The sequence below is a fragment of the Bubalus bubalis genome, chromosome 9 (genome assembly GCF_019923935.1).
Source record: "Bubalus bubalis isolate 160015118507 breed Murrah chromosome 9, NDDB_SH_1, whole genome shotgun sequence".
Lineage (NCBI taxonomy): Eukaryota > Metazoa > Chordata > Mammalia > Artiodactyla > Bovidae > Bubalus > Bubalus bubalis.
Genome location: NC_059165.1, coordinates 54,837,302 through 54,909,390, shown reverse-complemented (window position 1 = coordinate 54,909,390; position 72,089 = coordinate 54,837,302). Strand labels below are relative to the sequence as shown.

At 38.6% G+C, this 72,089-nt stretch overlaps 1 long non-coding RNA gene across 1 annotated transcript; it reads right to left on the bottom strand.

Annotated features, from left to right (window-relative positions):
- Positions 1–42,905: 42,905 nt before the first annotated feature.
- On the bottom strand, positions 42,906–70,508 carry LOC123335054. Its single transcript, XR_006553330.2, has 3 exons — positions 65,489–70,508; positions 65,317–65,407; positions 42,906–47,413 (listed from the first exon to the last, which is right to left on the bottom strand). It is a non-coding gene; the product is annotated as an uncharacterized LOC123335054 (long non-coding RNA).
- Positions 70,509–72,089: the final 1,581 nt, after the last annotated feature.

The window sequence follows — 72,089 nt, the reverse complement described above, 5'->3', positions numbered from 1 at the left end:
GTCCAAGGGACTCTCAAGAGTCTTCTCCAACACCACAGTTCAAAAGCATCAATTCTTCGGCACTCAGCTTTCTTCACAGTCCAACTCTCACATCCATGCATGACCACAGGAAAAACCATAGCTTTGACTAGACAGACCTTTGTTGGCAAAGTAATGTCTCTGCTTTTGAATATGCTATCTGGGTTGGTCATAACTTTCCTTCCAAGGAGTAAGCGTCTTTTAATTTCATGGCTGCAATCACCATCTGCAGTGATTTTGGAGCCTAAAAAAATAAAGTCTGAAGTCTGACACTGTTTCCACTGTTTCCCCATCTTTTTGCCATGAAATGATGGGACCAGATGCCATGATCTTTGTTTTCTGAATGTTGGGCTTTAAGCCAACTTTTTCACTCTCCTCTTTTACTTTCATCAAGAGGCTTTTTAGTTCCTCTTCACTTTCTGCCATAAGGGTAGTATCATCTGCATATCTGAGGTTATTGATATTTCTCCCAGCAATCTTGATTCCCTCTTGTGCTTCTTCCAGCCCAGCGTTTCTTATGATGTACCCTGGTGCCAAAAAGAGGGAGAGGAATAAGGCACAATGAATCAGTCAAAGCTTGCTTGTGGAAACCTGTTACGCACCGGTCACTGTGATATGTCCTAAGCACACATCTGTGGAATGCTGTGTAGTATAGCTTCCTAGAAGCCAAGCAAACAGGAAATTTAAACATAATGAAAGAGAAAAAAATATAGCATCCTAGGGATCCTATATTTTTTCAAAATATCAAAGGGATATTTGATTCAGATTAGTGGTATAAGGAAAGGCTTTGCAAAGGAGGTACCATGTAGAGTGATATCCAAAGAAAGGTATGTTCATTTTCTAGGGTGGTTATAACAGTCCCACAAACTAGTTAACTTAAAACAACAGACATGTAATCTCACAGGTCAGGAGGCTGGAAATCCAAAATAAAAGTGTCCATGTAGGTTCCTTCTGGAGCTTCTGAGACAGAATCTGTTCTGTGCCTCTCTTCTAGCTTCAGGCGGTTACAGGAAATCCTTGGTGTTCCTTGGCTTATAAATGCATCACTCCAACCTCCGATTCAACCTTCATCTTGCCTTTTTCTCTACGTGTCCTTTTATTTTTCTTACAGGAACATCCTTGTTGGACTTAGTACCCATCTTGATCTAATATAATCTCATCTCAATAATTACATTAATTGCTTCTGCAAATACCCTATTTACAAATAAGGTTTTATTCTGCGACTCCAGATAGACATGAATGGCTGGCGGGCATTATTCGATGCAAAGGAATAGGAACTATTTCAGAACACAACTGGTGAAAGGGCATGCTAGGCAAAAAGCATGTAATACAGAAGGCCTAGAATGAAGAAAGAGCATGGCACCCTCAGGAAATGATTTTAAAATATCAAATTTGCTGGAAAAATGTCAGGCTAGGGAGAGTTGAAAGAGATAAGAGATGACTAGAAAGTAAAGTTTGTAAATTAAGCCAAAAGATTTGGACATTTTTTCCTGAGAGTAATGAAGGACAATGATGTTTGAGATAAAAAATTAATATGATACATACTGTGCTTCAGAGAGACCATCCTGGCCTTGGGTAGAGAATTAATCATGAAGACAGTTGAGGACAAGGCTCTAGTTGGGAGGCTGCCACTGGAGTGGAGATGAGAGAGGATGCAGATGTGAGTCATAGGAATGGCCTTGGAGAAGGAAGCAAGTTAGGTATTTGGGAAAAGAAACAAGATATTCAGTTTAAAAGGACTTAACTTCCTGATGTTCAAGCTGGTTTTAGAAAAGGCAGAGGAACCAGAGATCAAATTGCCAACATCTGCTGGATCATGGAAAAAGCAAGAGAGTTCCAGAAAAGCATCTATTTCTGCTTTATTGACTATGCCAAAGCCTTTGACTGTGTGGATCACAATAAACGGTGGAAAATTCTTCAAGAGATGGGAATACCAGACCACCTAATCTGCCTCTTGAGAAATTTGTATGCAGGTCAGGAAGCAACAGTTAGAACTGGACATGGAACAACAGACTGGTTCCAAATAGGAAAAGGAGTTCATCAAGGCTGTATATTGTTACCCTGTTTATTTAACTTATATGCAGAGTACATCATGAGAAACGCTGGACTGGAAGAAACACAAGCTGGAATCAAGATTGCCGGGAGAAATATCAATAACCTCAGATATGCAGATGACACCACCCTTATGGCAGAAAGTGAAGAGGAACTCAAAAGCCTGTTGATGAAAGTGAAAGTGGAGAGTGAAAAAGTTGGCTTAAAGCTCAACATTCAGAAAACGAAGATCATGGTGGCATCCGGTCCCACCACTTCATGGGAAATAGATGGGGAAACAGTGGAAACAGTGTCAGACTCTATTTTTCTGGGCTCCAAAATCACTACAGATGGTGACTGCAGCCATGAAATTAAAAGATGCATACTCCTTGGAAGGAAAGTTATGACCAACCTAGATAGCATATTCAAAAGCAGAGACATTACTTTGCCAACAAAGGTCCGTCTAGTCAAGGCTATGGTTTTTCCTGTGGTCATGTATGGATGTGAGAGTTGGACTGTGAAGAAGGCTGAGTGCCGAAGAATTGATGCTTTTGAACTGTGGTGTTGGAGAAGACTCTTGAGAGTCCCTTGGACTGCAAGGAGATCCAACCAGTCCATTCTGAAGGAGATCAGCCCTGGGATTTCTTTGGAAGGAATGATGCTAAAGCTGAAACTCCAGTACTTTGGCCACCTCATGTGAAGATTTGACTCATTGGAAAAGACTCTGATGCTGGGAGGGATTGGGGGCAAGAGGAGAAGGGGACGACAGAGGATGAGATGGCTGGATGGCATCACTGACTCGATGGACGTGAGTCTGAGTGAACTCCAGGAGTTGGTGATGGACAGGGAGGCCTGGCATGCTGCGATTTATGGGGTCGCAAAGAGTCGGACACGACTGAGTGACTGATCTGATTTGATCTGATCTGATGGGACTTTGCACTTAAAAAAAATGCAACTATGTGAGATGGTAGATGTTAAAACTTCCTTTGGTAGTCATTTATCAATACGTGCTGCAGCTGCTGCTTAGTTGCTTCAGGTAAGTCCCACTCTGTGTGATCCTATGGACTGCAGCCTGCCAGACTTCTCTGTCCATGGGATTCTCCAAGTAAGAATACTGGAATGGATTGCGGTGCCCTCCTCCAGGGGATCTTCCTGACCCAGGGATTGAACCCCGGTCTCCTGAATTATAGGCAGATTCTTTACCGCTGAGCCACCAGGGAAGCCCTGTGTAATACATACATCTATCAAATTGTTGCAGTGCACACCTTAAACTAATACAAATTTGTGTGCCAAGTACATCTCAATAAAACTGGTGGGGAAAGCAAGAAAAAAGGGAATGAAGGACTTGCATGGGTTAAGTTTCAAGGGAAGGCAAAGATGTACAGATTTCTATATGCCTTAATTTCTGAGGGATTTTTGTCTCCTAGTACCTGACTTAATTTCCAACTGATTATAGTGATTTTCCTTGGAGATAAAAGTGTTTAATATAAAGAGTGACTATACTGGGACAATTTCTTTAGATCCCCCATCATAATTCTTTTGTTTTACAATAACAGTAATTGAATATTAACTAATATAAAAAATAAGAGGATTTATTTACTCACATCCTGAAAAGTAGGCTACAGGCTTGACTATATCTCATGATTCAAATATAATAGTCACTTTTTTTTTTTTTTTTCCTGTCCCTCAGTCCCATTTTTTTCCCAGGATGGCTTTATCGTTAAATAAACTCTTTCTCTGATGGTGGAAACAAAGTCTTCTGTAGCTCCAGCTCATATCAACTTTCTACTCACTGTCCTTTGGGACAAAAAGAGAGTCTCCCCTACTAACTGTCAATTTCTTGGGAAGAGACTAATTGGCCCAGATTAACTTTTATTTCCATTCCTGATCAATCTTTTCCCCCGAGTAAACAGAATACTCTATTAGGCCTGGGTTGTATGACAGAATTTGGGAATTAGTGAACTCATCTGAGCCTCATGGACCAAACAGATTACTTGGAATGAGTAAGACATGGTTCCCCAAATGAAGGGCAATGAAATACACAAAAAGAGTAACCCAAAGTAATAGATATTCAACAAACACACTGCAGGGGTTCAAAGCAAAAGCGACTGTCTTAAGGCACGGTGAGGATAATGCTCTTAATTCATAATTTATTCCATCAGTTTTTGCTATTTGCCTATTTCATTCATCTAACCATTCATCTGTCCATCCACCCATCCATCCGTCTGTCCATTCTCTACATGTTTGTGAAGCACCCACCACTTAAAAGTAGCTAAGGAATTCAGAGCTTAATAACATGTGATTTTTTTTTTTTTTTTTTTTGTCCTCTAGTTTCCTGTGATCAAAAGGGAAAGACAGATATTGCAAATACATATTTGGAAAAGAATGAGGCAAGATACAGAGATACTGGTTTATTAATATGGATGAATTCATTTTTGTTGAATGGATGAATGAGTGAATGAATGAGCCCAACTTGCTTGATTAAAATATTTACTTTCAGAGAAAGGGAGCAAGACAGATGATTCATAGCTTCTAAACAGGTCACAATGAAATATTTAGTAGCACTATAAATAATGAACTACTAAATATTAAATATGGGATGAATATTCCATTTGGGAATTCAAGAGCAATGTTGTGAGGAAAGTGGCATTTCAGTGGGGACTTAAAGAATGAAAAAAGATTTCCATACCTGGAAGAGTTTTCCAAGCTGGAGAAACACTAGGTATAAAAGGCAAGGAAGTGTGAGATGCTTTGAATAGTTGAAAAAAAAAAAAATTGGTGACTTGTACACCCAAAATGCAGGATACCTGGAAGGTTAAAGAAAGATATGACCAGAAGGATGATATAGAGATAAATGACAGAGGATTTTGGACTTCAGACAAAGACATGTCAAATGTTTTCCATAGTTATTTTGAAGGCACTGCCGTTGGGGTCAAGAAATTGAATTGTTTGTGAAATCATCTCTGTTTCAAAGATAACCTGGAGAATAACTGGTATTCATAAGGGCTGTCATCCCTAAAGTCAGTCCAGCTCTTTCAACCTCTCCATTTAGCTTCTCCATTTCTGGGAATTTGTGGAGAAATTAGACATTTAAAATATTTAAGAACCATTTTCTCTGAAGAAAATAGACTTTCACTAGCAGAACACTTGAGTAGTGAAAATTATTTATTTTAGAACTGTCATCATTCCTAGAGAAGAAACCAAAGTCTGTGATTACATGGCCTATTTTGCTTCAATTTATTCAAGACTAAGTTGCAGCAAGGTCAAGGAACACAAAGTTCTAACTACCTTCATGTTCATACCTAATGCCATGGGGGAGAGCTCCAGAACCTTTTAGCACTCTCAGAGCTGCTGTTAAATGTTAAGTAAACCTGAATTTTAGCAGGCAGACCGTGAATAGGTTTGTTCCATTTCCACCTCTGTTAACACGCCCTCGTTCTCACTTTCTTGTCAAGAGAAGAATCCAATACCAAGGAATTTGTATTTGGGGGTACAGGGAAGGTATTTTGGAAAATAACTCCCTTCTGAAAGAAAGGAAAGTGAGAAAATATTCATCTTCAGGTTTTATTTTTTCATCCTTGGGACCAGGGTTGGAAGGCATCACATGCAGTTGCGGATTGACGTACGCAGTGCGGGAAAGAGTCTTTAGGGCCATAAACTCAAGGAGAGTGGCATTTCTCCATCTGTACTGGCGACAACACGATTCATATAACCACACCACCTCTTCCTTGAAGACAGACAGCCCCCATGTGAGATATGATCCTGTTGCTGGCAAGTGGGATGTGAGTGATAAGCCCTTTGAATGCAAAGCATCAGTTCTCACTTTGGAAGGTCTGGCCCACACAGCCACCCTGGCCCATCCCACGCACCCTCACCCTCCCCAGAAGGAGGAATTCAGAAGTGTTAAAACAAGAAGAAAGTTTGTAGACCACCACATTCTTTTTTTCATGGAGAAAGTAAGACTGAGAGATGCTGTTCATTGTTGCTCAATATTGATAGTATAGCTACTAATGCTGAAAAAGTATCTCTTGTGTGTGAATAGTGCTTTCCAGTTTATGAAGCATCTTCAGACCTAGTCCCACATCCAGTTCTCACAGTACATCATTGAGGGGGTATTTATTACCTCTATTTTATAGATGAGGAAACTAAACTCAGAGAAGTTAGAGTAGCTCATCTAGATCCAAAGAGCTAGCATGAATTAAAAGTTGATTCTGAAACTGTGATACTCTGAGTAGTAGGCCACCACCATTGCTCCTTCAACACTGTGGCTGTCGTTTAGTCACTAAGTCATGTCCAACTGTTTTGCGACCCTGTGGACTGTAGCCCACAGGGACTGTCTGTGGGCTGTCTGTGTGATTTCCCAGGCACAAATACTGGAGTGGATTGCCATGCTCTCCTCCAGGGTATCTTCCCACCAAGGGATCAAACCCAGGTCTCCTGCATTGGTAAGTGGGTGCTTTACCACTGAGCCACCAGAGAAGCTCTCAAATAATGTCCTTCAAATTATCCTTTGTTTGCTGTCATTATGAGAGATTCCAGAGGAAAATTAAAAAAGATATCCCTGAGCTCCTAGGGAGTCACAAGCATGGAGGTTCCACTGAACCAAAGACTAGGGAGTGAACACGTGTGCGTGCTGTGCTTAGTTGCTTCAGTTGGATCTGTCTCTTTGTCTTCTCATGGACTGTAGTCCACCAGGCTCCTCAGTCCATGAGATTCTCCAGGCAAGAATACTGGAGTGGCTTGCCATGCCCTCCAGGGATCTTCCTGACCCAGGGATCAAACCCACATCTCCTGCGTCTCCTGCACTGCAGGCAGATTCTTTACTGCCAAGCCAAGCCCTGAATGTGGTACAGTAAGTACTATTCCCATCACAGAAAAGTTACAATGTCACTGGGACCACTAAAGCAGCACATATTAAGTATAAAATTCAAAGTGAGCCACAACACAGAGGTGGAAGGAAAAGGTGAGATAAATTGAGAAAGTACCATAGACAGACTACTACCTGTAAAACAGATAGCTAGTGAGGAGCTGCTGTATAGCACAGGGATCTTAACCTGTTGATTTGTGATGACCTACAAGGGTGGTATGTGGTGGGAAGGGGGGTGGGAGGGAGGCTGAAGATTGAGGGAATATATGTATACATATAGCTGATTCACATTGTTGTACAGCAGCAATCAACACAACATGCAAAACAACTGTACTCCAGTAAAAAACAAAAAACCAGGTGAGCCACAATAAGTGGCCAGTGGCTCTAGCAACATTTGATGCAGGAGTTGAGAGAAGTGAGGGATGAGTGAAGGCTGAAGAAATACAGAAAGTCTGACAATTAAGCCTCACAGAGAGATAACAGCTAGAACTTTCATGGCACATTAACCTGAATCCGTGAACCTAGCATCACCTTATATTGCTGCAATTTTGGCTAAGTCACGGAAGTCCTCCATACCTCCATTTCCTCATCTATAAAGTGGGGTAACTCATATATCTTGGGGTTCTGATTAAGACCAAGTGGGATAAAATATCTCAAGTATTTTGGATAGACTTGGCCCAGAAATATTTTTTTAAGTTTTTTTTTTTAATTTAAATTTATTTTAATTGGAGGCTAATTACTTTACAATATTTGATAAATACGTGGAATTTAGACTGGCCCAGCTGAGTGGGTAAGATGTTAGGGGCTGACCCACTTGCTGCAAGTTATGGTTAAGCAAAGAATGCAGCCACACCTCTGTGTATCTGGTTTGGCTACAGGTTTGCTTGGGCTGACTTTGGTGGATACTGGCAGAGAGGTGTGAAATGCCCTGGGTTGATTGTTACACCAAGAACATCAATATTTGTAAATGGGTGCTTTTAGAGCTCAATAAGAGCCTTAACTCAAGCTTGGGTTTGTAAAGGAAACCAGTGGAGCACTGTAAAGTCACCCAGCAATACCTCTGAGGCACTGATGGCTAGAAACAGGAGATGATCTGACTGCCCTAAAAATGCCCAAAATGTCTCACAGAGGTGAACATGTCTCTAGGGTAGATCCTTCCTTTTCTTAAAAGGGATCACTTACAGAGTTCTCTTGATCATTCTATTGACATTCAAATATGTATTTGATATTAGTTAACATGGCCATGCCAAAGGTCCGTCTAGTCAAGGCTGTGGTTTTTCCAGTGGTCATGTGTGGATGTGAGATTGGACTATAAAGAAAACTGAGTGCCGAAGAATTGATGCTTTTAAACTGCGGTGTTGGAGAAGACTCCAGTTGAAGTTGAAACTCCAGTACTTTGATCACCTGATGCGAAGAGCTGACTCATTTGAAAAGACCCTTATGCTGGGAAAGATCGAGGGCAGGAGGAAAAGGAGATGACAGAAGATGAGATGGTTGGATGGCATCACCTACTCAATGGACATGGGTTTGGATGAACTCCAGGAGTTGGTGATGGACAAGGAGGCCTGGCGTGCTGCAATTCACGGGGTCGCGAAGAGTCGGACACGACTGAGTGACTGAACTGAACTGAACTGAACTGAATACTAACACAGCAAGCTTGGGTTATAAGTGTTTGGTTTAATGACCTGAGTGGAGAAGGTGATGGCACCCCACTCCAGAACTCTTGCCTGGAAAATCCCATGGGTGGAGGAGCCTGGTAGGCTGCAGTCCATGGGGTTGCCAAGAGTCAGACAGGACTGAGCGACCTCACTTTTACTTTTCACTTTCATGCATTGGAGAAGGAAATGGCAGCCCACTCCAGTGTTCTTGCCTGGAGAATTCCAGGGACGGGGGAGCCCGGTGGGCTGCTGTCAATGGGTTCGCACAGAGTCTGACACGACTGAAGTGACTTAGCAGCAGCAGCAGCAGAGGACCTTGATGAGAAACAGTGCATCTCTGAAAAAAACTGGCAGAGGAGGAGGCTGGAAGGCTGCATTAGTTTCCTAGGGCTGTTATAACAAAGTGCCACAGGTTGGGTGGCTTAAAACCAGGAATTTATTTTCACACAGTTCTGGAGGCTAGAAGTCCAAGATCTAAGTGATATCTTTCTCCATGGCTTGTCGATGGCTGTCTTTTTGTTCAAGTGGCATTCTACTTCTGTGTGAGTCTCTGTCCAAATTTTATCTTCTTATAAGGACACCTCTCACACTGGACTAGAGTCCACCCTAATGGACTCATTTGAACTGCCTCTTGCTGTATATTTAAATATAGTCATGTTCTGAGGTCCTGGGGGTTAGGAATTTAACACAGGAATTTGGGAAGAACATAATACAGCCTGTAACAAAAATGCCAGAAAACATTGCAGATTCCCTTGACAGGCCATGAAACAAAAATTTGGTGGAAGATATAAAATGAGAGAAATAGAGGCAACATCAATGTGGCAAAAGTCTGGGCCACAGTGAGCAACAGTCCAGCAATGGTCACAGCCTACCAGGAAAGAGGAGAGATGATCAACTTGCAGGGAGCAGGCAGTGATAACTAGTTTTTAAGTCAAATTCTGCACATCTCAGTTGACATGACTGTATATTATCTTTAAGTTTTAAGGAAAGAAAGTTTATTATCCACTACAACTCGCTTTTAGTCTCTTGTTAGCATTGTCTTGGGAATGAAGTGGTGGTGGGGGACTACAGCGGTCAAAGTTTTAAAGCAGAACCAAGGGGAAAGAATTAAATGACAAGGAGAGGCAGTGACAAAACGTCCCTTCTGGATGAAACATTCCTCCCCTTAGGGGCGGAGCTAGAAGCAACGGGGCGGAGCAGGAAAGGAGGAAACATCCAAGACATATCATCACTCCCTGGGATTATTCACAAGTATTGGGAGGGATTGGATTTTTTTTTTTGTATTCAGGAAGGATCTGGTTAACTTCTTTTGCAACTCTGTGGACTGCAACCCACCAGGCTCCTCTGTCCATAAGATTTCCCAGGTGCAAGAATACTGAAGTGAAGTTGCCATTTCCTACTCCAGGGGGTCTTCCTGACCCAGGGATTGAACCCACATCTCCTGCACTGCAGGCAGATTCTTTACTGCTGAGCCATCAGGGAAGCCCAAGTTCTGGGGTAAACAGATCTAAAAGCTTTTATAATAAAGATAAGAGGGCAAAACTGAAGTCTGAGGGGTAACTTCTTACTCAGGACCTCCATGACTGCTTATTTCATTAGGATGAAATTCCGTCTTCTTACTGTAGCAACAACTCCTGCTTCATCTAGTCTGGTCCATTCCTACCACTTCACCAAGTACCACTCTCTTCATTCTCAGCCATCTATGCTGGCATTCATTTTCCCCATCCAATGTTCCTTTCTCCTTTCTGCCTTAGTCAGTCAGTCAGTCAGTTCAGTTGCTCAGTCATGTCAGTCTTTGTGACCCCATGGACTGCAGCACACCAGACCTCCCTGTCCATAAACAACTCCTGGATCTTGCTCAAACTCATGTCCATCGAGCTGGTGATGCCATCCAACCATCTCATCATCTGTTGTCCCATTCTCCTCCTGCCTTCAATCTTACCCAGCATCAAGGTCTTTTCTAATGAGTCAGTTCTTAGCATCAGGTGGCCAAAGTATTGGAGCTTCAGCTTCAGCATCAGTCCTTCCAATCAATATTCAGGACTGGTTTCCTTTAGGATTGACTGGTTTGATCTCCTTGCAGTCCAAGGGACTCTCAAGAGTCTTCTCCAACACCACAGTTCAAAAACATCGATTCTTCAGTGCTCAGAATTCTTTATGGCCCAACTCTAACATCCATACATGACTACTGTATCTAAGGGTCCATTCATCCTTCATCTTCTTACTTCAGAACTTCTCATAGGTTTTCCATCTTTGTCGTTTAGATTTCATCTTTTTAATTTTTTTATTGGAGTATAGTTGTATTAGTTTCTACTGCATATACTGGACAATATTGTGTTAGTTTATACTGTACAGCAAAGTGAATCAGCTGTATATATATATATATATATATATATATATATATATATATATATATCTCCCCTCTTTTTTGTATTTCCTTCCCATTTAGGTCACCACAAAGTACCGAGTAGTGTTCCTTGAGCTATACAATTTCATCTTAAAGTCCAAATTTTTCAGTAAGCTTCTCTGACTACTCTAAGGAAGTCACCCTCCCCATTATCATTATTAACTATTACTTATTAGGTTTTTATGTATTTATTTTTTCATGTATTTTGCATTTATGTCCACTAGGGTAGAAGCATCTTGAGAAGAATGAGCTTATTTCTTGTTCTCTGCCATGCCTCCAGCAGAGGAATCATTTGTTGAATGAATGAATGAATGAATATCACCCTCATCCACCTTCAGGGGCATAGCCTCTACAGGGCACAAACCTTTCTACATAGATTAGAAAGCCAGATGTTCAAAACATTCATTTTTGGGCAAATATTAATCTCTTCCATACTAAACTTTTAATCAAAACTACTTTTCCTCTCACCCACTAAAAGCTTTAAAAAAATTTACAACCCTTAGAATTACTTGCTTTGAAAGAACATCTAAGGAGTCCAGTTATCCCACTTGGTGCTTCATATGCCACTGCATTACTCATACTAAGAGGTTTTCTCATGTCTACATGAATACTTACAGTAAGGGAGAACTGCTGCCTGCCCCACCCAACCCGGAAACACACACGCACAGAGTAGTCCAATTTATCTTTTGACAACCTCCAATGTTAGAATTCTTGCATATAGGGAAAAGTTAGCTTCCTTTATTCTCGCCTTTATTCCACCACTGACTCACACTGATGAAGAAAGCATCTTGTCATGTGTTAACCACTGTACTAGCTCTATGAATGAATATGAAGGGCTACAGTACAGTGGAGAAGGCAATGGCACCCCACTCCAGTACTCTTGTCTGGAAAATCCCATGGATGGAGGAGCCTGGTAGGCTGCAGTCCATGGGGTCGCTAGAGTCAGACATGACTGAGCAACTTCACTTTCACTTTTCACTTTCATGCATTGGAGAAGGAAATGGCAACCCACTCCAGTGTTCTTGCCTGGAGAATCCCAGGGACGGGGGAGCCTGGTGAGCTGCCGTCTATGGGGTCACACAGAGTCGGACACGACTGAAGTGACTTAGCAGCAGCAGCAGCAACAGTACAGTAGTGTGCAACAGAGGCAGTCTTTTCCTCCATGGAATGTTCGAGGAAGCTGTGATAATAGATTTCCTATACATAATTACAAGGAAGGCACTAGAAAAGAGGTAGATGGTGCCATAACTTCAGAGCCCATAACTGAAGGATATAGCCTGGACATGAAGGGAGGAGTGTGTGTGTGTGAAGTCTAGAGAATGAATAGATGGGTAGATAGAACATTGAGGAGCGTCAGTGGCATTCTTAAAGAAGGAAGGGTGGTTGCAAGCAAAGGGAGAAATATATCTGAAGATTCTAAAGCACTGAACACGCTGCAGAGACTTCAACATGAAATAATATGGATGCTTGAATATCATCTTTCTCAAAGAATTCCACTGTGGCTGAAGCAGAGACCATGGGCAAGGAGATATGGCAGACGGGAGATGAATAACAAGATAATTCAGAGTATTAGACTGTCTAAAATTCAACTTTATCCAAAGTGATGTAATATTATCAACAGGTTGAAAACAAAGACATGATTTAGTGAGGAGCAAAAGTGAAATAGGGAGATGAGTTATGAGACTGTGGCTGTATTCCCCGCAAGAGATGAAAATGACTTTGGACCAGAGTGGTGGAGAGTTGACATGGAGAGAAACTGAAAGATAAGAGAGATACTTAGGAGTCTGAACCTGCATGTTGATGCTAGTTCACTTTGCTCAATTAGGCAACATAAGTAGTTTCGTATTTCAGTTGACCACACTTCAACCCTTTGAAAGTAAACCTTGCCCCTGCTATCCTGTATCCCAGGTTGTTCTTGTCTAAGTATCACAGCCATCATCCTTCCAACTGTCATTCAGTCCCCATCATCTGACACCCTCTATCATTCTAGTTACTCTAGTCCAGGTACACACCCATTCAATGTCTGTTGATGGTGTATCTCATGGTACCTCCAAATATACATCTTAACCCTCAAGTTGTAGAAAGAGGCAAAGAATAGTTGCTTGGAGAGGTGAATCAAGAAGGCAGAAAAATAGAAGAAATAATCATCTGGCTCTGAAAGCTTTATGAACCAATCATATTCCATTAGACCTCAGGGCCTGTTTTGGTAACCAGCATCCTTTAAACTTTTCTGCATAATAAGATATGACACAAAAATTAACCAATAAATTTAAAATCTACAAACAAATTTAAGAAATAGTGCTTAGTGAAGCAAAAATGATCCCTGTCTTAAAAGATGGGCCTGCTTTTTCTTATGATCACAGAAGGGGGTGATATCTGAGAGCAGAAGCACAGCCAGGTCCATCAAAAATACCAGTTACAGAGGCACATTTATTTAGAGCCAGCATATTCTGTTAAAATCTCTCCAGGAGAAGGAACCAGAAACTGACATTAGCTTTAGATCTGAGCTGAGGCTGCAGCATGAAATCATATGGACACCTGGGTGTTATCTTCCCCAAAGAGTTTCATTTTATATAAATTGTAGCAAACCTGACACACATATTAAAATTTACTATGGTTGAATGAGAGTCATGGGGGAAAAAAGAGACAAATGTTGCTTCCAGTAATAACATCCATTATCACCTGATACATGTTTTGTTCTCTTGGGGGCATTTTCTGACACAGATTTTCACACCAACCAAAATGTTGTGTTTTCAATGGAAATACAGCAGATGTATTCAACCACGAAGAAGATCTGGCTAAAATGAAAAAACCTTCTCTGTGTTTTGTTGTTTTTTTTTTAAATTTGGGACTCAACTTTGTCACCATCGGCTCTTTGGAGTCAGGCACCCATCAGTAACATTGACAGAGTGTCAGCTTTGAGCAAGAGCCTTGAAAACTGGATGTTGGTCAAGGCAGAGCATCTTAGGACACCAGAGGAAACCCTTGGCATGCCACAAGTTCAGGTGTCTGAGTTAGCTCACAGGGTGCCCAGATGTACTCCAGAAGTGAAAATCTTGGAACCTTCTAGTTTCCTCTGCATTCTCCTTTCGACTAAAGTCCATGAAGATAAAAATCCTAGAGAATCTCATCTCAGCTGTTACGACCAAGGTCTTAGTCCCAGACACAAATACAAATCTCAAATTGTGTCCCTTTGGTTTCCTGCCACTGAGAACTCTGAGCAGAAATATGTCACTGGAAGAGGAAAGGCAGGCTTTGTGAAAAACAGTTTCCAGTGGAAGTACTCCCTGCAATATAGCTGGCCTGTCACTTGAAGTGTTCTATTTTCAGTTCAGTTCAGTTCAGTCATTCAGTCATGTCCAACTCTGTGCAACACCATGGACTGCAGCACTCCAGACTGCCCTGTCCACCAACTCCTGGAGCCTAATCAAAATCATGTCCATCATATCGGTGATGCCTGCAACCCTCTCATCTTTTGCCGTCCCCTTCTCCTGCTTTCAGTCTTCCCCAGCATCAGGGTCTTTTCCAATGAGTCAGTTCTTCACATCAAGTGGCCGAAGTATTGGAGTTTCAGCTTCAGCATAAGTCCTTCCAATCAATATTCAGGACTGATCTCCTTTAGGATTGACTGGTTGGATCTCCTTGCAGTCCAAGGGACTCTCAAGAGTCTTCTCCAACACCACAGTTCAAAAGCATCAATTCTTCAGTGCTCAGCTTTCTTTATGGTTCAACTCTCACATCCATACATGACTACTGGAAAAACCATAGCTTTGACTAGACAGGCCTTTGTTGGCAAAGTAATGTCTTGCTTTTAAATATGCTGTCTAGGTTGCTCATAGCTTTTCTTCCAAGGAGCTAGCATCTTTTAATTTAATATCTGTCAAAATCATTTGACCTGAAGCTTGGTTTCAGTGAACAACTAGCAGTATAATTAATTAATAATAATGATGATTATGTTGATTTCAAGATCATTGTCTGCCATACACAATGTTTAGCGCCTCATGTGATTGATGTCATAGAATCCTTACAAAAACTTCCTGAGATGAGTGTTATCGTTATCCTCATTTTGCTCAAAGAACATATAGCTAGTGAAAAGTGAAGATTCAAATATGATCTGTATGACTTATGCACACTGATTCTTTTTGTTTGTATTTTAATTAAGACTTTTTAGAGCACTTTACGGAGAAGGCGATGGCACCCCACTCCAGTACTCTTGCCTGGAAAATCCCATGGACGGAGGAGCCTGGTAGGCTGCAGTCCATGGGGTTGCTAAGAGTCGGGCATGACTGAGCAACTTCACTTTCACTTTTCACTTTCATGCATTGGAGAAATGGCAACCCACTCCAGTGTTCTTGCCTGGAGAATCCCAGGGACGGGGGAGCCTGGTGGGCTGCCGTCTATGGGGTCGCACAGAGTCGGACACGACTGAAGTGACTTAGCAGCAGCAGCAGAGCACTTTAGGGTTCACAGCAACATTTAGGGGAAGGGACAAAGATTTCTCCTATACCCTTTGCCTCCCCACATGCAAGCTTCCCTAATCTTCAACATCCCCCACCAGAGGGGTACATTTTTTACAATGATAAACCCATATCCCATAATCACCCCAAATCTATGGTTTGCATTAGGATTCACTGTTGGTGTTGTATGCTCTATGGGATGGGACAAGTATATAATAACATGTATCTATAATTTTGGTATCATAAAGAGTGTTTTCACATAAGAAAAACATAGGAAGAAAATTATGAGAAAGTTAGAATAAACTTTAGAAGGGAAATTATAGCATGAAGGCATGATTTAGAGAGAATCAAGGGGAATTTTCCCTGAAGAAGTGACATTGAAAAGGATTCTGCAAGATGCTTTCATATCTCTCTCTATTGAAGGGACTTATTTAACTAGACCCCTTTCAAGGTTTTTTTTAATGTATTTATTTTTAATTGAAGGATAACTGCTTTACAATACTGTGTTGGCTTCTGCCATACATAAGCATGAATCAGCCACGTATGCATACGTCTCCTTCCTCTTAACTCTCCCTCCCACCCCTCTACATTGTCACAGAGACTGGGGTTGAGTTCCCTGAGTCATATAGAAAATTCCCTCTGGCTCTCTATTTCACATGTGGTAGTGTTAAGTTTCCATGCTGCTCTCTCTGTGTGTCCCACCCTCTCCTTCCCCCACTGTGTCCGCAAGTCTGTTCTCTATGTCTGCATCTCCACTGCTGCCCTGCAGACAGGTTCATCAGTACCAGCTTTGTAGATTCCATATATATGCATTAATACACAATATTTGTTTTTCTCTTTCTGACTTTCTCCACTCTGTAAAATAGGCTCTAGGTTCATCTACCTCAAATATGACTCAAACTGACTGACTTAGAACTGCCTAAGTTTATTAGTCAGTTTATTAGAACTGATACAAATATGTTCCTTTTTATGGCTGAGGGATATTCCTTTGTATATGTGTACCACAGCTTCTGTGTCCACTCATTTCTCGATGGACATCTGGGTTGCTTCCATGCCCTATTGTAAATAGTGCTGCAGTGAACTTTGGGGTACATGAGTCTTTTTCAACTATGGTTTTCTCATGGTATATGCCCTGTAGTAGAATTGTTGGGTCATATGTTTAACTAGACCCCTTTCATGTTTTAAGTCTCAGTTTAAATTGTATTGCTATAGCTGAGAATCCAGTTTCTGTGCAGTTAAAAAAAAAAAGTGTTTAATGTTGCCATATGACTATAAAGCTCCCTATAAATAGTGAAAGTTTCAGACTTTTGTGCCAAATGTAGGCTTTTACACATAGTAGGTGATGAATAATGATAATAACCTCAACACTGGATATACCTACATTTAGAAAAAGTATACAGGGTTTAAGATTCATGTCAATGTATTCTTCAAAGCTTAGAGGTTTTTTTGTTTTGTTTTGTTTTTAAAGAAAATAAAAAGCCAACCTTGGAAATTTAGAAAAGCACATCCAGAAAATACTGATTAAGATTTTTTTAAAAAGTCCCCATAGCAAAATAAGGCTTTTCTCCATAAATTGTCAGTTATGATCCTTCAGCCCCTAGTTATATAATCCTGACTAGAATTACTTTTGCTTTTGAAGCCAAATCCCTAGAGTCTTATGTTCTTGGCTGGCGCAGAGTAAAGTTATTGCAGGCCAACCTCCTAAATTCTGAATATAGTATTTTCCCACTTAGTGCCCTCAAAGGTCTGTAAGGTAATGGGGAAGAAAGAAAAAGGAGGCAGTGTGAATACTGGGTTCATTCAAAAGAGAAAGATAAAAGGCATTTAGCATCTTGAACTTAATCAGAGATAATGATGTTTTCCTTGAGCTTTAGAGAGGGAATTTGTCTAGATTTAGGTAGCATAAGCAGACATGGAAAAACAATTTGACCGCCTCACCACAATAACTAACCACACTGATAAGTAACCTAAAGCAAAGAGAAGTATTCTAAATTCTACCTAATAAAATTGCATACTTGGAACATCAGATTGCACATCAAAAGTCCAAGACCATGATTCTTGCTTCCCAAGAGACTTGTCCTGTCTTGGGAATATAGCTTCACACGGCTGCAGCTCCTTTTTCCGATGCTAACCAGTGCAGTGCTTCATTATGGAATTGGTGGGCAGAAGCAACAGAAAATGTGACCTCAGTAATGGATAAAAATTTTTAAATTAGATAAAATACAGCAATATTTTGGCCTTTAAGTTGCCTTCTGTCCCCTCTCCCCAACAAACAAACAAAAAAAGCAAACAAAGCACTTTCAGGTGATTAAAAATGACATGCACATGGACTCATTGCTTACATGCATAGAGGCTTTGGATATTAATTCAGAGGTACTCTGACAGTTTACAGCACTGAGTTACATCACTTCTGTCTCTTTGCAAGGCACTGACATTGGCAGTCAGTTCTCTATCTACCTGTGTATATGCTGAGGCTGAAATACAATCTAGGAGAGCATTCCGTGTAAAGTCTAGATTCTAGAGCTCCTCAGATTGTACCATTTCCTCTGATTTTCCCAATCAGCATTATTGGCCCCTTCAGAAGCACAATTCACAATTTATTGGCTTTAAGGAAAGAGAAGCATCTTGCTACTGTGGTCACTGTGTAGTCTTTAGGATCTCATTAGAGGAGTAAAGGTGTAAGAGGCCTTCCCCGGTGGCTCAGCTGGTAAAGAATCTGCCTGCAATGCGAGAGACCTGGGTTGGATCCCTCGGTTGGGAAGATCCCCTGGAGAAGGCAACGGCTACCCACTCTAGTATTCTTGCCTGGAGAATTCTATGGATTGTATAGTCCATGGCGTCACAAAGAGTCTGACACGACTTGAGCAACTTTCACTTTCATTAAAGGCCTAAGAGTGTGTGTGTGTGTGTGTGTGTGTGTGTGTGTATACCCATACATCTACTTAACTTCAGTTTAGAAAGCTTCTAAATTGCCATAAAAAAAAAAACACGTTTTTATATATGTGCATAAACACACACAGACACAAATTCAACTTTGAACATTGTCATTTAGGGTAAAGAAAAAAAGACTTGAGAGCTAATGGTGATGATGATGATTCCCAACCACCACATCGTCAACCTATTACCCAAAACATCATCATCTTTCATAAAAAAGAAATTAATTGGTATATCTTGAATCTCATTCTGCAAAATCCGAGGTGTTTTACTTGGGAACTTGTCCTTGACATCTGTGAAATAATGTACAATGGAATCATGCTACAGCAAGGAATTAGCGAGATTTAATCAGTGTTTTAACGAGGATTGCCAATCACAAAAGACTACATATGTTGTCCAGTAATATATGCAGTTTCTTGTGTTCTGGCATGATGAATGCCTTTCATTTGACTTTCTCCCTACTTGCCTGTCCCAGGTGTCTTCTCCCCAAAACCTTAAGCCAACCTGGAGCTGGCAGGTTCCTCTGTATTGATCTCTCATGTCCCATCTGCAGCTGTAAGAGCACAAAGTCCCAGTCCCTCAATGACAGTGAATCTCAGAAATCAGTACTTCCCTGACTGCTCACAGTCACCAGTTAGATAATTGTGGAAATAAACATTTAAAAGGTTAGATTCTTAATCTGTATATCTTTTAAAGCTGCAAATAGACAAAGGCCTAGGATTTTATTTATTCATTTATTTAACAAAGGTTTATTATACATTTTCTTGTACTAGCTAGGTCCTGGAGACTTTAATCTCCATTCACTATTCTTCGTAAGCCTTTACCTACAGTCAATTGGGCTTCCCTGGTGTCTCAGCAGTAAATAATCCACCTGCAGTTCAGGAGATGTAAGAGACTTGGGTTTGATCCCTGGGTCAGGAAGATCCCCTGGAGGTGGGCATGACAACCCACTCCAGTATTCTGGCCTGGAGAATCCCATGGACAGAGGATCCTGGTGAGCTACGGTCTTACAGACCATACCTTGCAGAGCTGGACATGACTGAAGCGACTTAGCAGCAGCAGCAGCAGAGTCAATCATCTGGCATTAAAACCATGCCATTCAAACACTACCAGTATGATTTCTCTCTCTTTCTTTTTTTCTCACTCCATATTTTATGAGTCTTCTGCATGGGTGTCCTCCTTATCTTTCTTTAACAAAGTGCAAACCATACTTAAAATCTCAAACCCAATCCCAAGTCCATGAAGTCTTTTCAGATCAATGATAAATGATCTTCCTTGACCACTTATAGACTTTATTATTTATGCCACTCAGAATGGACACTATACAATCCCTTCTCTTGATTGTAGGCTGGACCTGGTGACTTAGGTTATGGCAAATGTGATGAGATGCCACTACCGAGAGGAAATTATAAAAAGCTATGACTTTCTTCTTGCTCACACTCTCTCTTCGCTGCTATCACTTCCTGTGATGGAAGATAGTACCATATTGTGAGCTGTCGCATAGAGATGTCCATGTAGTTAGAGACTGAAGGCAGCTTCAGGCCATAACCAGAGAGAAACTGAATCCTGTCAACAGTCTCAAGTCCGTTTGCAAGTGGTTAAACCTCATTTGAATGTTGAATATCCATAGCCCTGACTATCACCGCAATTGTAGTCATACAGGCAGCCAGACTTACCCTGAATTTTTGACCCACAGAAGTTGTGAGATACATGTTTTACCAACCTACTATATTTTGGAACTCTGTTACACAGCAAAGATACCTAATGTAATCCTGAAATTGTAGCTCTGATCATACAGTCTCTCATTCATCAAGTATTTAGTGGGTGTCTACTCTTCTTTCTGGAGAAGGAAATGGCAACCCACTCCAGTGTTCTTGCCTGGAGAATCCCAGGGACGGCGGTGCCTGGTGGGCTGCTGTCTATGGGGTCGCACAGAGTCGGACACGACTGAAGCAACTTAGCAGAAGCAGCAGCTTTTCTTTCTACAAGGTGTTGTGTTAGGCAAGATGAATCAGAGAGGAAAGAGGAAGGAGAGTAAGAAAAGTTACTAAGAGTCAGGATCTACATAAAAGTGTAAAATAGTATAGGATATAGTTTTTTCCTATATTATTTATTTAATGTTGGTTTTGAAATTCATCCATGGTGTAGCTTATAGCTATAGTTTTTTCCATCTAAGGCACAGCATAGTTAGGAGTTTATTAAATAAATACACCACAATTATTATATCCTATTTCTGATGTACACTTTAGCTGGTTCTGTACTTTTTCTATTGTGTACTTGGTTGTCTAACAGTTTGTTTAGGATGTTTATACGTTGCTGAGGGAAAATAAAGTACAGGTTTTATTTCTTATGCTGTCCTTATCTCATTATTCTCAGCTCCAGTCAACACTTTCCAACTAATTTGAAATACTCAAGAAGCATTCCTTTTTATTCTGTTATCTCAAAGAAACTGTCTAGAAAATTGGAATTGTTTGTTCAATAAATGCTAGTTGAACTCATTCAGTTTGATATTTTCTTAGTAGGAAATTTTTCAATTGCTAATTAGGATTCTTAAATGATTATAGGATAATTTACATTCACTGTTTTTTCTTACATCAGTTTTGGTAATTTGTATCTTTTAGAATTTAGTCCATTTGATCTAAGTTTTCAAATTTATTAACATGAAATTATTCAATATACATTCATATTTTAATTTTTGTCATATCTGTAGTTATATCATGATTTAATATTTATTTTATTAATCTGTCCAGAGATTTATTATTTTTATGGGTTTTGAGAACATAAAAATTATTTCATCTATTGGTCCTTTTTATCTTTTCATTATTTTTCTGTCTCTAATATTTCCTTTCTCTTAGCTTCTTTATGCTTATTGTGAAGTTATGTTGAATCCTCAGAATGTCTAAAATTAATTTATCTGCTCTCAGTTATAAATTGCCCTTCTTTTGCCCTATTTTTGATGCTGGAGTTGGACTCTGCAAATCAAAATTTTCCTCTTCCAGCTGCCTCTGTTTCAGTTCAGTTCAGTCCCTCAATCGTGTCTGACTCTTTGTGACCCTATGGTCTGCAGCACACCAGGCTTACCTGTCAATCACCAACTCCCAGAGCTTGATCAAACTCATGTCCATCGAGTCGGTGATGCCATTCAACCATCCCATCCTCTGTCATCCCCTTCTCTTCTTGCTTTCAATCTTTCCCAGCATCAGGGTCTTTTCCAATGAGTCAGCTCTTCACATCAGGTGGCCATAGTAATGGAGTTTCAGCTTCAGCATCAGTCCTTTCAGTGAATATTCAGGACTGATTTCCTTTAGGATTGACTGGTTGGATCTCCTTGCAGTCCAAGACTCTCAAGAGTCTTCTCCAACACCACAGTTCAAAAGCATCAATTCATAAGCACTCAGCTTTCTTTATAGTCCAACTCTCACATCTATACATGACGACTGGAAAAATCTTAGCTTCGATTAGATGGACCTTTGTTGGCCAATTAGTGTCTCTGTTTTTTAATATGCTATCTAGATTGGTCACAGCTTTGCTTTCAAGGAGCAAACATCTTTTAATTTCATGGCTGCAGTCACCATCTGCAGTGATATTGGAGCCCAAAAAATAACTGTTTTTTGTTTGTTGGTTTCTCTTGCTGTTTCCATTGTTTCCCCACCTATTTGCCATAAAGTGATGGGACTGGATGCCATGATCTTAGTTTTTTAATGTTGAGTTTTAAGCCAACTTTTTCATTTTCTTCTTTCACTTTCACCAAAAAGCTATTTAGTTCTTTGCTTTCTGCCATAAGGGTGGTGTCATCTGTGTATTGGAGGTTATTGATATTTCTCTATATTAGACTCTGACAATAAGAGGCACTATAAGGAGACTGCAAGAATGGAGGAAAAAGTGGCTTCTTTCTGTTTTCCTTCTGTAGCAGGTGGACTGGTCCACGGCTGGTCCCTGCAGCCTTCCTAGCAAGGACAGTCAATGCCATGCGCAGCTGTCTATTCTTTACCAGGAGGGTATGCTGAAATGTTCTTTACCAGGAGGGTATGCTGCTCTCCTGGTCCTGGTGAGTGACCTTCTGCAACTGCCATAGTGGTTTGTATGTTTTTGGAAAACCTGCACCATTTCTCAGAGGTCTAAAATTTATTATTACTGAGCCTCCCATCTGTGAATCTTACTTGCTTTTTATTCTGCCAGCCCTAAGGGTGTTAACTGCTTTCTGCAGTCACTCTCTCTGTCATATTTTTTTTAATTTAATTTCATATAGGAGTATGGTTGATTAACAATGTTGTGTTAGTTTCACAGGTACAGCAAAGTGATTCAGCTGTAGAAGTACATGTATCTATTTCTTCAAATTGTTCTTCTGCTCTTCCAATAGAAGTTTACCATTTTTTCTCAACTAATAGTTCTTTAAATGTTCCCTCCTGAAATTTATGGTATGGTTTCTGCCTCCTAACTGAACCCTGATTGATTTAATTCATTAACCATCACCCTTTCCTCCTCTTTAAAAATGTTAAAATGTAAGGCAATAAAATTGCCCCATCTGTATATCTGTTACCCACAAGCTGTACCACATAAGTCTCTATTTTATCTATGACTAACTAATAAATATTTTTAAGTTTCCACCCTAATTTCCTCTTCTTCTAGACATGGAACTATGCTTCAAACCCCTTTTTCATAAATGTATCATTTATTGTTATTTTTTTCTATCGAATTCTGCTGATATTCACAAAACATAATCTAAATGATACTAGTCCTATAAAGTGTGTTAGGTCTGTTTGTAAAGGCTGTTTCATCTCTAATTTTATGGTTATTTCAATTATCTCCTGCAGAATACTAAAGTGTCCCCAAATTTGGTTGCTGAAATAATAATTTATTTTTATCTCTCATGATTTTACAACCTAGAGATTGGAGTCTCATGTGGAATTTCAGTTAGATGGAGACTGATACTGGAGCCATCTTCAGGCTCAACAGAGCCAGAAATTTAAGAAATCTTTGACAGTATTTCTGGCGTCTTATTTGGAAGAACTAAAATATCTGGGGACTAGCTGGGCATCTCTTTCCTAGTGTTCACTCCATTTGACTAGCTTAGGTCTCTACTCTGTGGTGATTCCCAGCTAATTAGACTTCTTATATGGGGGCTGCTGGTCTACCCAAGAACATGCATTTCTGTTGACTAAGGTGAAAGTTGCAAGTCTTCTTGTATTCTAACCTTGGAAGTTGCTTAGCATAACACCTTGTTGGTTATACAGGGTATTCCCATATTCAGTTGTAAGTAGGCCTACACAGGATGTGAGTACCCAGAGGTGTGGTTTATTTCACAGTCATCTTTGTAGACTACAAGGATGTTCTTGCATGGCCTTTTGAAGGTTAAATGTGCTGTTCCAATCTTCTCTACCTTTGTGTTTCATATTTGTCCATTTTGATTTCTTCTTTGTGCTAGATACTGTTTTGAATTCTTTTTTAAATGCATTGTTTTTATTACTGTTTTCTAATTATTAATCTATGTTCATAATAGTCTGAATGATGTCAATTTTTCTAAACTATGGTGTGACCCTGTTGGATTTCCTAATATCTTAGAGAGTTGCTTTAAAACATCCTGCTATGAGATTTGGTTTTAATTCTACTTAAAGTTATGTCAATCGTGGCTTTCTAGTTTTTGTAGGTATATTGCACGTAACATATTTAGAATTTTTTATTCCCTAGTATTTTATATATTTTCTCATTTTGTTTATGTCTCTTTATATTATTTATTTTTAATTATATTTTTGTCTCAAAGCTAATTGCCTGAAATTTACATAAATATGCTAGTCTAATTTTAATTATTATTGACTTGTTATATTTTTCCATACTTTTCTGTGTCCCTCCATGTTAGATCTGTCTCCAGTATAGATCACATAGTTCTGCTTGTTTTTAATTTAATATATTCCAACAAGTTTTATATTTTAACTGGAGAGTTTAAGCAATTTACATTAATTGTGTTATACTACTATTTGGATTTTTCACAGTCTTGTTTTTATAACTGCAATTTGACATTTATTGTCAGGATTTTTTTTACATTTTTTCATTTCTTTCTTGATTTCAGTTGCACTAATGAAACAGTAATTTCAATTTACAGCAACTTTATTGAGATGTACTTGATATACAAAGAACTGTACAGTTTTAATGCATAGAGTTTGAGGCTGGACCTATGCAAATACCTGGGATAACATCACCACCATCAAGGTAACAGACATGTCCAACACCTCCCAGAGGTTCCCTGCATCCTTTTGGTTTTTCTGTATGTTTTCATTTGTGGTAAGAACACTTCACATGAGATCTACCTCCTAACAAACTTTCCAGTGCATATTACCATATTGTTAACTACAGGCACTATGTTAAAGAGCAGACCTCTAGAAGTTCTTCATTTAGCATAACTGAAGAATATGAATTTTAATGTTATTCTTTCTAAGACAATATCAATGTGCTCCCTTAATTAAATGAAGTAGAAAATTAACCAGTGCCTTTGCTGTCATTGTAAACATTATAAAAGCTTTAACATGTTTTAATTCCAACTATCCTTACTTGCAATGTGTGTGTTTCTCCCCCATTGAAATTTAATCTTGTTTTATTTATAACCTTTAAACATTATATAATAACTTTAAATTTTTTACATGACAATAATATAGCTCCCTTTTTCTGTTTCAGACTTTTTATCTGAGGTTAATTTCCTTCCACTCAAAATTCATCCTTTAGCTTTTTTTTTTTTAGTGAAGTAAACTCCTGTAATGTTTTTTTTTTTAAATTCTGAATGCCTTTCTTTTGTCCTTGTCCTTGAAAATTATTTTTGTCTTAGCACATTGTAGATAATATTCCCTTGTCTTCTGGCTTCCAATGCATGCTGTTGATAATTCAGCTGTCAGATTAATTACCATTCTTTTGTCAGTGATCTCTTTTTCTTCTCTGGCTTCTTTCAAAATTTTTTTCTTTGCCCATGTGTTCTACAGACTCATAGATTGATGATTGATTGATTAATTGATTGACAAAGACAGTGATATATACACATGTGTATAAATATATGTATGTTTCATATACATATGAATTTTAAAATTTATTTTGTGTGGGTTTTTCATGTGTTTTGTAGACTTATAGTTTGATATCTTTCAACAATTCTGAACACTTCTGACATTATCACTTATAATATTAACCTTTCCCAGTTTTCCCTATTCTTATTTTTCAAACTTCTTAAGCTGTTCTCCATGCCCCAATTGCCCCCTTTAAAAAAAGTATATTTTAAAAAAATATATATTTTTCATCTCTCTGTCTTTCTGAAATATATTCAGTGTTTTTTTAGATCTTTTCTCCAGATAACTACTTACTTTCAGCAGAATCTAATCTGCTCTTTTCACCTTTTAGTTCCTTTTTTACTTTAATTATGATATTTTTCATACCTGAAACTCAATTTGCTTCTTTTCCACATGTGCGTGGTTGCTTTATAATCTATTTTTTCTTACTTATGATGTCAGTCCTTTCTGTTTTATCTTGAAACACATTAAATACACTTGTTTTTTATTCTGTATTTGATCATTTTCCTTATGATAGGATTCTACTCTCTGCTGTTTCTTTGGCTCTAACTCATGGCACCTCGTTTGCTTATATATGATCTTTGACTCTGAGGTCACATTCCTTGGGAAATCCTTTGCAGTAATTCTTTGAAAGTTAGGCTGAAGTTGGATTTTTCCAGGGAGTATTACATTTGATTCCCCAGTTATTACCTACTTGAAATTATTTGCTTAAGATGATTTTAGTTATACATGGTAACAGGAATTAGAGCTCAAAATCTAAGTGAGGCCAGTTAGTTGTTTATTAATTCTCAAAGGCAACTTTTTCCTCTTCAACCATTGCCAAGATCAGAGGAGACAGGGTTTGGTTTCATATTGTCTTCTTCTGAGTAGTATGTTTACTTATCACAAAACCTTACTTGAAAGAGTAGCCCTTTGGATATGCAGACTGATACTGGGTTTCCTATTACATTTCACTTTATGAGGCCCTAGCCTTATTTCTATTCTCTTATATCCTGCATAGCTTTTAAAACAGAATCTTGAGTTAGTGAGGCTCATCTCAAAGTGAAAGTCACTTCAAGCGCTAGCCTACCTCTCAGGATGCTCTTCTCTCTTTCCTTCCTTCTTTCTTTCACTCTTTTTTTTTCTTTCCCATTCCCTTTTTCATTCTTTATTCCTTCCTACTTTCCTTCCTTCTTGTGTGTGTATGTGTGTCTGTAGATTACAGGTACTTTACATGTTTGCCATGTCAATGGTAGATATTTAAAAAATGGATTTAAAAATATTTTATCCAGAATAATTAGTTCTTTTCCATTGTAAAGTGATTTAGAAGAACCAACCCAGAAACTAAAGTCTTCTAGCAGTTTCTCATGAATCTTTAGCACTTACTAATGATGTGTCCTTCAGAATTCTTATATGCTATAAATCTGTGGGGGGAGAGGGGTGACTGAGCATGTGAGGTGGGGAGTGGGAAGAAGGGTCCTAGGTTTTTCTATTTATATTATTATACTTCTAGAGTAGATGTAACTTGGGGGAAAATGTTTTGCTAGGGGAAAAGAAATTAAACAGAAAAAGAATTTTTTTAAACTGTCCCACCCATTTGGAGGCACCTACTGGCTTACCTTACTGGACTAGATAGAGGTGAGTAATTACTTTTCTAATGTGTTTTGTGTGAGGTTCCTAGAACATACAATTCATGAAAATGACCCTCAGGCCTGCTTTGATAATCAATCTTACAGCCCCCACTGAATCAATTTTTTGAAATGCCCAATTTACTAATGTTTTTCCTAAACCAATAACCTGGAGTGTGAAAATGCATGAAATACAGCAATGGAATATATCAACATTTTCAGTCTCCCCGTCTTTGAAATGATACGAAAGCAGCTTTACGTTGTAGGTGAAAGCAGGTTCAGTTTGTACTTGAGACAACTCTAAGAAAGGTGTACTTTAAACACCCCAAATGGAGATAGTCAGTATAACATTGACATTCTTAAAATCTTGAGGCTGATTTCACATTTCATAAAGAACAGAATTCTTTGAGAGGACAAGGCTAAAGAAAGGAGAAAGGAGAAATATACCCAGTACTTGCTGCCTGTCTCCCTAGCTGGATCCAGCATTGCTTTTAAATGTATGAGATCAGAACATCAAAAGATAGTAGCTAAATATATTCAGATAGAGTGGAAATTTTGACATAAACTTACTGACTTATTTTTCCCCTCAAGAAATGAGTGCATGTGTCTTACAAGCTATTTCTTAGGACTTGATTTACATAGAGACTCATTTATTTAGGAAAGAATTAATAAACACGATTCCAGAAAAGAGCAACTCAATCAGATGCTCTGAGACTGCAGTGCCACGCTGATTGACCGCATTATGGTCCTATCAGAGAATAAGTACATGACCACTCACTCAGAGCATCCCCCACCCAAGCAAGGCCATGGTGGGGCATCCAGCAGTACCATGGAGGGACCCTTCCCTTCTGTGCACTTTCATGAAAGGGTTAGAATCTGTGGGCTGTTGAACTCATATTAAGCCTGGCACAGAGGTTGGGTTGTCCAGCAGAGCTTGTAAAATGTTTACGGTATTACAACTTTAGTTGGAAAGCTCCTGAGGGTAAATAAATGCACAGTGGGTTTTTTTTTTTTTTTTCACACACACACATTAAGGAAATGGCAACCCACTCCAGTGTTCTTGCCTGGAGAATCCCAGGGACGGGACAGCCTGGTGGGCTGCCGTCTATGGGGTCCCACAGAGTCGGACACGACTGACGCAACTTAGCAGCAGTTGCAGCACACACAAATATTACAGAGCAGAAAAAATTAATGTATAGAATGATATACATCACTGGTTAAATATCATAAGAAAATGTTAAATGGAAACAACAAACAAGAAAAGCATGTTGCAAAGAGCTGACACGTATGTAAAAAATTGTGAAGCATAAAATAAGAGTTTGTATTGTATATCAATGTATTCCCATGCAGTAAAAGTTCAAAAACATGCTTATGAGTGATTCACATCAACTTGAGGATAATAGTTATCTTTAGGAGGAGAGGGAGAGGAAAAGGGAAGGACCATGGATTTTTCATAATGCTTTATATTTAAAAAAAAAAAAGAATCAGTTGAGACAAATGTGGCAACTAGCAAAATATGCTTTATTCTGGTAGAGATTACATAGATGCCTAGAATAATATTTATATTTGCTTTTCATTTTATATGACTTATTATTAAGCTTTAAAAAATAAAAATAAAAAACACTATCTGAATGACTATCCCTTCTACTTTAGTGTTCTGTGATCTTAAAATGTTATAAATCCATCCTGTCCGATATGATAGCCACTAGACACATGTGGTTACTGAGCATTTAAAGTGTGGATAATGCAACTGAGGAACTCAGTTTTTAATTTTTTAATTTTAATATCTATGTCTGAGTAGTGGCTATTTTATTAGACAGCATGAATCTAGAATATAAGCTCTGTAAATTAAGGCAGAACTGGTAAGTCCTCATTAACTATTCTACCTCTTAGAAGCAGACTCAGTCCTAGGAGGTACTCCATACATAGTTTCTGGAAAAAATGTAATAGGGAATCCCAGTGCATATTTTCCACTTTCCTCCTGTGAGCTGATTGACAAACATATAGTATCACAAATTTAGCAGGCCTAAAACTATTTGTTTGTTTGTTGCTGTTGTTCAGTCACTCAGTCATGTCCAGCTGTTTGCAACCCCATGACTGCAGCACGTCAGGCTTCCCTGTCCTTCGTTATCTCCCAGAGTTTGCTCAAATTCTTGTCCATTGAGTCGGCGATGCCATCCAACCATCTCATTCTCTATTGCTCCCCTCTTCTAGTGCTCTCAATCTTCCCCAGCATCAGGGTCTTTTCCAGTGAGTTGGCTCTTCACATCAGTGGCCAAAGTAGTGGAGCTTCAGCTTCAGCATCAGTCCTTCCAATGAATATTCAGGATTGATTTTCTTTAGGATGGACTGGTTTGATCACCTTGCTGTCTAGGGGACTCTAAGAGTCTTCTCTAGCACCACACTTTGAAAGTATCTATTCTCCAGCGTTTAGCCTTCTTTATGGTCCAACTCTCACATGTGTACATAACTACTGGAAAAAACCATAGCTTTGACTATATGGACCTTTGTCAGCAAAGTGGTATCTCTGCTTTCTAATACGCTGGCTAGGTTTGTCATAGCTTTTTTCCAAGGAGCAACTGTCTTTTAATTTCATGTCTGCAGTCACCATTCACAGTGATTTTTGAGCCCAAGAAAATAAAGTCTGTCACTATCTCTATTTTTTCCCATCTAATTGCCATGAAGTGATAGGACTAGATGCCCTGATCTTAGCTTTTGAATGTTGAATTTTAAGTCGGCTTTTTCAGTCTCCTCTTTCATCTTCATCAAGACACTCTTTAGTTCCTCTCTGTTTTCTGCCATAAAGGTGGTGTCATATGCATATCTGAGGTTATTGATATTTCTCCCAGCAATCTTGACTCCAGCTTGTAATTCATTCAGACTATCATTTCATGTGATATACTCTGCATATAAGTTAAATAAGCTGGGTGACAAGGCACAACCTTGATGTACTCCTTTCCCAATTTGGAACTAGTTTGTTGTTCCATGTCTGGTTCTAACTGTTGCTTCTTGACCTGCATACCGATGTCTCTGGAGGCAAGTAAGGTAGTCTGATATTCCCATCACTTTAAGAATTTTCCACAATTTGTTGCCATCCACACAAAGGCTTTAGCATAGTCAGTGAAGCAGAAGTAGATATTTTCCTAGAATTCTCTTGCTTTTTCTATGATCCAATGGATGTTGGCAATTTGATCTCTGGTTCCTCTGCCTTTTCTAAATCCAGTTTGTACATCTGGAAGTTCTCAGTTCACATACTCTTGAAGCCTAGCTTGTAGGATTTTGAGGATTACCTTGCTAGCATGTGAAATGAATACAATTGTACAGTAGTTTGAACATTCTTTGGCACTGGCCTTCTTTGGGATTGGAATTAAAAATGCCTTTTTTTTTTTTTTTTAGTCTTTTTTATTTATTTATTTATTTATTTTTGGAGGCTAATTACTTTACAATACTTTATTGATTTTGCCATACATTGAAATGAATCCGTCACGGGTGTACATGTGTTCCCCATCCTGAACCCCCCTTCCCATCCCTCTGGGTCATCCCAGTGCACCAGCCCTGAGCACCCTGTATCATGCAAAATTGACTTTTTATAGCCCTGTTTCTACTGCTGAGTTTTCCCAATTTGTTGCATATTGAGTGCAGCACTTTAATAGCATTATCTTTCAGAATTTGAAACAGTTCAGTTGGAATTCCATCACTTCCACCAACTTTATTCATAGCAATGCTTCCTAAGGCCCACTTGACTTCGCACTCCAGGATGTTTGGCTCTAGGTTAGTAACAACACAATTGTGGCTAAATCTGGGGCATTAAGACTTTTTTGTACAGTTCTTGTGTTATTCCTGCCATTTCTTAATATCTTCTGTCTTTGTTAGGTCCATACCATTTCTCTCCTTTATTGTGCCCATCTTTGTATGAAGCGTTCCCTTGGTATCTCTAATTCACCTGAAGAGATCTCTAAATTTTCCCATTCTATTGTTTTCCTCTATTTCTCTGCATTGTTCACTTAAGGTTTTCTTATCTCTCCTTGCTCTTCTTTGGAACTCTGCATTCAGATGTGTATATCTTTCCTTTTCTCCTTTGCCTTTAGCTTCTCTTTTCTCAGCTATTTGAAAGGCCTCCTCGGGCAACCATTTTGCCTTTGCATTTCTTTTTCTTGGGGATGGTTTTGGTCATCGCCTCCTATACAATGTTATGAACCTCCATCCATAGTTCTTCATGCACTCTTGTCTATCAGATCTAGTCTCTTGAATCTGTTTGTCACTTCCACTGTATAATCGTAAGGGATTTGATTTAGCTCATACCAGAATGACCTAGTGATTTATCCTACTTTCTTTAATTTAAGTCTGAATTTTGTGATAAGGAGTTCATGATCTGAGCCACTGTCAGCTCCTGGTCTTGCTTTTGCTGACTTTATAGAGTTTTTCCATCTTCGGCTGCAAAGAATATAATCAATCTGATTTTGGTATTGACCATCAGGTGATATCCATGTGCAGAGTCATCTCTTGCATTGTTGGAACATGGTGTTTGCTATGACCAGTGCATTCTCTTGGCAAAACTCTATTAGCCTTTGCCCCCTTCTTGTTGTACTCCAAGGCCAAACTTGCCTGTTTCTCTGGGTATCTCTTGACTTCCTACTTTTGCATTCCAGTCCCTATGATGAAAAGGACATCTTTTTTTGGTGTTAGTTCTAGAAGGTCTTGTAGGTCTTCATAGTACCATTGAACTTCAGCTTCTTTGGCATTAGCTGTTGGGGCATAGACTTGGATTACTGTGATATGGAATGGTTTGCCTTGGAAGTGAACTGAGACCATTCTGTCATTTTCAAGATTGCATGCAAGTTCTGCATCTTGGACTCTTTTGTTGACTATGAGTGAATGAAGTAAATGAAAGTCACTCAGTTGTTTCTGTTTCTTTGTGACCCCATGGACTGTACAGTCCATGGAATTCTCCAGGCCAGAATATTGAAGTGGGTAGCCTTTCCTTTTTTTATGGGATCTTCCCAACCCAGGGATTGAACCCAGGTCTCCTGCATTGCAGGAGACTTCTTAACCAGATGAGCCTCAAGGTAAGCCCAAGAATACTGGAATGGATAGCCTATCCTTTCTCCAGCAGATCTTTCTGACCCAAGAATTGAACCAGGGTCTCCTTTACTGCAGGTGGATTCTTTACCAGCTCAGCTACCAGGGAAGCCCATGAGCTAGTCCATTTCTTTTAAGGGATTCTTGCCCACAGCAGTAGATATAATGGTCATCTGAATTAAACTTGGCCATTCTCATCCATTTTAGCTCGCTGAGAACTAAAGTTCACTGAGTTCATTTCAGGAGAAATGTTGGTGCTCACTCTTGCCATCTCCTGCTTGACCACTTTCAATTTACCTTGATTCATGGACCTAACATTCCAGGTTCCTATGCAATATTGTTCTTTACAGTACTGGACTTTAGTTTCACCACCAGATACATCCAAAACGACATCATTTCTGTTTTGGCTCGATGGACCTCTTTGTTAATATCCTATAAAATCAGTATTTTCCAGTAGCCATCCTTTTTCTTCCTATACTAACAATTCTTAGTACCTATTTTAATTAGTACATATTTTATTGTGCTGTGATATAACCTTGTTCTGGCCTTCTGTTGTACTATGCTCTCTATTTTAGACATTCTGTCAGTATATAAGGTAGGAGCAATAGCATACCAAATATCTCAAAGAAAAAATTTTAGAAGTTTATACAGGTTATGAGTACTTTAAAATTCTAAACTCCTGAGGTTTAGATAAATAATAAAAAACAGACAAATAAGTGTTTACCAGAAAGAAAGACAAACCACGGACCAGAGAAATTATCAACCTAATGTGAAAGAAGACAAGAGTTGACAAGAAATAATGTAAAAATCATTATTAAAAAACATGTAAAATATTAAATATAGGTTTAATTTTTGACTAAGGAGCAAATAAAAGATGGGAATAAAAGTTATGTGACCAAAAAGATATTTTGCTTTTATTCCTGCTTCTTACTTCCTCTCAAAAATACTAAGAAAGAAACACTTTTGGTGGTATGTAAATTATACATTGATAAAACTGATATAAAATTACAAGGAAAGAACGGCATGTGAAAAGACTGACTAAAGTCTGAAAAAGCTAACACAAATAAAATATAGATGAAAAGAAAGGAAAGAAAATGGACAGCAATATCTCAGATGACAGAATGTCTTTTCAATTCCCTACCCAAGAAAGAAAAATGTTAAAGAAAATAGAAAGCTGTCTGTCTCAAGAAAGTAGTCAGAAAATTGAAGGGACAGAAATAGTTCAGCAAGGGTAATTTACTTTCCATTTTATCTTGGCACATGAAGGAGGTGGGTAGAAGATAAAGTTGGAGATCCCTATTGATGGGGAAATGATCTGGGGACTAGTGGACATGCAAACTTCAGCTATCTCTAGATCAATAAGGATGTATTAAAGTGACATTATGGATTCAGAGTAGCTGCTGGCCAGATGAGGTAAAACTGACCTAGAAGGCAGAAAACTTAAGAGAAAGAATATCAGCTGAATGGGAGTGATTCCCACTAATGCAAAGAGGAATTGGGAAACGAGTCAAGGCTGATTTCATAAGATCTTTTGGTTGTGTGTGGCCAGTAAAATAAATAAGGGCATAAATGAAAGCAAAATGCTTGATTTCATGGTCCTCCAAAGCCATGATCAATCAAAGGAGAAAACTTTCCTTGCAACTGTAAGAAATCATTTAGCTTTCCCTGAAAGCATTCTTCAGAGGTCTCTATATCTTTAGTGCTACAAAAAAAGATAGAGTTGGTGGGAAGAGAGCCAACTACAGTATTTCTAAGCACTATTTCTTTCACTATTTGGTGAAAGTCGAAGTTTAATGGCATATTTCATCAGAGAGCAGTACCACAAACATTTCTGACTACCTCAATCCTTGAAGCAGAATTCCAAACTGAATTGCTTGGACCAGGTCACTCCACAACCCTATTTTGGAAAAGCTCTTCAAGAATCTACTGATGAAGATATTATTAACTTCATGTGAGAAAGTTCCCACATGTGAAAAAGAAATTTCTTCTAGTTATTTAGTTCATTAAAACAGAAAATGTAATTGTAATATGCCTAATTACAGCCTAGGCATGACAACTCAGAATTAATTGTACTTGCTGCTGTTGTTGAGTCACTCGGTGTTGTCTGACTTTTTGCGACCCCATGGACTGCAGCACACCAGGCCTCCCTGGCCCTCACCATCTCCTGGAGTTTGCCCAAGTTCATGTTCATTGCGTTGGTGATGTGTCCAGCCATCTTGTCCTCTGACACCCTCTTCTTCTGCCCTCGACTTTCTCAGCGTCAGGGACTTTTCCAATGAGTCATCTGTTTGCATCAGATGACCAAAATACTGGAGCTTCAGCTTCAGCATGAGTCCTTCCAGTGAATATTCAGGGTTGATATCCCTTAAGATTGACTGGTTTGATCTCCTTGCTATCCAAGGGACTTTCTCAGGAGTCTTCTCTAGCACCACTTCTTTATATGCACCACCACAATTTATAGCACCACCTTATTTATGACTTTCTACCACCTGCCAGTCACTGTTAGGGCTTTACATAAGTCATCTAATTGTCACTACACTCTGAAGAAGAGATTATTTGCCCCTTATTGCCCTGGAGTAGGAAATGGCTAAGCACTCCAGTATTCTTGCCTGGAAAATTCCACAGACGGAGGAGCCTGGTGGGCTCCTCCATCGGGTCACAAAGATTCAGAAACGACTGAGCAACTGAGCGTGAACTTTTTTTTTTTTTTTTTTTTTTTTAAGAAGAAAGAAACTTAGGTTTAAGGAGACTGAAGCATGTGCCCCAGTGAAAAGCTGTTACTTAATCTTAGCTCTAGTGGATTCCACAGGTATGTCCTTGTCATTTATCTACACTGCTCTTCAAAGAAAGAGATTTCAGAAAGGACAGGACCTCTTTGCCAAAAACTCTATAAGCAAGTTGGTGTGTGTATGAGTATATATGTACATATAGATATGTCCCACATAATGTGAGGAATGGACAAGTGCTATAGAAAATCAGAGAATTCTTAAAAACGAGTGGCTTTTTTTTAAAAAAAAAGATTAACATCTGAGTTGAAAAATGAATAAAGGGCATGTATAGCCATTTGAAAAAAAGAAAAAAGTGGAAAATAAACAATATACAATAATGTTAGAAGCCACCTCTTGAAAAATAAAACCAAATTCACTCAGTACCGATGTCATTTTCTTTGCTCTCAAATTACTAAGCTCTAAAACATATTAAGAATAAGGTTGAGAAGTATGTAAAGGCAAGCCATTTATACTCTCCTAGGGAGAGTATAAATTACAATAACCTCCCGGGATAGAAATTGGGACAATTTTCCATTTTTCATATTCAGCAATGCTATTTAAAATGCTTATACTCCTTTTCCAAGCAGTTTCTCTTCTCTTTCTTTATGTAAAAGGAAATTGTAAGTACAAATATAAAGCTTTGACTAGAAAAATATCACAAAGTTGACTGAGAAGTAAAAAATTGGAAACAACACAGTGTCCAACAAAGCATATGAAGAACTTAAATATGTGCTAAAATGTAATAGAATAATGGGATACTCTATAAATATTAGAGTGAGATTTTTGAGAAATAACTAAGACAATGAGGAAAAATTCACATTTAATTGAGTGAAAAGTGATGTATAAAATGTTACACATCTCCTAATCTCAACTTGTATTCACATATATGCTATATTATTAATTCATTAATGTAGATATATTAAAATATTAGTAACTACAAGGAACAAAATGTTAACAAACTTTCCTTTCATATTAAGATTATAGAAATTGCTCATTTTGGAGACCTTCTTCATTTCTCAAATATTCTGAAGTTTAAAATATATGTGTGTATGAAAATATTAATTATTAAGTTATTTTAATGTAATAATTAAATGAGAATAGAATCAAGAGCACTGAGAGATAAAATATTCCAAGAAAAGTTTCATGGATAAGATTTCATTTGGAGAACCAGATTCCTGGCTAAGACACATAAAAGATAGTGTATCAAAAAGAGATTCTAAATAGAGAACAGAATCAACAAATATAGACTATTATAAAGGATGCCTATGGAACTTAGAATATAACAGCCAGAAAGAGGATGGAAAGAGAGCACTGAATTTAGAATGTTACTAGAATTAGAATAAATGCAAACTCTATATTAGAGGACAAGGGACCTTGGACAAGTAGCATTCAGGTGATTATCACCAATCAAGGAAAACTGTCCACTCCCTTATTCATTCACTCAGTGATTTATTCATTTAGAAAATATCCTGATTAGTTACTATGCTCCAGGTCCTGTTTAATTTATTTACTTATTTTATTGAAATATAGTTGATTTACGATATTGTTAGTTTCAAGTGTACAGCAATGTGATTCAGTTATACATGCATACATTTTTTTCAGGTTATTTTCCCTTATAGTTTATTGCAAAATATTGAGTATAGTTCCCTGTGCTACACAGTAAAGCGTTGTTGGTTATCTATTTTATATACAGTAGGTGTACATGTTAATCCCAACGTTCTAACTTATCCCTCCTCCATGACCTTTGGTAATCATAGGTTTGTTTTCTGTCTGTGGGTCTATTTCTGTTTTTTATACAATTCATTTTGGTTTTTTGTATAATTTTTTTAGATTCTACATATAAATGGTATAATGTGATTTTGTCTTTGTCTAACTTCACTTAGTATGATAATCTCTAGGTCCATCCATGTTGCTGAAAATGGCATCATTTTATTCTTTTTTATGACTTTTTTATTCTTTTTGTGATTTTTTAATGTGCCATTGCATAAATATACCACAACTTTATCTATTTGTTTGTCAATGGACACTTAGGTTGCCTTTTCTATTGTAAATAGTGCTGCAATGGGGTGCACGTATCTTTTTGAATTATGGTTTTCTCTGTATGTATGTCCAGAAGTGGGATTGGTGAATCATATGGTAGCTCTACTTTTAGTTTTTTTAAAGGAAACTCCATACTTTCTCCATAGTGGCTTCACCAATTTACATTCCCACCAACAGTGTAGGAGAGTTCCTTTTTCTCCATACTCACTCCAACATTTGTTTGTAGATTTTTTGATAATGGCCATTCTGACCGATGTGAGGTGATGCTTCATTGCAGTTTTGTTTTGGATTTCTCTAATAATTAGCTATGTTGAGCATCTTTTCACAAGCCCTTTGACCATCTGTGTGTCTTTTTTGGAAAAATATCTATTTAGTTGCTAGAAAATACGAATGAATCAGACCGAGGTCTCTACTTGCTTAAGGAGTTTACAGTATAAGACATAAATAATCTTATAAATTTTATTCTTTTTCTCTTCCTGAATTCCACCCCAAATCTTAAAGAAACTCCAAGATCCTGTTGTGTCCAGTTGGAATAAAATAATCCATGTCTTTGAAAGTTGTTCACTTGTTCAGTGACAGGGAACTTCAAACTTCCATCATGTAAATGAAGGAACTAGGCCCTGATCTTGCTACTCAGTGCATTTCAATCTCACGTATTGAGTCCTCACTATATCTTCTTGCCTACCTCTTAGACACAATCAACTTCTCACTCATCTCCCAAATAGATCACGCCCTTCTAAACTGAACTGTCTTTTCCCAGTCTCTATCTGACAAACTACTCATCTTTTACAGTCATATCATATATTACTTTCTTAGATCAGTTGCTCAACCATAATTCTTCCCTTATTCATACTCCTCAACCACTTTGTTTATTGAACTTACTGGGCTTCCTAGTGGTTCGGACAGTAAAAAAAATCCACCTGCAATGCAGGAGACCTGGGTTTGATTCCTGGGTTGGGAAGATGCCCTGTAGGAGGGCATGGCAACCCACTCCAGTATTCTTGCCTGGAGAATCCCCATGGACAGAGGAGCCTGGTGGGCTATAGTTTATGGGATCACTGAGAGTCAGACACAACTGAGCAACTAAGTAAACCACATATTTGACTTTATCCTGAGAGCTCTGCAACCCCCTATATTCAAGGTATTACTCTATTATATGGCTTCCCAGGTGGCACTAGCAGTAAAGAATCCACCTGCCAATGCAGGAGATGCAACAGATGCTGGTTCAATCCCTGGGTTGGGAAGATCCCCTGAAGTAGGAAATGGCACCCCACTCCAATATTCTTGCCTGGAGAATCCCATGAACAGAGGAGCCTGGAGGGCTACAGGCCATGGGGTTGCAAAGCGTTGGACCCAACTGAGCGTGCACACATGCGGGCGTGAGCATGCACACACACACACACACACACACACACACACTCTCTCTATTACATAATTCCTTCCATAAAGTACAATGAAGAATAAATGAAAAATTTAAGTGACCCCATAAGACCCTTAATGAATCTATAAACACATGATTAAAGTAATTTATGATACTATTAAAATAAATTCTGGCTAGATAACCGATGGAAAGAACTTCATCAACTGACTGACTTACTCTTTATTCATTTATATTGTTAACAGGAGTGATTTTCAGACTGGATCACAAACCATTAGTGGTTCATAAAGTCAGTTTAGTGGGTCACAATCAGCCTTTTTAAAAAAGAAGTAGGAAAAGAAAAGATTAGGAAAGCATAAGAATATAAGACCTACAGTAAAAGAAAGTATTGTGTTATTGAAATTCTGGTTCATTGTGTGTGTTTATTATATTGTGAAGAAAAGTTATTTTTATCATAGGTCATGGATAAAAAAATTTAAAAAGCACTTATATAAAATTTGTGTCACTTTCCTGTCATACATTCACACCCATATGACATGTTACTTCTTAAATTATCCAGTATTCCTACACTCTGTAAAGACCAGCATTTTCTTAGACTGCTTACTTTCTCCTCTCATGGTTACAAACACTACAGTTGAATTTCTTTTCAGATGTAAAATTTTTATTACTTAATGTGAGTTGTGCACATTAAGGGCATGATGAGATGCATTATAGATACTGAGATGTCAGCATTGCTCACCCACTAGATCAGTGATCTTACCCTCTTCTTAGCTGAAACCCAAAGGCTTAGCAGTTCAATCTATGCATAAGCAAAGTCACAAATTACCCTGGTTTGTGGATTTCCAGTGCTTGGAAATAGTTGCAACCACAAACATTGAATTTTCCAAGATTTCCCATGGAATATGCCAAATTATAGTACATCTCCATGGGCTGGCAATTGAACCCATTTAGGGTAAGGAACGATGTCTTTTTTAATAGTTATATTCCTCATCATGACCAGCTTGACTCCAAATAAATGCTTAGTATATTTTGACTGAAGTTCACTTGAAGGGGACACTAATTGAAAAACAGAGGTAAGAAATACCTTTTTTGTACATTTACAACTAGAGAATCTAGACACCATCAATGTTTGAAGCATTTTTTTAATTACCATTAGCAAGTTCTTGGTGGGCAATATCTAAAAATATATGAAACTGATGTGGAAAAGCTAAAATTAGAAGAGGAATTAGTATAGTTTCCAAGTATTTAATTAAAGCAAGCAAACATTTTTCTCATTAGAAATGGACAAATTCTTAGAAAAGTACAACTTTCCAAAACTCGACCAGGAAAAAATAGAAAATCTTAACGGACCCATCACAAGCACGGAAATTGAAACTGTAATCAAAAATCTTCCAGCAAACAAAAGCCCAGGTCCAGACGGCTTCACAGCTGAATTCTACCAAAAATTTAGAGAGGAGCTAACACCTATCCTGCTCAAACTCTTCCAGAAAATTGCAGAGGAAGGTAAACTTCCAAACTCATTCTATGAGGCCACCATCACCCTAATACTAAAACCTGACAAAGATCCCACAAAAAAAGAAAACTACAGGCCAATATCACTGATGAACATAGATGCAAAAATCCTTTACAAAATTCTAGCAATCAGAATCCAACAACACATTAAAAAGATCATACACCATGACCAAGTGGGCTTTATCCCAGTGATGCAAGGATTCTTCAATATCCACAAATCAATCAATGTAATACACCACATTAACAAATTGAAAAATAAAAACCATATGATTATCTCAATAGATGCAGAGAAAGCCTTTGACAAAATTCAACATCCATTTATGATAAAAACTCTCCAGAAAGCAGGAATAGAAGGAACATACCTCAACATAATAAAAGCTATATATGACAAACCCACAGCAAACATTATCCTCAATGGTGAAAAATTGAAAGCATTTCCTCTAAAGTCAGGAACAAGACAAGGGTGCCCACTTTCACCATTACCATTCAACATAGTTTTGGAAGTTTTGGCCACAGCAATCAGAGCAGAAAAAGAAATAAAAGGAATTCAAATTGGAAAAGAAGAAGTAAAACTCTCACTATTTGCAGATGACATGATCCTCTACATAGAAAACCCTAAAGACTCCACCAGAAAATTACTAGAACTAATCAATGACTATAGTAAAGTTGCAGGATATAAAATCAACACACAGAAATCCCTTGTATTCCTATACACTAATAATGAGAAAACAGAAAGAGAAATTAAGGAAACAATTCCATTCACCATTGCAACGGAAAGAATAAAATACTTAGGAATATATCTACCTAAAGAAACTAAAGACCTATATATAGAAAACTATAAAACACTGGTGAAAGAAATCAAAGAGGACACGAATAGATGGAGAAATATACCATGTTCATGGATTGGAAGAATCAATATAGTGAAAATGAGTATACTACCCAAAGCAATTTATAGATTCAATGCAATCCCTATCAAGCTACCAACAGTATTCTTCACAGAGCTAGAACAAATAATTTCACAATTTGTATGGAAATACAAAAAACCTCGAATAGCCAAAGATATCTTGAGAAAGAAGAATGGAACTGGAAGAATCAACCTACCTGACTTCAGGCTCTATTACAAAGCCACAGTTATCAAGACAGTATGGTACTGGCACAAAGACAGAAATATAGATCAATGGAACAAAATAGAAAGCCCAGAGATAAATCCACACACATATGGACAACTTATCTTTGACAAAGGAGGCAAGAATATACAATGGATTAAAGACAATCTCTTTAACAAGTGGTGCTGGGAAAACTGGTCAACCACTTGTAAAAGAATGAAACTAGAACACTTTCTAACACCATACACAAAAATAAACTCAAAATGGATTAAAGATCTCAACGTAAGACCAGAAACTATACAACTCCTAGAGGAGAACATAGGCAAAACACTCTCCGACATACATCACAGCAGGATCCTCTATGACCCACCTACCAGAATATTGGAAATAAAAGCAAAAATAAACAAATGGGACCTAATTAACCTTAAAAGCTTCTGCACGTCAAAGGAAACTATTAGCAAGGTGAAAAGACAGCCTTCAGAATGGGAGAAGATAATAGCAAATGAAGCAACTGACAAACAACTAATCTCGAGAATATACAAGCAACTCCTACAGCTCAACTCCAGAAAAATAAATGACCCAATCAAAAAATGGGCCAAAGAACTAAATAGACATTTCTCCAAAGAAGACATACAGATGGCTAACAAACACATGAAAAGATGCTCAACATCACTCATTATCAGAGAAATGCAAATCAAAACCACTATGAGGTACCATTTCACACCAGTCAGAATGGCTGCGATCCAAAAGTCTACAAGTAATAAATGCTGGAGAGGGTGTGGAGAAAAGGGAACCCTCTTACACTGTTGGTGGGAATGCAAACTAGTACAGCCACTATGGAGAACAGTGTGGAGATTCCTTAAAAACTGGAAATAGAACTGCCTTATAATCCAGCAATCCCACTGCTGGGCATACACACTGAGGAAACCAGAATCAAAAGAGACACGTGTACCCCAATGTTCATCGCAGCACTGTTTATAATAGCCAGGACATGGAAGCAACCTAGATGCCCATCAGCAGGTGAATGGATAAGAAAGCGGTGGTACATATACACAATGGAGTATTACTCAGCCATTAAAAAGAATACATTTGAATCAGTTCTAATGAGGTGGATGAAACTGGAACCTATTATACAGAGTGAAGTAAGCCAGAAAGAAAAACACCAATACAGAATACTAATGCATATATATGGAATTTAGAAAGATGGTAACAATAACCCTGTGTACGAGACAGCAAAAGAGACACTGATGTATAGATCAGTCTTATGGACTCTGTGGGAGAGGGATAGGGTGGGGAGATTTAGGAGAATGGCATTGAAACATGTATAATATCATGTATGAAATGAGTCGCCAGTCCAGGTTCGATGCACGATACTGGATGCTTGGGGCTGGTGCACTGGGACGACCCAAAGGGAGGGTATGGGGAGGGAGGAGGGAGGAGGGTTCAGGATGGGGAACACATGTATACCTGTGGCGGATTCATTTTGATATTTGGCAAAACTAATACAATATTGTAAAGTGTAAAAATAAAATAAAATTTAAAAAAATTAAAAAAAAAAGAAAAACAGCAGAATCAGAAAATGGAAACAGTAAACTGGTTAGCTTCATTCACCTAAAACAAGGTAAAATGTATAAACAGCAAGTTCAGTTCAGTTCTGTTTAGTCACTCAGTCCTGTCCAACTCTTTGCGACCCCATGAACTGCAGCATGCCAGGCTTACCTGTCATTCACCAACTTCTGAGCCTGCTCAAACTCATGTCCATTGAGTTGGTGATGCCATCCAACCATCTCATACTCTGTCATCCCCTTCTCCTCTTGCCTTAAATCTTTCCCAGCATCAGGGTCTTTTCCAATGTTAGTTCTTCACATCAGGTGGCCAAAGTATTGGAGCTTCAACATCAGTCCTTCCGATGAACATTCAGGACTGATTTCCTTTAGGACTGACCAGTTTGATCTCCTTGCAGTCCAAGTGATTCTCAAGAGTCTTCTCCAGCACCGCAGTTCAAAAGCATCAGTTCTTCGGCACTCAGCTTACTTTATACTCCAACTCTCACATCCATATGTGACTTCTGGAAAAACCATAGCTTTGACTATATGGACCTTTGTCAGCAAAGTAATTCTGCTTCTTCTGAGTCAGTTTTCTAAAGGCACACTCATTACAGTTTAAGGTCTCCCCTCTGCCCCGACCCTACTCTGTTTTAATGGGTTGAAAACTTGTCACTAACCCAGGAAAAAAATTTTAAAGGAGTGTATTTTAATGTATAGAGTCTGCTCTTTTTTTTTTTTAATCTTAGGTTGTTTTTTTTTTTTTAATTTTATTTTATTTTTAAACCTGAAGAGTGAGTGAGCTTTAGAAACAGTGTGCTGTGCTCAGTTGCGTCTGCCTCTTTTGCAACCCTATGGATTGTAGCCCAGCATGCTCCGTTGTCAATAGGATTCTCCAGGCAAGAACACTGGAATGGTTTGCCATTCCCTTCTCCAGGGGATATTCCTGACCCAGGGATCTAATCCCAGTCTCCTGCATTGGCAGGCAGATTCTTTACCATTGAACCACCTGGGAAGTCCAGAATCAGCCTCTAGTTGTCTAATTGCCTAGGACTTAGAAAGAGTTTCTGAGAAGGGAGGCTGGCAGAGGATAGTTGCATCATGTTTGCCAGGCACCAAGGGAAGAGCTCCTTTGAATAACCAACTGACCTATAGCACAAGCTTCCTAAAGGGAAATTCAACTTTTTAAATGCCTCACCTGAATCTTTCCTGAAACTTTTCAAAGCCAGAGAAGCAAAGTAGCAGGTTAGAAAACTCAAATATTTAAAGAGTTTAGGTAGATAAAGGGTGAGTATAAATGGAATCATTTGTGATTATTCACCTCATGACTATTATATAATTTGTGTGTGCTTTTATTTGCTCAAAATATATTTAAGATACCATTAGCAAAAAGCATTTTTAGCTTTTTAAGTAATCACGCCAAGATAAGAGCCAACTTGTTGAGAAAGAGAAGGTTTTTCTCAAGAAAACTCAAGCTGAATCATTTCAGGAAATAGATGCAAAAAGTTTTAATTAAAAATAATTTCATGATTGGACAATTATGCAAGTATAGACAGGACTGAAGTAAGCAATTAGAGATATAAGATAGCCGGAGAATGCCAATATTGGGAATCCATTATCACCTCTAGGTTTGAAGGAGAAGTAGGGGAGAAGGGGTTACTAGACCCAGAAGAGTTGGTGCCATGGAGAGAAGTGGCTGGCTGGTAGATGCAAGGCTGCAGGGAAGCGTAGTCACTGCCAGCATTGCAACAAAGCAGAAGGCAGACAAGCAAGGAATAAATGCTCCACCCTCTCTCTCCTCTGACTCTCCAATCTCCTATTAGTGTCCCCCATCGGTCCAAATAAACCAGAGCTCAGAGGGCAAGAGCCTGGGTCATACAATGCAAATAGGCCAGCCTTCCTGGGACAAACGGCAGAGAAAAGAAGGGCAAGATATAGCTGGTAGAGACAATCTGAGAATGACCACTAAACTCATCAGAATTCTTTTTGTCTATAAGTTCTGCAAGAAGTAGGTTGACCCAAATGACCTCTGTTCCCTCAATAAGGGAACAAAGTGTTTTGTCAAGTAAAGATAAACCTGTTACATCTACTATTCTGATGAGCTTGAGAATTTGGTTTATTCAAACAGCTTATTTGAGTGCTTTATTTCAAAGAGTTTACTGGTGGTTTTCTAGTTACTTTTTTGGTGTTCCCATAGATACTGCCACCCCCTTACATTTTTAAAGATACTATAAGGTTTAAAGTTCAGTCTTCCAGAGATCTATCCAGGCTCCAGGGCATTTCTCCTGAAGATGCATATTACTCTGGTAATAGAATCCAGGAGATAAAGTCCCCTAGACCACTGCAGCACATTTTATCAGTAGGGTAAATGACTCTCCCATTTCCTATTGCTTGAATGAGCGGTCAGATTCATGAGAGCACATTATGCCCTTCCCCGTGGCACAGGTATGCTACTAAAAAAAAGAAAGAAAGACTGACATGAAAAATGCAAGGTACTTAAGCAAGCAGGACCACTATTGCTCCCTAAAAGATAGATGATTGCAGTGAACATGATGTCTAGAACTGTAGTTTGCCCAAATTAAAGTGGAACATAAAAAATAGGGAAAGAATCTAATTTCCATTTAAAGTTGATATCAGCAGTAGTTATACAGTATTATTTGTCAAACCTTGAGGTGATAGACCTGCAGTGCTACGGAGCTGTGGTAATTCAAAGGTAGCCAGGGGCAAGAGAAATACAGAACTCACATCTGCCAAAATAGATCTGAATGTAGAGTTGGCTATAGAAATGTGGCAGGAGAAATGGCAGGGTGCAGTTATGAAGGAGTTACCTATTTCAGCTAATAACGTCTGCCTGCCTAATAGGAAATGAGGAGGGAAGGGGGATTTTCTTGAGTTTTCTTCTGAGAAGAGTTGTGGGAGGATCAAAGTTGGGTAATGATTCTTCAATCCTTTTTGACTCTTGTGAAGTCAGGAAACTACTTTGCCAGTTATATTTCAAAAGAAAAATTGTGTCCTAGTTGTATTCTAAGAAGAAGAATTTAACTCTGTCTTACTAACTAAGCTAATTCTAGATTTTTCTGTGAAATCATGATAATGACTGAAATGGGGATTTTGTTCCCAGAGATGTGGACAGAGCACTAGACTAGTAGTAAGGAGACCCGTTGCTTATCTTGGTCTTCGTGATTATAAGTTGGGCATCAGGCATCAGACACAATAAGAGGATCCTTCAGCCTGGAAAGATCTCAGTCAAGAAGAGGAGCTGAATGGATTCTCACATCAAACTCCTCTTGGGAAATGAATCATCATCCATGTGACAGAATTTTCTGACCATCACATTTGCCTACATAGACATTTCTGAATCTCCATTTCATTCACCTACTGACAGTCCCCTGACTGCATTCCTCTGACTTCACATCCATTTAGTGGTTTGAATTTAGCATTCTTATAGATGTGTTATTTGGGCAACTCATACTATCTCTGGGAGATATACTGATGACATTTATACGGGAAGTTGTACTAGAAATACCAGGCTTTTTAGATGCATTATTATGTCCTTTCTCATCTGGGGCTCCTTCAGAAAGCTTGTAGTGTCCCCAGTGAAGGGCATATACTTGGACCAAAACATCATGAAACGTATTATCTGCTCTTCTTATGGTTGCATCTACCAAAAGCATCTTACAGTTCATATCTAATAGATAAGAACAGGGTTTGACATAAAGTAGATATGGATTCACACTTCTAGTCTGCCATTTACCACCTGTGTGAACTTCATTAAGTTGCTTAATGTCTATTGGATTCAGATTGTCATATATGAAATGGAGGCAGTGGCAATCCCTGATACGGTTGTTGAGAGATTAAAGAACAAATTGATGCTGTACATTACACAAACCCTCAGATCTAGTGAACTCAGAGCAGATGGTAGCTCTTTCTATTCTCTGCCTGATGGTCAGGTGTGATGTATTTGTTGGGCCCCTGAGGAACCACCCTGGGAGCTAGGGATCCTTTAACACCCTGTGGCATGTTACTGAGGTCTTCTCTGTGCCTCCACCTTTCCTCACTCTCTGCTTGAGAAGTTGTGTTCTAAAGGTCAGGGTGAAAAACATTCTCGCCGTGCAGTCTCTCCTCTTGCTGCAGGTAATTTCCTCTGTCCATGTGTTATTAATGATGTGATTATCAGTGCTGGTGGCCAATCATGGGACCTAATCATAGCACCGAATCACTTTCATCTCTCTCCCAACAGTCCAGATGGCATCTGAACACTCACTGGTAATAAATAAGGAGATATTTTTAAAATTTTTTAAGTCTTCTCTAATCAACTTGGATAATTACCTAAAAAATAATAATAATTCTGAATCCTATCTATAACCTGTGTGGAAAACCCTAAGATCCTGAAGAAGAGAGCTGCTAATTAGCTATTTTCATTTTAACCTAAAAAGAACAGGACCAAAGGCGTTCAGTCAGAAAACTCAAATCACATCTTCAAAAGCAAGTTGGATGAAGAAGTAAGGCCATTGTTCAAGGGCTCCTGCAAAGAAGCAGGGACTGAGGGAAATTTTAATGTGTGCAATGGGCCAATGCAAAGGATTCAAAGTCATCCTAAATTTAGGGGAAAAAAGAGGGGAAGATATTTGCTTCGTGTAAGTGAAGATCTCAATTTACCCATCATGTTGATCTATACAATACAGATAGGAATCCAACAAAGTCAAAGAATATAATGAGGATGTTATATTGTTTTTGATAAAAGGAATCTGATTTGCCCTTCATACCATGTAATCTGCAGAAATGTCAACACTTTATTAGATGCGTTCAGTCTCTTTCAGTTAGGGAGGGCGGCAAAAAATCTTCATGTTGCTCCATGAGAGGTTACAGGAACTGGTATGGATCCCTCTGTAAGCAGAGCCCTAGGTCTTGATAGATGTCTTGCAGAGTTCTAGATGCACCTACTGGAAAATGCTCTTGCACTAAATGTGGACATCAGTAAAGCAAAGGATAATGGATTCCTTTTAGGTACAGAAAAAGGGTACAGAAAAAGCTGCTAAGAAAATGAGATTAGGGCTGAAAAGTTAAGGGTTTATTAGATTTTGTCTTCCTCATGTCAGAACTGTATCATCCTTATGAAAATGTTAGCAATGTGTCTGAAGAAAGGGAAACAAAGGGATTTTTTTTTTATTTAATAACCTTGCTGTATAGAGAAAATTTCCTTGTGAAAACTGTAGAATTCCCCACATGAGTTTCAAAGTTTATAAATCACAGAATTTGAAATTCTGGAACCTCAAAAATAAAAATTACTAAGATATGAGGCCTTACCATGTCTGTAAAATAAGATGAGGATTTTTACTGTATTTTGGATTTCATAAATCTTAAAACTACTAATTAAAGTAATTGTATAGGGAAATCTATCATTTTTTTGCCTATCATCCATCCCTGTTTATTTCAGTAACAAAACCTTAGTTTTTCATGAAACCACTACTATCTACTTATTTCCAGTTCCTAACTGGTAGGAATATTGCCTCCAGGCCACAAATAGTCACCACATGGTTAAGAACTTGCTAAAACTGAAGGAAATGCAGAGCAAAGCAAACCAAAGAGATGGGGAGAGAAGCTGTGATATAACTTGAGTCCCTGAACCCAACCAGGTCTGAAGTCCAGATATACTCTGGACTCTTCCATTGCAGGGGCACAATAAATGTTCTTTATTTATTTATTTATTTTTGCTCAAACCAGACTGAGTAGAGGTCTGTCACTTGAAACCAGAAGGAGTCCTGGCTAATACAGGAATGCAATCTTCATACTTTAAATTTGGATATGACATCTAGTAAAGAATGTTCGGTTATGTGGAAATGAATCCTGATTTTTAGATCAGTATCACTTTTCTTCAGAGGTAGAGGAAAAAGGAAGTGGGGAGAGAAATGTTGCTAATGAGCTAGTGATGATTAAGAAGAAGACATTTGGAAGAACCCAGTCCTTTTACAGCATGAGAAGGGCTCTAGGAATTACATTAGACCCAGAAGAAAGATAACTTTGAAAAATTTAATTGCTAATAAAATCCTGCTTAATTTCCATAGGCAAAACTGAAAAAAAAAAAAACAACACTTCGCTGGCAGGAATAAAACCTACACGAAGAAAAAAATTAAAAGATGATATTTATGCATTTCTTAATGGTACCATTAAGTCCCCTAGTACTTATAGGAAGGCAGTAATTTACTGGGATCTTAAAAACATGTGCAGTATATCTGATTAAAGGTCATGCAAACACTAAAATGTTTCTCCAAAAATCTGTCCTAGACAGAAAAATAAGGATGACCAGCTCTTCTCAGAATCTTTCAAGTATACTTAAAATATAAGCTTATTAATGACTTTGGTGGTTCGAGTTTTCCCTTAAGCACATGTGGGAAGTATATAGCAAGGTGGCAAAAGCTGAGCAATGTTATTTTTGACATCCATCATGGCTTTATGGGCTGTCAAAAAGAGTTCTTCCAGCAGAAGCACAAATAACAGCACACTTCCCACTTTTTGCATTAGGTAGTATGGAAAACAGGAATGGTTCTGGAGCCTGTCTAACCCTCCATTGGCTACTCCACCACTAGATGAGGCTCTCTGCCTCTAATCCCGGCTGTTACTGAATTGCATGCAGTTTCTCAAAGGTACCTTGCTGGCTCTTACTTCCGATTTCCCTTTCTTTTCAGAGCAAATGCTTCCTGCTATACCTGCTCCTCCACCAAACACACTGCTTCTTCACCTGGATAGCCTCTGTATTTCTTACCTCTGGGAAGCCTTTCTTGACTCTTCTGAATTAGATTAAGGGTCCTCACTAGCTTCAAAGGAATTCTGTATTCTGATTCTACTTGTCATTGACCTCACATGTTGGATGGACATGAGTTTGGACTAATTGTATCGTAATCATGGATGTCAGTTGTGTTCCACTAGAACACAGACTCTCTGATAAACAAAAGCCCTGATTTGTAGTGTTTGCTGATTTCCCTGATGTAACTAGTCCCACTAATTTATTTTTTTTTTATTTTTTAATTTTTTTTGGTGAAGCGTGCCAAGTGTTTCTTTTTTTTTTTTTTTAAATTTTTAAACTTTACAAAATTGTATTAGTTTTGCCAAATATAAGGACTTAAGGATCAGGGAAGAAATTCCTGACATTCTGAATACTGCTCCTGTGGGCTGGAACAAGAGAGCTCTGGCATACCACTGACCTGAGTTCAGTGCCAAGCAATCCAATTTTCAGTTCACTTAAATTTTTTTCTTTTTATCCTTCCTTCTTTGAGCCTATTGACTATTTGTTCTTTGCCATCTCCTATAAAAATCACTAAGAGCCATTCATAGGATTTTATGGATGTGGAGAAGACAGACACAGAAACACTGAACCTACACTGGATTGTATACTAGATGTAAACTGGTATATGCTGGCCTGTTCACTGGATGTATACTGGAATGTATACTGGACCATACACTGAACTGTAAATGGGATTGTACATGGAATGTACACTGGACAGTACCCTGGACTGTACATGGGATGTACAGTGGATGCTACCCTGGACTGCACATGGACTGTATGCAGTATGTACACTGGATGGTACCCTGGACTGTATACTGCACTGTCCACTGGCATGTGCCCTTGCTCTGCACATCAGGTGTGTCCAGCTGTACCAAGATTTGCCCCAAATGTGTCCAGATGTGCACTTGGACTGTATGCCAGATGTGTTCCAGATGTTCTGGCTGTGCTCCAGCTGTGCATTTGGACTGCACACCAAATGTGCTCCAGCTGTGTTTCAGGGCCACATACCAAATGTACTCCAGCTGTACTTCAGCTGTGTTCCAGATGTATCCAGCTGTGCTCTAGCTGTGTCCAGCTGTGTGCAGAAGTGTCCAGATGTGCACTGGACTGCAGACTGGACTGAACACTAGTGCACTGCACCGTAGAGAAACTGAAAGGAGCCCCAGCGTGTTTTCTGGTACATCATGGACACGTTCTTTGAACATACATATGCAGAATACCAAGCTCTAATGATTTCAGAATTTAGTTTCTTATGACTTTTCCTTGAGGTCCATGTAGACGCAGTCCATTTTCAATTTCAAGATGCCAAGAAAAGTTTAAAGGTCAACTTGTTTACATTTGATTACAACCAACAGAGATTGATTCTAAATTGTATAATGTAATAGCCCCAAAACAAAAAACAAAAACCCCATAACTAATGTTTTCCTATGAGAAAGTTTGGGAATAAATACTTGTAAAGAAATAATAGAGTTCAGGGAATATTAAAAAAAGAAATAATTGACAATTTTGAGGTGTATAGCATAATTGTTTGATATACATATATTGTGAAATGATTACCATAATAGATTTAGCTAACATCCGTATTTTTATATAGATATAATAAAAAGAAAGGAAAAAAGTCTCCTTGTGATGAGAAATAATAAGATTTACTCCATTAAAATTTTCCTCTATATTATATATCAGTGTTAACTATAGTCATCATGTTGTACATCACATCCTTAGTACTTATTTAACTTGTAAATAGAAGTTTGTACCTTTTGACCATCTCTATCTGGGGTCCACTTTCACCACCATCCACCTCTGGTAACCAAAAGTCTGATTTCTTTTTCTATGAGTATGGATTGGTCTTTTATTCTTAGATTGGGCATATAGGTTAGATGATACATTATTTGCCTTTCTCCATCTGACTTATTTCACTTAATGTGATGCCTTCAAGTTTCCTCCATCACACAAATAGTATGATTTCCTCATTTTTAGAGTTGAATAATAATCCATTGTGTGTGTAAACACACACACACACACATATATACATACATCACCATTTCTTCAACCATTTCTGGCAGTGGAGACAGGTTGTTTCCATGTCTTTGCTATTGTAAGTAATGCTGCTATGAACATGAATAGGTAGATATATTTTGAAGTTAGCACTTTTGTTTCCTGTGGTTATATTCCAGGTGTAGAATCGCTGGATTATATAACAGTTCTATTGTTAATTTTTTGTGGAAACTTCATACTATTTTCCATGGTGGCTGTACCAATTTACAATCCCCCTAACAGTGCAAAAAGTTTCCCACTGCTTCACACCCAAGCCAGAATTTGTCTTTTATCTTTTTGATGATGCCTATTCTCACAGGTATGAGGTGATATTTCATTGTGATTTTAATTTGCATTTCCTAATAACTAGTGATGTTGAACATCTTTTCATATATCTGTTGGCTTTTCATACATCTTCTTTGGAGAAATGTCTATTCAGGTCCTTTGCCCATATTTTAATTGCATTATTTGTTTTTTTGCTATTGAATTATATGAATTCTTTATATATTTTAGATATGAATCCCTTATAAGATATATAGCTTGTAAATACTGTTTCACATTCCATATGTTGTCATTTTAAATTTACTGATGGTTTCCTTTGCTTCAAAGAAGCTTTCAGTTTCATATAGTGCCACATATTTGTTACTATTTTTCACTTGTGCTTTTAGGTGTCATATTGAAAAAAATCATTACCAAGACCTATGTCAAGGAGTTTTATTTCTGTGTTTTCTTCTAGGAGTTTTATGGTTTCATATCTTCCAGTTAAGTCTTTAATTCATTTTAAGTTCTGTGGGTAGTATAATACAGGAGACTATTTTCATTCTTTTACATGTGAATATCCAATTATTCCAGCACCATTTATTAAAGAGACTGTCTTTTCTCCATTGAGTATCTTGGCTCCTTTGTCAAATATTTGTTGACTGCATATGCTTGGGTTTATCTCTGGGCCAGTACCATACTCCTCTAATGACTATAGTTTTGTAGTGTAGCTTGAACTCAGGAAGTGTGATGCCTCTGGCTTTATTGTTCTTTCTCAGGATTGCTTTAGCTATTCAGGCTGTTTTGCATTCAGTTGCTTGGTCAGTCATGTCTGACCCTTTTGTAACTCTATGGACTGTAGCCTGCCAAGCTTCTTCTGTCCATGAGATTTTTCCAGACAAGAAAACCAAAGTAGGTTGCCATTTCCTCCTCCAGGGAATCTTCCAAACCCCAGGGTCAAACCCAAGTCTCCTGTAACTTTGTGGTTCCATACAAATTTTAGGAGTGTGTTTTTTTTTTTTTTCCCCAACACCATTGGAAACTTAATAGGGACTACATTCAATATATAGATGGGTTTCATCAGTACTGTCATTTTAACAATATTAACTCTTCCAATCCATGAACATAGATAACTTTGCATCTGTCTTCTTTTATTTCTTTCATCACTGCCTTATAGTTCCTGTTGTAGATAAGTTTTACCATGATATTGAAATTTATTCCTGAGTATTTTCTTGTTTTTGTAAATGGGAAAAATTTATGTCTTTTCCTGAAAGTTCATTGTTAGTGTATAGAAAGGCAACTGATTTTTATGTTAGCCTTGTATCCTGCAGTTTTACTGAATTCATTGATTAGATCTGTTCATTTTTTGTTGAGTTGTTAGGATTTTCTATATATAAAATCATGTAATCTGTAGTTAGAGACAATTTAAATTCATCTTTTACAGTTATGATATCTTTTACTTCTTTTTGTTGCCTGATTGCTCTAGTTAGGACTAGCTATGGCAATAATAGTACTATGTTGCATGGGAATTCCAGCTCAGCTATTTCAAATCCTAAAAGATGATGCTGTTAAAGTGCTGCACTCAATGTGACAGCAAATATGGAAAGTTCAGCCATGGCCACTGGTCTGGAAAACATCAGTTTTCATTCCAATTCCAGAGAAGGGCAATGGCAAAGAATGTTCAAACTACAGCACAATTTCATTCATTTCACATGCTAGGAAAGTATACTCAAAATTCTCCAAGCAAGGCTTCAACAGTACATGAACTGAGAACTTCCAGATGTTCAAGTTGGTTTTAGAAAAAGCAGAGGAAATAGATATCAAATGCCAACATTTGTTGGATCATAGAAAAATCAAGAGAGTTCCAGAAAAACATCTACTTCTGCTTCATTAATTATGCTAATGCCTTTGATGGTGTGAAGAAGGGAAGTGAAAGTCACTCGGTCATGTCCAACTCTTTGTGACCACATGGACTAATAAATCATGGAATTCTCCAGGCCAGATTACTGGAGTGGGTAGCCTTTCCCTTCTCCAGGGGATCTTCCCAACCCAGGTCTCCTGCATTGCAGTTTGTCTGTGTGAATCAAAGCTGTGGAAAATTCTTAAAGAGATGGGAATACCAGATCAACTTACCTGCCTCCTGAGAAACCTGTATGCCCGTCAAGAAGCAAGTTAGAACCAGACATGGAACAACAGACTGGTTCCAAATTGGGAAAGGAATACATGAAGGCTGTATATAGTCACCCTGCTTATTTAACTTATATGCAGAGTACATCATGTGAAATGCCGGGCTGGATGAAGCACAATAGGAATCAAAATTGCTGGAAGAAATTTCAATAACCTCAGGTAGGCAGATGACACCACCCTTATTGCAGAAAGTAAAGAGGAGCTAAAGAGCCTCTTGAAAAAATTGAAAAAGGAGAGTGAAAAACTGGTTTAAACTTCAACATTGAAAAAAAAGAAAATCATGGTATCCGATCCCATCATGTCATGGCAAATAGATGGGGAAACAAGGGAAACAGTGAGAGACTTTATTTTCATGGGCTCCAAAATCACTGCAGATGCTGGCAGCAGCCACAAAATTGGAAGAAAACCTAGCCAGTGTATTAAAAACCAGAGACATTACTTTGCTGACAAAAGTCCATATAGTCAAGGTATGGTTTTTCCAGTAGTCATGTATGGATGTGAGAGTTGGACTATAAAGAAAGCTGAGCACCAAAGAATTGATGCTTTTGAACTGTGGTGTTGGAGAAGACTCTTAAAAGTCCCTTGGACTGCAAGGGGATCCAATCAGTCCTGAATATTCATTAGAAGGACCGAAGCTGAAACTGAAGCTCCAATATTTTGGCCACCCGATGCAGAGAGCTGACTCATTGGAAAAGACCCTGATGCTGGGAAAGATTGAAGGCAGGAGGACAAGGGGATGACAAGGGCATGATAGTTGGATGGTATTCTTGACTCCATGGACATGAGTTTGAGAAAGCTCTGGGAGTTGGTGAAGGACAGGGAAGTCTGGTGTGCTGCAATCTATCGGGTTGCAAAGAATTGGACACGACTGAGTGACTTAACAGCAACAACAAATGTTGCATGTGAATAGTACTATGATGAGAGTGGGAAACCCTGACTTGTTCCTATCCTAGCAAAAAAGGTTTTGTCACCATTGAGTATATCATGGTAGCTGTGGGCTTTCATGTATGGCTTTTAGTATGTTCTCTAATGTGGTCTTTCTATGTTTAATTTTTAAGAGTTTTTATCATGAATGAATGTTGAATTTTGTTAAGTGCTTTTTTTCTACATCAATTGAAGTGATTCTTTCATTCAGTTAATGTGCTGTGTCACACTGAGTTGTGTGTGTTGTATCTTTGAATCCCAGGTATATATCCCATTTGAACATGGTGTATGATTCTTTTCATGTGCTTCTAAACTCAAATTGCTAGTACTTTATTGAGCATTTGGGGTTTCCCTGGTGCCTCAGATGGTAAGGAATCTGCCTGCAATGTGGGAGACCTGGGTTCAATCCCTGGGTTGAGAAGATCGCTTGGAGAAGGGCATGGCAACCCACTCTGTATTCTTGCCTGGAGAATCCCCATGGACAGAGGAGCCTTGTGGGCTATATGGTCCATGGGTCACAAAGAGTCGCACATGACAGAGTGCGTAAGCATAGCACAGTACATATTGAGCATAAAGAATATTAACTCTGGTAGTTTTCTTTTCTCTTCATATTTTTCTGGTTTTGGTGTCAGGATAATGCTGGCCTCATGAAATGGGTTTAGGAGTGTCTCCCCTTTGTGATTTTTGAAAGAAATTGAGAAGGATTGGTATTAATTATTTTTTAAATGTTTGGTAAAATTCATCAGTGAAGACGTCTAGTCCTGGGATATTTGTGATTTCTGATTCATTTTCCTTACTAGTAATTTGTTTACTCAGATTTTCTACTTTTTCCTGATTCAGTCTTAGTAAATTGTGTGTTTCAAGAATTTCAAAAATTTCTTCCAGGTTGTCCAGGCTCCCCTGGTGGCACAGACTGTAAAGAATCTGACTGAAATGGAAGAGACCCAGGTTTGATCCCTGGGTCAGTATTCTTGCCTGGAGAATTCCATGAACAGGAGTCTGGTGGGCTACAGTCCATGGGGTCAAGAAGAGTCAGACATGACTGAGTGACTAACCAAGCATAAGGCTGTCTAATTTCTTGACATATAGTTGTTCATATTAGCCTCTTGTGATCCTTTGAATTTCTGAGGTATCAACTGTAATGTCTCAATTTTTAATTTATTTATAATTGTTTGATTTGGGTCCCCTTTCTTTTTAATTTGTTAGTTGGCATAAAAGTTTGTCAGTTTTGTTTACCTTTTCAAAGAACCAATTATTTGGTTAATCTTTTCTATTGTTTTTCTCTTTTCAATTTCATTTGTTTCTGCTCTTTATAATAATAATGGTCTTCATTATTTCATTTCTCCTGCTGACTTTGGGATTTGTTCTTCTTTTGCTACTTCATTAAGGCATAGTTTATTTATTTGGAATCCTTATTTCTTAACATAGGCGTTTATTGCTATGAACTTGCCTCTTAGAACTGGTTCTGCTTCCTCCTATCAGTTCTGGTGTGTAGAATTTCCATTTTTGTGTCTCAGGAAACTTGTATTAAGTCCTTTTAAAATTTCTTTTTTTGTTGTTCAAGAAAGTGTTGATTAATTTCCCTATGTCTGTGAATTTTCAATTTTCTTTTTGTATTGATTTCTAGTTTCATCTCATTGTGGTCAGATTGTGGTATGATTTTAGTCTTCTTGAATTTGTTAACACTTGTTTTATGGGCTATATATGATCGATTCTAGTATATGTTCCATGTTTATTTGAAAAGAATCTGTATTCCAATGTTGTTGAATAGAATGTCCTATATATGTCTATTAGGTCTGTTGGTTTATTGTTGTTCAGTTGCTAAGTCGTGTCCAACTCTTTGCAATCCCTTGGATTGCAGCATGCCAGGCTTCCCTGTCCTTCACTATCTCCCTGAGTTTGCTTAGACTCATGTTCATTGAATCAGTGATGCCATCCAACCGTCTCATTGTCTGTTACCCCCTTCTCCTCCTGCCCTCAATTTTTCCCAGCATCAGGGTCCTTTCCAATGAGTTCACTCTTTGCATCAGGTGGTCAAAGTATCAGAGCTTTAGCTTCAGCAACAGTCCTTCCAATGAATATTCAGGGTTGATTTTCTTCAGGATTGACTGGTTTAGGATTAACTGGTTCAAGAGACTCTCAATAATCTTTTCAGGCACCACAGTTTGAAAGTATTAATTCTTTGGCACTCAGACTTCTTTATGGTTCAACTCTCACATTCGTACATGACTACTGGAAAAACCATAGCTTTGACTATACCGACCTTTGTTGGCAAAGTGATGTCTCTGCTTTGTTAATACACTGTCTAGATTTGTCATAGCTTTACTTCCAAGGAAAAATTTGGTCTATGTTGTTTTTCAAATCTGCTCTCATCTATTGATTCTCAGTCTGGATGATCTATCATTGTTGAGAATGCGGTAGTAAAGTCCTCAAATCTGATTGTACAATATTCATTTCTCTTTTTAGCTCTGTTAATTTCTGCTTTATATATTTAAGTGTTCCAATATCAGGCACATAAATATTTATGATTGCTATAGCTTCCTGATATGTTGAACCCTTTCTTGTTATATAATGACTTTTTTGTCTCTTTACCATTTTGGTTTAAAGTCCTTGTTTTGGTATAACTATAGCTAGCTCATTTATTTTTTTTTTTTTATTTTTGGTTACCATTTGCTTGAAATCTCTCTTTCCATACCTTCAACCTCAGTCTATGTATATCTTAAAGGTTAAGGTGTGTCTCTTACAGGAAGCATATTATTAGATATGACTTTTAAACCATTCAACCATTCTATATTCTGTACATTTATTTATTTCAATCTGTTTACACTTAAAGTAATTATCTATAGGTAGGAGACTACTACTGTCATTTTGTTAACAGTTTTGTGGCTGTTTTGTAGATCTATATTGTTTTTTAAATTCTTAACCTGCTGCCTCTTTTTTTGTGTGTTTTGACACTTTCTGGTATCAGTGTGCTTTGACTTCTTCACCATGTTCTCTTGTGTAATTAATAGAGGATTTTCCTTGTGGTTACTATGAAGCTTACATAAAATATCTTAAACTTATAATACCCTATTTTAAACTGATAACTTCAGTAGAATTCATAAATTTTACAGTTTTACTTTTGCTTTTCCCCACATTTTAGGTTATTTTTGTTATATATCTATATTACATTGTGTTACTGATAATAGATCTTTGTAGTTATGGTTATTTTTATTACTATTTTTTAATGTTCAGACTAAAGTTGTGTGTGAATTACACACTGCTATTACCATACTGTGTAATCTAACTATGACTATTTATTTACCACTACCAGTGAGATTTGTACTACCTTTTTATGTTTTTATGATGCTAATTAACGTTCTTTTACTTCTACTCCAAGAACTTCTGGTTATATTTCTTTTAAGCTAAGTCTACAGTATTGCTCTCCCTCAGCTTTAGTTGGTTCAAGAAAGTCTTTATCCCTTCTTTGTTTCAGAAGGACAGCTTCACCGGGTATAGAATTCTTGGGTGTGATTTATTTTCTTACAATTTTTTTTGAGTATGTGATCTCTTTATCTTTGCCATAAGAAGCTGTTGTTGAGAAATTCACTGATTGTCTTATGGAAGTTTCTTATATGTGATTTCTCTTTTCTGTTGCTGCTCTTAAACCTCTTCCTTTGTCTTTGACGTTTGACAATTATAACGTGCTTTAAGGTAGTCCTAATCAGGTTCAATCTATTTGGGGTCCTATTGACCTTGTAGATCTGGATGTCCATTTCTCTCTCCAGATTCAATAAGTTTTCAGCCTCTCTGTCCATTTCTTTTTCTCTTATCTTTCTGGAATTTTCATAATGCAAATATTGTTTCTAGTCATTGTGTCTCATAATTTTCTTAAGCTATCTCTATTTTCTTTTATTTTCTTTTTTCTCCTTTAAATTTGTAATTTCCAGTGTCTAATCCTCCAGGTCACTGATTCTTTCTTCTGCATTGTCTAATCTACTTTTTAAATTCTTGTTTGAATTTTTCAGCTCAATTATTGTAATTTCAACTCTAGGAATTCTGTTTGTTTTATCTTGTTTTGATGGTTGCTATTTCCTTATTGAACTTCTTTACTGAATTCCTTATTGAACTTCTTTACTGAATTCCTTATTGAATTTTATCCATGTATTATTTTTGTAATTTGGTTTTGTTATCTGTGTTTTCTTATAGTTCACTTGACTTCCTTAAGAGGATTATTCTGAATTCTTTGACAGTTCATAAATCTCCTTTTCTTTATTTTGAAGCTTTATTAGTTTCCTTTGGTGGCATCATATTTACCCAATTTTTTCTGATATTTGCATCCTTATACTGGAATCTATATACTTAACTAATGGAGTTCCTCTCCCAGACTATAAGTTTGCTTTGGCAAAGGCAGTTCTTCACCAATCAGCTGAGTTTGGGTTTTGGGTATGTTTGCTAGCAATGTCCTTGGGCATCTGGGCTCTGCTTTTATGGTCTATTTTTGGGTGAGGCAACTATTCAAATGATGTGCGTAGATGCAGGGAGCAGTCACTGACTGGCAACTGATATCTGTGTTTTCTTATAGTTCACTAGACTTCCTTAAGAGGATTATTCTGAATTCTTTGTCTGACAGTTCATAAATCTCCATTTGGCTAGGACTGCTGGTTGGTTCCCTACCTGCGTGGGGCTGCAGGATGGGGTCCACCATTGCTTGGATTTGCTAGTTAGGCTTACTAGATGGTCAGGACTGGGTACTCTACTCAGTAGTAAATGGGCCTATGAATTACCTTTCCTGCTCTGGAAGGACAGGACCCAGGGCCCATACACCCCATTGTTTGGGAACCTGAATGGGGCCAGAATGTTCACTTAACTCCCTGGTCAGGTGAGACCACCACTTTTGCTCTGAAGATGGAAGCAGCCATTGACTAACAAAACACCACTGTACGCAGGGCTGTTGAATGGGCTATGCAGCTTTCCATATGCTGCATATTGCTTAGCTCCCCTGTTTGAACAGGCTAAAGGCTATATTCAGCAATGGGTGGAACTATAAATTACATTCCTTGCCTGGGTACAGTGGGAAAACAGCTCTAAACCTGGTAAAGCTCTTTTTTTCTTATCTCAAGGTGACCCACATCCCAAGTTCCTTGATCAAACAGTGTTACTGGCTTTGGCTTACAAACCTGTAGCTCTGCCTGCCTGTCTCTAGGCTCAAGTGCCATTGAGCCACAGGAGTTGTCAGCAACTCTTCTGGTCAGATGGGGCCTCTCCAGAGTGAGTGGTGTCATGTCTCAACTCCCTACTTGGGTGAAGCGGGAGAGGCCACTTCAGGCTACTCTCAATTTCCCAAATAAGCTCTCTAGTTGGGAGGGTCTGGGAGCTACCCTCAGCCTTAGCTATGAACTAATCCCCCTGCCTGTGTGTAATACCAGAACACTCCATACCCAGTACTGGCTTTGCTCTGGGGATAATCAACTCTGCCCACTCACTTTCAGCTCAAGCCTCTGGGCCTCACTGCTTCCAGGAGTTCTCACCAGCCCTTCCAGTAAGCTGGGGCCAGAAGACACACAGTGAATGGAGCTATGATTGAGCTCCTTTCCTGGATGTGGAGAAACTGAGCTCTAGGTCTGGCAAAACTTGTTTGAGTATCTAAATTAGGCAGATCTGCTCCCAACTCATTCACTGGTCAGAGGTTGCATGACTTGGATCTGCAGATGAGCAAAGCCACTGGGTGGGATTATTACCTGGACTCTACAGGAATGAAATTGGTCTGCCAAGGTCCATGTGCTGGCTGTTCAAGCTCCTCCCCCTTTCTCCTTCACAGTAATATTGCATATTCTTCTCTAGTACTCATGATGCAAGACCAGAAAAGGGGCTCTCACAAAGCAACCCACAATGCTGGACTTTAGGGATGCTGTTGGTTCCCTTGAGTTATCCTCTTCCACTGGAGAAACCAGAGGCTCAGGGATAATGCATCCTGTCTTTGTCTCTGTGGTATAAGAGATCTCTGTTGTGGTATCTACTGGCTCTTAATATCTCCAAGACCCATGTCTTGAAACCCATGGCTTTCAATTGAAATTCATTTCCAACTTTTATTGTCATATCCACAGTCTTTCATGATTTCCTTAATTAGCCCTATTGTAAATTCTGTAAAGTCATATATAACATCTGGACAGTTCTCTCTAGCAGGAATTTATTGTTTGGGGCTAGATGGCTTTCACAGACATTTCAGTAAACAATGGCATCTCCACTGGTGGAGACTTCTAGACTTCCATGATGTTTTCCTTAACAGGGTTCTCTTCCATGTTGTTGAAAATCCTCTTCATAGAGTAGTATGTGTTCAGTTCAGTTCAGTTCAGTTCAGTCACTCAGTCAGGTAGACTCTTTGCAACCCCATGGACTACAGCACGACAGGCTTTCCTGTCCATGAGCAGCTCCAGGATCTTGCTCAAACTCATGTCCATTGAGCTGGTGATGCCATCCAACAATCTCATTATCTGTTGTCCCCTTCTCTCCCGCCTTCAATCTTTCCCAGAATCAGAGTCTTTTCCAATGGGTCAGTTCTTCACATCAGGTGGGCAAAGTACTGGAGCTTCAGCTTCAGCATCAGTCCTTCCAATGAATATTCAGGACTGATTTCCTTTAGGATGGACTGGGTGGGTGGGTCTCCTTGCAGTCCAAGGGACTCTCAAGAGTCTTCTCCAACACCATAGTTCAAAAGCATCAATTATTCAGCGCTCAGCTTTCTTTATAGTCCAACTCTCACATCCATACATGACTACTGGAAAAACCATAGCTTTGACTAGATGGACCTTTGTTGGCAAAGTAATGTCTCTGCTTTTTAATATGCTATCTAGGTTGGTCATAACTTTCCTTCCAAGGAGTAAGTGTCTTTTAATTTCATGGCTGCAGTCACCATCTGCAGTGATTTTGGAGCCCCCCAAAATAAAGTCTGTCACTGTTTCCATTGTTTCCCCATCTATTTGCCATGACATGATGGGACCAGATGCCATGATCATTTTTGAAGTTGAGTTTTAAACCAACTTTTTTACTCTCCTCTTTCACTTTCATCAAGAGGTTCTTTAGTTCTTCTTTGCTTTCTGCTTAAGGGTGGTGTCATCTGCATATCTGAGGTTATTGATATTTCTCCCAGCTATCTTGATTTCAGCTTATATTTCATCCAGTTCAGCATTTCACATGATGTACTCTGCATATAAGTTAAATAAGTAGGGTGACAATATACAGCCTTGACATACTCCTTTTCCTATTTGGAACCAGTCTGTTTTTCCATGTCCAATTCAAACTGTTGTTTCTTGACCTGCATACAGATTTCTCAGGAGGTAGGTCAGGTGGTCTGGTATTCCCATCTCTTTCAGAACTTTCCACAGTTTATTGTGATCCACACAGTCAAAGGCTTTGGTGTAATCAATAAAACAGAAGTAGATGTTTTTCTGGAACTCTCTTGCTTTTTCGATGATCCAACAGATGTTGGCAATTTGATCTCTGGTTCCTCTGCCTTTTCTAAATCCAGCTTGAACATCTGGAAGTTCACAGTTCATGTACTGTTGAAGCCTGGCTTGGAGAATTTTGAGCATTACTTTACTAGCGTGTGAGATGAGTGCAATTGTGCGGTAATTTGAGCATTCTTTGGCATTGGAATGAAAACTGTCCTTTTCCAGTCCTGTGGCCACTGCTGCATTTTCCAAATTTGCTGGCACTTTGAATGCAGCATTTTCACAGCATCATCTTTTAGGATTTGAAATAGCTCAACTGGAATTCCATCACCTCCTCTAGCTTTGTTCATAGTGATGCTTCCTAAGGCCCATTTGACTTCACATTCCAGAATGCCTGGCTCTAGGTGGGTGATTACACCATAGTGGTTATCTGTGTCATGAAGATCTTTGTAGTATGTGTAAAGAGTCTTAAAGGTCCTTATGAGCCCCTGATCTAGAGGCTGAATTAGAGACTTTGCATTTAGGAGCAAGTAGACTACTTCAGCAGAGAAGGCAATGGCACCCCACTCCAGTACTCTTGCCTGGAAAATCCCATGGACAGAGGAGCCTGGTAGGCTGCAGTCCATGGGGTCACCAGAATCAGACACGGCTGAGCAACTTCACTTTCACTTTTCACTTTCATGCATTGGAGAAGGAAATGGCAACCCACTCCAGTGTTCTTGCCTGGAGAATTCCAGGGATGGGGAAGTCTGGTGGGCTGCTGTCTATGGGGTCGCACAGAGTTGGACACGACTGAAGTGACTTAGCAGCAGTAGCAGACTACTTCAGTGCCTGAAGTATTGAATTTATAGAATTCTGGGTAGCCAGGAGCATGTCTAATATAAAAATCAAAAGAACTTAAAAAAGCAGCCCCTTACTGTTACTTCTGACTTCAGGGACAAAGCATCAGTGGCACTAATCCAGGAAAAGGATTCTCATTGTCCAGGCCTTCCTGCTGTACAACCAAAAGACTATCATCTCGTGTTTATCTTTTCTCTTCAAGGCTCATGAGTTAACAGCTTTATAGGTATGGGCAATTATGATCAAAATTCTGCTTGCATTTATACAAAACAGTAGAGTTACCCTATCCCTTCCTGTCTTAAACCCTGTTGCTTGCTTCTCTTCCTTATTAATAAATGTCTTTTGTGGCATTTTTATTCAAGAATAGGGTACTTTTGTTTGCATTAAAAACCTATTCAGGCAGGCAGGTATCCTTTCCCTTACATGATTTTCTTAATGGCCGCTGCTGCTGCTGCTAAGTTGCTTCAGTCGTGTCTGACTCTGTACGACCCCATAGATGGCAGCCCACCAGGTTCTGCCATCCCTGGGATTCTCCAGGCAAGAACACTGGAGTGGTTTGCCATTTCCTTCTCCAATGCTTGAAAGTGAAGTCACTCAGTCATGTCCAACTCCTAGTGACCCCATGGACTGCAGCCTACCAGGCTCCTCTGTCCATGGGATTTTCCAGGCAAGAGTACTGAAGTGGGGTGCCATTGTCTTCTCCTTCTTAATGACATTGCAAACTTATTTGCTGTTTCTTGCCCAGCAGAAGCTCCTTCTCCCACTATCCTGACATTTTTAAAGCCAAAACTCTTTCTAAAATTATCAAATCATCCTTTACTAGAATTCAGTTCTCTGGCTTTAGATCCTTCATTCTCTTCTTTAAGTCATCATGGAAAGACTTTACTTTTCCTCAGATCATATTAGAATCTATAGATATACATTTCTTACCACAATCTTGCACCCACATTTTTGAATCAAGATAAAAAAAGGTCTTTCACAAAATGTGTGGGGTTTTGTACCTATGGCCATAGCTTCAGTGACAGTTTCATGAATTTCCTTTCCCCTTTTTACTTAGCTGGGTTCATTTCTCTTGAGATGGTGGGCGACTGAAGCTGAAGACCTCAATTTACAATGCATGTCTGACAATTCAACTTTTTCTTGTAGTGTCATATCTTTGTTCTGCTTCTTGGGAGCATTTCTAACATCATTAATAGCATTTCATATGGGTCTCATGGTGTTACTCAAGGTTTATGGTATTGCACTAAATACAATGAAAAAATACGAGTGAATAATAAGAGATCAGTTTTTACCATAATACACAGTTTACTGGAGAGATGAACTGGAGATGCCTAGCATCACTTGCGGTGTTAAGCAGATTCATCACTTAAGTTTGCCACAACAGCAGTAGGAGGTAGCTACGGAACTATTACAGGAGCACAGTAGCTACGGGACTGAGGTCCCAGTCATGCTGGAGCAGAAACTAGCCATTTACTCTGTGCCAAGCCCTAATTGCTAACTTGTGCTTAGTCACTCAATTATGTCTGACTCTTTGTGACCCCATTTACTGCATCCCACCAGGCTCCTCTGTCGATGGAATTTTCCAGGCAAGAATACTGGAGCGGGTTGCCATTTCCTACTTCAGGGGATCTTCCTGACCCAGGGATCAAACTCACATCTCTTACATCTCTTGCATTGGCAGATGGACTTTTTACCACTGAGCCATCTGGGAATCTCAGTTGCTGCTAACTTAAAGAACCACAAGTTAAAAAAAAAAATCATTTTATGTCACTATACTCTGGAGAGGTTTGCTGGGTGTCCATAGATAATAAAAACAAGTTTAATATCATGGAATAGCTCTTACAATGTAAATAAAAGCTTCAGAAACAGGTCTCTGAAAACATAAGGAGCCAGGAGTTCTGGAAACTTTAGAAACAGGAACCAATGACATTCTTTTCTGGACCACCATCACATACTACCATTTCCAGTTATTGAGTTACTCTACTCAAGATTAAAATTCCGGGGAGAAACAATCTGATTGGAACACTTTATGAACTGTTTCCATTCTTACATCCAGTGTGGATCTATCACAGCTAAATTATTGGACTAAGCATTAAGAGAGGATTCTATGATAAAGCAAAATCAAGATTTCCTACCAGATGAAGGAAAAATGCATTGGGGCCAAGAAAACAACCACCCCAAAATAACTGCCACCATAAAAAGATTCTTAAGTATTACTTTTTTCCTTGACCTGTTTGGTGTCGAGGTAGAGCATGCTAAAGTCTTTTGCACTGCAAAGTGGCAGCTTTCAAAGAGATTTATATTTGAGCTGATTCTTAAATGTGAGGTCTTAGGGGGAAAAAAAGTAACACTCTATTGTTTGAAAGAATTTGAACTTTGTCTGTAACATTTAAGCAGAGAGAATTACCTCCATGCAGCCTTTGGAGGAATCCATCCATGTTTCATTCATCTGATCATTCGAAGTGCAATCACATTTCCACAACAGGATGCTCTGTGGGCTAATAACAGATGAGGAGTTTCACAGCAGAGGAGAGCACAAGGAGGTTCATCATCATTTGTTTTTGCTTAGGGCCAAGTACCTTTCATTATGTTCAGTGAACCCTCTATATCCATGCTGAGGAGGCCACCATGAGCACGGTGGGCTGGGTTATGAATCAGATCAGTTGCCTTCTGCCTTAAGAAAAGAGAGCCAGAAGTTAAGAAATTCATGTGGATTAGACATAATCAGCTTGGATGGGACTAATGTGGATGGATTATCCTAGTTTGAAAGATTCTATTGTGTGGGATTTTAAGGGACAAAGGAGATATACTTCACAAAACCTACTCTTTTGTTTTTCTAGAATTCTACCTTCTACATTAATTATACCTTTCTCCACATAATCTCAGTTTTACATATTTTTTAAAGAAGGAAATATCCAAACAACTTGTTAACTCTGGACTTAAATGAGACAAATATTTATCAGGTCTTTTCTAAGTGCCAGGTAGGGTGCTAGGCACTGAGGCACAAAAGAAAGCAAGACATGTGAGGTTTCTGACTCCATGGAGGTTACATTCTATCTGCAATAAACAAATAATTTTAGATAGTGATAAATGCTATGAGGAAAATACAGTAGCTTGTGGAAGAGATCACAAGGTAGAAAGGGTCCATAGAAGTCAGGGACCACCTCTCTGAGTTGGTGACAATTCAACTGAAATCTAAAGGATCAGAAGGACTGATTTAGAGGGAAAACCTTACAGATGGCATCATGAGCAGAGCAACCTATGCAGAGGGAAGAGCAAAGCCTGCCTTCTGTTGGAAAGCTGGTATATCTGGAGCTGGGTGGGGACTGACCCTTCGTGGCTTGGCAGGCCATACTAAGGAGTGTGAATTCTATTTGCAATGAGAGACCATTAGAGTGATTCAAGTGGAACACTTGTATGGACCATAAGTGTTGTGGTATGATTAGCATTTGAAAAATCACTAGCTGCTATATAGAAGGCCAATTGGAGGGGATAGACTGGAATCAGAAAGACCACTGAGAACCCTACTTCAGAAGTCCAGGTGACATATAGGGTGGCTTAGACTAAGATGATGATAGTGGCAATAGAGAAAAGTAAACAAATGAAAGATCTATATTAGAAGTAGATTAGGAGTTGGAGGAAGAGATGGAGGGTAAGAAGGTCAAAGTATGGGCAGGACAGGAGGAGGCAAGGATGAGTTACTGATTTTTATTTTAATCACCACATTGTTAGTAATTCTATTTATTGGGTTGAGGAAGATGTGGAGAAAAATATTCAGGGGAGAATAAAATCAAGAATTTTGTGAGGCTAAATATGAGATGACTTAAGAGATAGCCAGGTAGAGATGTCAAAAAAGAAGATGAATATATCAACCTTGAAGTTTGATTTAAGAATGTAAACATCTATGGGAAGACCTCAAATAAACGTGGAACTATTTTAAGAACAACTGGGTGCACTGCCTGCTATGGTCTCAGTGTTTATGGCACCACAAAATGCAGATGTTGAAATCCCAAGCCCCTAGTGGTGATTGTAGTAGGAATTAGAGTCTTTGGGAGGAGCTTAAGCTATGAGACTGGAGACTGGATCCTTATGAGTGGGATTAGTGTCTTATAAAAGAGAACCTAAAGGGTAGCATTAGTAATAAAGAATCTGCCTACCAATGCAGGAGACACAAGAGATGCACATTCGATCCCTGGGTTGGGAAGATCCCCTGGACTAGGAAATGGCAACCTGCTCCAGTATTCTTGCCTGGAAAATTCCATGAACAGAGGAGTCTGGTGGGCTATAGTCCATGGAGTTGCAAAGAATTGGATGCAATTGAGCACACACACAAGAGAGATTCTTAGCCTTTTTGGTTCTGTGAGGATACAAAGGAAAAGTGTGAAAACAGATGAGAGCCCTCACCCAACCACACTGGCATCCTGATCTACAGACTCCCAGTGTCAAGGACTGTGATGAATAAATTTCTGTTGCTTATCAGTTAACGGGTTTATGGTATTTTGTCATAGCAGCTCAAATGGACTCCAGGGAGTCTCTAGGACAGTTCCTTTTTAACATTAATTACATCAGATCTAGAGAACTTGATAAAAATTCAGACACATGAGCCTCATATATTGGATCAGAATCTCTGTAGTGGTGCCCATCAATATGCATTTCTAGTAACTCCACAGGTAATTCTAATTCCTTTTCAAAATTCAAAGAACTCTATTCCGAGGTATCTTTTTCAGGAAATTTCACTTATTGACTCATCTTTCCTTCAAGTTAGAGATACTTCCTTGAAATTGTTTTTAAGTAATAGAGCAATTATCCCACTTTCTGGTTCAGTCCTCTACTCTTCTGAGACATGAGGAGTAACCAAGTGGACACTGGGAGTTCATTGGGTCCTCTAGCTTTGTTCCGTGGTCATGTTCTTTTGTGAATAGAAGCGGTTGGAGGAGATTGAGAAATAAGTTGTGAGTGTTATGTTTTATTAAGCCCCCCACCAGGCTAGCCAGTGGTTAAAGTAAATTAAAGAAAAATTGCAATTAATGTAGCTTTGAATCATGGACTGTTAGAGCTAGAAAAGACTTTAGAAAGTCTTCTGGCTAAGCCAGCAGAATCTGTTCATTGCTTGCCTTCTGCATTTATTAAATGGGCACCTTTAGGAGAGTTACTTCACATTTCTGTGTCTCAGTTTACTCCTCTATAAATGGGGAAAATCATAAGCTAGTTCAGGGGTTTGTAAAATAATGTAATGAAGGTTAATACAAAACTACACATAATCAGAAAGCTACATGATTTTCTAGCCAGACTATAAATGCCATGCAATATAGTCACACTGTAGGTAAGGAAAATAATACAGTTGGTTTGATGGCAAATAAGGACTAGAGATCTGGTTTTAAAGGATACCATCTCTATAGAAATAAAAAATGGATATTGACTTTATTCAATATCTATTTCTCTGGGTAAACTATAGATCAATTTGGAGAAGGACCCTTTCCTGATATTTGTTTAAAAGAATAAAATGCTCACCACACTGCTAGAGAGCATAAATGCTTTCAGAGGATTGCTTGGTTCACCGCACAGAACTCTTGCATGTGAAACATGAGGCCAAGTCCTCATTCAAGTTTGCAGTCGGGAAGCATTTTAGGATAAGTAGGGAAAATAGATTCACTATTTGAATATAGTGATCAATTCAGAAAACCAGTGTCAGTTTCCACTGTTTTGGGACATCAATAGCTCTGATGCCCACTGACTTTGTGAAGTCACAGGAAAACCACAAAACAGCAACACTACTGAAGCTGTATAAATAATACCCAGGTATAAAGGGAAGCAGTTAAAACTCTTGCTGCTTTATCTCTGGCATGAGTCTTTGGGGCTGGTTTTGTGCTTTAGTTATCTAAGACCTTTTATCTGTTCTTTCTCACTTTGCATTTTGATCAGGCTTGCTTATGAATCCTAGAGAAGTCCCATTCTGGGGACATGAGCTGTAAGAATGAAAATTGGTTTCTAAGGAGCCTCTGAACACTAGCCATGAAATAAATGTCACTGGTATTGCTGTTCTCTTTGGATGGACTGTCTGTGCTTTATATCTGACAGTTAATGAGCTTTACTAATCAAACGGAGGAACAAATGCTATTTCCCACCCTCCCTTTCTACCTGACAAGGTGAGGAGTTCTAACCCTCACCCTGGGAAACTGACAGCACTGAATAGGAGTGGAATAACGAGGAAACCTAGAAGGTTAATTAAGGTAGTACCCAAAAGTTGTTTTTAAATGAATTTAATTAACCTGTGATCTCTTAAAATTAGAATATGTTACAATGAAAATGAAGGCAAATTTTATTCTTTTTTTTTAACTTCATCTTAGAAATCAGACATTAAGCAAATCTCTGGGTAAGAAGTAGTAGGGAGGCTGTTCACTACCACCTGCATGCTCGTGCTTGCTCAGTTGCTTCAGTTGTGTCCAGATCTTGGCAACCCCATGGACTGTCACCCACCAGGCTCCTCTGTCTATGGGACTTTCCAGGTAAGAAATTTTACCACATGGGCTTTTTCAAATCTATCTTTATTCTCTGTGTATTTCAGAATGGATGGTTTCCATTACTGAAGGAAGAATTTGTAACATTAATATCTGGTGCTCTTGTCAATCACCCAGGTTTCTGGTAGCATACTCCCTCACGAAATGAATGTGCTAGTCACCTCTCATCATGATTAGAGACAAGGAATACAGTGAAGAAAGGCAGTGAGAGTATGGCTAAGGGAGTGATTCAGACTGCCCGAGAACAAAATCAGCCTCTGTAACCTCCCAGCAGTTGGCCTTCAGCAAAATTACTGAACTTCCTCTCTGTATCTTGCTTTCTCCTCTCTATAAAATAGATATATCAATAGAAGGCACCACAGGGGATTGTGAAAAAACTTAAAGGATACAAAGCGATAATGCATGTGACTTATTGCATACCAGGCCCAGAACATAGTAAGCTCTTAATGAATGCCAGTTATTTGGCAGGGTTGGGTATTTTTGTTGTTGCTTTTAACATGTGGTCCCTAACACCTGGAAAATAGACTTCAACTGATGGGTTTCTTGGGATCTTTTAAACAACCTTAAACTATGTGCCTACTTTTATGCTTCATGTGTTTTCTTTCTGGAGGAGAAAGTTCAGTTATCAAAAACTTCTGAAGAAGTCTACAACCCAAATACGACAAGAATCACTCTCAGAAGTCATCAGTTTCAAAGACCTCATTGAATCTGTTTGAGTGCTGAAGCCGATACAATGCAATGAAGCCACAGTCTGTCAACCTATTACTGGTTCTTGAACAGTAAAGGCTCCTTCAGGCCACTCTGTCTGACCCCTTTCAATTCTTCTCCCTGGCCCAGCCTGACACAAATGAAAAGAATACAAAAACAGTACTCTGAAAGTCATCATACCACTAGTAGCTGGAATGCTGAAGAAAGGCTTCCCATACAAGGTGGGGCTTGAGTTGGACATTGAAGAAAGGCCTAAAGTTAATGTGAATTGGAATAGGATATGCTGCATGGCACAGATAATCTTTGGTAGTAGAGAATATAGTTTTAAGTTAAAACATAGATGCCCCTTATAGAAAGTTTATACACGCACACACACACACACACACACACACACACATTTACTTTAATATGGGCTTCCCTGGGGCTCAGACGATAAAGAATCCGCCATCAAAGCAGGAGATCTGGGTTCAATTCCTGGATTGGGAAGATCCCCCAGAGAAGGTAAAGGCTACTCACTCCAGTATTCTTGCCTAGAGAATCCCATTGATGGAGGAGCCTAATGGGCTATGGTCGACGGGGTTGCAAAGAGACACGACTGAGTAACTAACACTTTCACTTCACTTTCATACTTTAATATGTACATACCTATTTAAAATATAGGAATGATATTGAATATAATATGGTCATTTTCATACTAAGATTTCAATGCTTAGTAAGTATTTATGCTTTTTGCTGCTGCTACTAAGTCGCTTCAGTCGTGTCCGACTCTGTGCAACCCCATAAATGGCAGCCCACCAGGCTCCCCCGTCCCTGGGATTCTCCAGGCAAGAACACTGGAGTGGGTTGCCATTTCCTTCTCCAATGCATGAAAGTGAAAAGTGAAAGTGAAGTCGCTCAGTCGTGTCCGACTCTTTGCAACCCCATGGACCGCAGCCTACCAGGTTCCTCCGTCCATGGGATTTTCCAGGCAAGAGTACTGGAGTGGGGTGCCATCGCCTTCTCCAATTTATGCTTTTTAAGGTGAGTCAAATACTCATATACACAAATACACACACACACACACACACACACACACATATATATATATATATAATGAGAACACAGCTGCAATTCAGATACAGCAAAATTAGAAGCATTGAACATGCATAGCTGAAATTTTAGAAACAGAAGCATATGTGTTTCAGCATTCCTAGAAGGGGAGCTTTGTCACCAAGTCATATAGGCAAGAACACTTTAGGAATGTTCTCAAGAAAATGGATAAATGGTCATTCAATGCAACCCAGTGCAGTCCTTTGGAGACATTAGTGCTGAGAGGAAGGTAGTGAATCAGTGTTTGTTAGCAATATTACCATGCATGTAAATTTACATAAAAGACTCATACCAGCCATTCCTTCAATACTTCAACTACTCAACAAAAATAATAGAGGCCTGCCTATTTACCAAGATTTGCTGTAGCTGCTAAAGGACAGACGGTGTATACAAAGTGCAAGTCTTGCAGTCACGGTCCCCACCAGATTTTGGCAAAGAGGTTGAGGGACCAGCCTGCCTTCTTTTGGTTCTGCAAACACAGCAATTGCTTTTTCAGGTTAAGGTCTTGCACTTGGCTTGATCTTAGCCTAGGGTACTTTTTCTCCCACATTTCACATGTGTAGCTTCTTCTCATGCCTTAGATTTCAGACAATATTTCAGTTCTTCAAAGAAGCCTTTCTAATCACCACACTGAAGTTGGAATATGCCTTACTTAGGAATTAACTATAGTAATAATCCTCTTGGAGAGAATTCCTTTTACACATACAAGCATTATGGATAGGTTGAGTAAAAGTAGTATGATCTTAGTTTAATATACACTCAAATATTCAATTCATTTACTCAGCTGTGAAGTACCATTTGAGACTACTTTAATAAAACCACAGTAAAATCCTACAACTTTATTCATTTACTAGTTCTAACAGTT